Source organism: Solanum stenotomum, chromosome 10 (assembly GCF_019186545.1).
Source record: "Solanum stenotomum isolate F172 chromosome 10, ASM1918654v1, whole genome shotgun sequence".
NCBI lineage: Eukaryota > Viridiplantae > Streptophyta > Magnoliopsida > Solanales > Solanaceae > Solanum > Solanum stenotomum.
In genome coordinates this window covers 8,567,573-8,639,661 of record NC_064291.1, presented here as the reverse complement: position 1 = coordinate 8,639,661, position 72,089 = coordinate 8,567,573, and the positions used below count along the sequence as shown (strand labels likewise).

The window sequence follows — 72,089 nt, the reverse complement described above, 5'->3', positions numbered from 1 at the left end:
TTAGGTCGTGCACTCGAAAACTCGTTTTGCGAAAAAATAGGGTGCGACAACCCTATCTAATCTTTCAAAGATACAATCATTTCCAACTCTTCCATTCCACCATGTGAAAGGACTACCTTTGAATTGAAACTCTAATAGATCACAACTCTGAATACAAGTCTTAAAATCGTCATGATCAACCTCTTGAACTGGCAGTCCTCCAATCTTCTCATCTGCATTCAAGACTACATTAAAATCTCCACCAATTAACCAAGGACTATCAATAGTTTCTGCCATCTGATATATATCCTCCTAGAGCATTAATCTATCCTCACTAGTTCATTTAGCATAGACTAATGTAACATGAAAACTATGAGGTTGTTGTAGCTCTTTTAAACAAAGTGTCAACTGTTGTTCTGTATCCCTTATCACAGTAACATCAAAATCTGAATTAATAAACACCCAAATCTTTCCATTGCAATTTGCTTTCACTAATGGTATCTTCAACCTCCTTCTATATTTGTTGATCTGTCTAAAATGTTGAAATGGTTCCACCAAGCCAATAAAAGAAAATTTATGAAAGTTATGCAACATTTGGACTATATGGAATGCTTGTTGGGACTTTACATACCTAATGTTCCATATTACAACTTTCATAGAGTAATACTTGGATTTATTTCTCTTTGTCTACTTCCTGATGGGTTGATTAGCATCTCTAATTTCTTGCTTCTTCCCTTTTCTTACGAATTGAATCAATTTTGGAGACAAATCTGCCTCTAAAGGCAAATTATTTTGAATTTCCTCAGAAGGATCAACTTCTGTAACTCCAACAACTTGATTGTCTTTTATTTTGCCAACCTCCTCTTGTTCAATATTGTGCGTAATAATATCATGCAACACCCTATGAGGGGATACCACTTAAAATTGCATCTACTTAGTTATGAATAATAGTTATTGCCTATTCAGAATCAGTTGTCGCCCCTTGATTACCGTTAAAAATTACTACAACTTTGCTATAATCACATTGGTTATCAGAATTATCATCATCATTACTTTTAGCAACCATATTTGCATCCATTACTATGTCAACATCACCCATCTCTGCATCAGTTACTGTTGCCATACGTATATCTTCACCAATACAAAGATTAGATTCTTTACTTGCATCACTCTTCTTTGCATCATGTACTGTCACATTCTCTGTGCTTGCATTTAATTCTTTCTATTTTTCAATATTAACAGACATCTGTTGTAACTGATCACCTATATTTTGTTTTGCAGATGTATCAATTGTAACCCTTTCAACCATGTTTTGTGCTTGGTTATTTGGAGAGGTTCCAAAAGACTGACGAACCCATTCTCGAGTTGAAACTTCTAGTTGACCCTCTAGTGATCCCTGATGACCTCTTTGTTGTATGCTATTTTTAATACATGGATTAGGACCCTTAGCTTCTGAAAAGGATGCATTATTAAATTCTTCTTTATCTGCTAAGTTTTCCTCGGTTAGCGCTGCGAATCTATTGTCTTTCACAACATTCCATGAACCTGGGTTTCCCACTACTCTACCACTAGACATGATTCTAGCCTTACCTTTTCAAAAAAGGTTGACCCACGGTCGCTCGGGCTCTATCTTACACTCCCTATCTTGATATTTCTTATTTTCAACACTATTCTCTGCACTTTTCTATTGATTAGATTCACCCTCATATTTATTAAGATTTCTGCACTCATGATTTTCATGCCCTTGCATCTTACATTCATAACAATACTTCAGTATATAGTCATATCGAATATGTACCTCTTCTGATCTCACTTCCCCTGATCCTTCATCAACAATATCCATCATCACAACCTTAGGGAGATTACTCTTTAGATCAACTTGAACTTTAACACTTGCACAACCTGGTCTAGTTCTATTTAGAGTTGCTAGATCGAGCTGAACGAGTTCCCGTATAGCAGAAGCCAGTGAGTATAAGCATTCTTTGACAAAGTATATAGGTGTTTCTTTTGTTTTATTCTAATTCATTCACAAGATTCCTAAACTGATTTTCAACTTGTAATTGCTCTACTTGTTGATCATTGGTTCTTGAATTCACTTCTTTTTAGTGCCATTTATTTTCATGCTTTTATTCATTTTACTTTGTAGTTAACTTCTTGATTCAAGTCCGTTTTACTTTAATCGAGTTGTCCTTCTTTTCTTAAAACAAGAATCCATTCCGGCCAAGAGTAGAATTTGACATGTTGTGATCAACCGAGTATAAGCAATATTCAACCTTGGCCGCACCAATTTGACAGACAATCAAAGGTGTGTAAACATGAGTGATTTTGAGTTCATATTTTACTAACACTAACATCGTTTGTTGTTTTGTTGAGTTGTCTTATTATTAGGTACAATGACAACCAGAAGTCAAATCCGCCCACCTAAGGGGAAGGTTACTTTGGAATCTATCATGGGGGTGATTACTAATGTGAGTCAGATAATGGGGAGGCTGGAAGGAAGAATGACCGACTTGCAAGATAGTTTGTCCATAATGGTATATGGGGGAAACAATGTGGAGGATCAATTTAATCCTACTATCACCCTTGAAACTGCCCATCAAGTGTTCAACCCAACACCGATCAATCAAGATGAAAGTTGTGAAGGGAAAACCCAGGAAGGTGTTGAAGATGAGGAACAAGACCCATGTAACGGTAGAAAAGTTGTAGTGTCCGATTGTTTGATGAGGAAGTCCACAAGGGATGAGGCTTGGCCCAAAGAAGGAGAGTTCACCATACCAACGTATGTGGTAAGGCGAACTATGACTAGCAAGGCCATGGGTAACCAACTTCAAAGAGAGAATATTTTCCATTCCAAGTGCCTCATCCAGGGTAATGTATGTTCCTTGATCATTGATAGTGGAAGTTGTGTCAACATTGCTAGCACCGCTTTGGTGGATTTCTTGAAGCTTCCTACCACTAAGCTTTCTAAGCCTTACAAACTTCAATGGTTGAGTGAGTGTGAGGAGTTGAGGGTGCATAAACAAGTCTTAATCAATTTCCAAATTAGGAAATACCAAGATGCGGTCCTATGTGATGTGATCCAATGCAAGTTTGTCATGTACTACTCAGGAGACCTTGGCAATATGGTCGTTCGTCAAAACATGATAGGAGAACCAACACCTATTCACTTGTGTCGAATGGATGTAAGTATGTCATTCATTCTATGTTACCATCTCAAGTCAAGGAAATGTATCAAAAGATGAGTGCGTTGAGGGATAAAAGGAAGAATGAGGAGGGACATGTAGAGGTCAAATGCCAAGAAGAGGAAGAAAAGAGGAAGTTGAAAGAAAAATCCCAAGTGTTGTTGCCTGAGCATAAAGAGATAAGGGAGGACATGGAGGTCGAAAGTTCATTGATCCGTATCACACATAGGGATCATGTGTTGCAAACTAACCTATCTAATTCTTCTCTTCCCTATTCTATTTCCTTTCTTTTACAAAATTCTAATGATGCCCTTTTAATGGGACTGCCAAGTGGAGTGCCCCCTTCCCGAGGTATTGAGCACTAGATTGACTTCGTGCCGNCGGAAGTCTAGACACTTTGTCTCAATAGCCATCTAATACAATAGAATGAAATTGGGCCTAGCCTATACATCATGTTCAAAAACTGAAAGTAAGACAGAAACTAAAAAGAATCAAAGTCCGTCCTCGAAGCATGAAGACTCACCAAACTAGGAAATAACCAAGTCAACCTCCAGCCACAAAACTGAGAACCTTGAATATCAGACCCTATATTTAGGAAAAATGTAGGCAAGAGTATGCGTTAGTACAAAACAATGTACCAAGTATGATAGCCATGCATAAAACATTTAAATCATGCTAAAACGGGACATTTCATGACATGCAATTGACCAAGCTAAAACATGATATAAGAAGGTTAGAAAACATACTTCATAAAACATGGTCAACGCAAGCTAACATCTTTAAAACCTTTGAACTTATATGAGATACTTCTTGAAGTAACCTTAGTTTATTATTAATGTGGGGAATGAGCCTTAATTGACATAGAGACTATGTGAGCTATAACATGATCCCCCGGTGTCTCCCACACCAAAAAAGGTTGCCCTACTTTCCTAGGTAAAACCATTAACTTCTAGCTTAAGTGGATCCACTAGCTAATAGGGATAAGGAGAATTCTACAAGAAACCCGACCTCTACTAACGAGAGAGCTTCCATATCAATATCCTCTCGGTGCTAAGCATAATTACCAAGGAGTAGTCATTTCTACTTGTTCTTATTATCCATGGAAGGCACGCCATCTTGCCAATCCAAGCTAAGTCATGATTCATCCATGGAAAGGTATCATTCATTGACAAATCCAAGCTAAGTTTCATTAGGATAGCTCCTTATCTTTGATTCAATGAAGTGAGAAAACCATTCAACCTTAGAATCCTTATCATGTGAAAAAACCTTTGACAATCATGCTTTAATGTGTTTATGAGAAATCCTTTCCACAACACAACATCAATCATCATCATTGATACTTGACTCTCCAAGCATCCTTAAAACATTCATATAATTCTCATGAAAACATGTTTAATTTCATAATCTCCTCTTTCATAGTTCAAAACCCACATCACATCATCATAATTGGAAAATATGGGGATTACATGGGTTCATGGGGGAAGCATCATAAAATCATGGTATTTCAAAAATTCATGCATAAAAGATCATAATTCAACCATTTAAATCAATAAATTGAAGAACTCGTGGTAATTGAAGAAAACCTAACTCAATTGGGGATTTCTACATTTGAAAATAAAAGATTTTGGGGACTTCATAGTTGAAAGAAATCCATGGATGAAAACTATCATGCCTTGAAGCCAATTGCTAATCTTCAACGGAGGAGTTGAGACTTGACTTGAAACCCTAGGTTGAATCCTTTTTCTTTAAGTTTTCTAGAGAGAGAAATATTCGAGAGTTCTTCTTTTTGGTGAGTTTGAAGAGAATGAAGTGAATGAAAAATTTTTGGGGTTGGAAACTCTTATATAGGGGTCTTAGACATAGGCAAAACGACATAGTATTAGGCTAGACTAATTAGGAAATTACCCAACTACCCCTAAGATTATTTGTCGACTACAACTCAAGGCCTTCGATTGACGGTTCATGGACAAGACGACGGTCCATCTTGAACGACTATCATTTGTATCAGAGACTTGGGTTTGGGGGGTCTAGAGCATGGTTCTACCAACGGTCCGTTGGTTCAGGCCGTAGGTCCAACCACCAATATTTCTGATATTTGTTTTTTCTTTGGATTTTTAGGTAATGTACAATTTTTAGCTATATGTCCTAATTTTCCACAATTGTAACAAGTACATTCTGTTAATTTTTTCTTTGGTCTATATGGTCTTTTAGTTTTATAGTTTTTTACATAGTATCTTCTTCTTGGTTTTTTATATTTATATTTTGATCTGTATTTTTTATTATATTTCTTTTTATAGTATCTGTCTGTACAACCGAATTGGGGTGCTGTTTTATTTTTGCAACATGCTAGGTCTTTTACCAATATTTTTTCCATTTTTATTTCTTCTTTATGTTTTTCACATAGTTCTATAAACCATTGTTGTAAGAATTTCATTCTAGTTCCTAAGGTATCTGTTAATCCTGCTTCATTCCAACATTTTATTACTTTTTAATTAAAAGGTGCTGGTAATTTTGTAAAATATAATTTTCTTATTTCTTTACTTTCTTCTCTGCTATATGTTCCTTTATAATAGTATTCTCTAAATGCACATGTATATTCATCTATATAACACATGTTACATATTGCTAATTTTGTCATTAGATTCCGGTTTATGATTTTTTCTTTATTTTGTTCTTCTACTTCTGTTGTCATACTACTAAATTCGTTTCAACGGACCACACCTACGGTCCGTGGTCCCATCCACGGGCCATGGGTGGCCTCCGTTGGTTGTCTCTTACAGCTTCTGAAAAATGTAATCTTACCCTCTTTTGGATTCAGGGTGTTACAATATCTCCCCCTTGGGATCATTCTTCCTCAAATGAGTAACTAGACATCACTTAGAGGAAAAAGACTCTAAACTAGCAACCCATCATGCATGCAACTTTATAAAAATGCGCACAACTGAGGAGGAATATCGACTCCAAGCTAAGACATACTTAAAACATCACAAGGAAGATGGAAACTAGCATCCTAACATGAATACAAATCTCATAAATGCATATATCCAAGGAGGAAACCTCAACTCCAAGCTAATCATACTCATATCTTCATATCATGAAATTCATGTGCAACTCCTACTCAAATACACATATCCGAGGAGGAAATATCAACTCCAAGATAAAGCGTGTTGAAAATATCATATCATGAAGTCTATGTGCAATTCATACTCATATGCACATAAATATGTAGAAATTAATCAGATTGACTCATTTTCTCAAAACTTAAGCTTTTCATGAACATGCACAAATAAGGAAATCATGGGAATATCTAAAACACATGACACCAACATTGTAAACCAAGAGGAACTCAATACCTCAAGCTAGAGTAGGAGTAGAAGGAAAACGATGAGGATATCAGGACATCATATCGGCCTCGGCCTCTTAAGTAGTACCCTCAACTAAATGATTCCTCCATAACACTTTCATAGAAGCAACTTCCTTGTTCCTCAATTTCTTGACTTGCCGGTCTAAAATCTCAACCAGAATCCTTCATAAGAAAGATTTTCTTTAACTCCCAAACCTTCTAAGGGAACTATGGATGTCGGATCTCCAACACATTTCTTTAACATAGAGACATGGAAAACCAAATGCACCGATGCCAACTTTTTAGGAAAATCTACTTCATACGCAACTTTACCAACACGCCTCAAAATATGATATGTGCCTACATATCGGGGACTAAGCTTCCCCTTCTTACCAAATCTCATTATACCCTTCATAGGTGAAATTTTCAAGTAAACCCAATCATGAACATTAAACTTAATATCTCTTCTTCTAACATCGACATATGACTTTTGTCAACTTTGAGTCGTTCTCAACCTTTCTCTAATAAGACGAACCTTCTCTATAGCCTTATATACTAATTCAGGACCTATTAGGACTACTTCACCCACCTCAAACCAGCCTATAGGAGATCTACACCTCCTACCAAATAATGCCTCAAAAAGAGCCATACCAATACTTGAGTGATAGCTATTATTATAAGCAAATTCAATCAATGGAAAATAGTCATCCCAATTGCCCTTAAAATCAATCACACAAGCTCTTAATATGTCTTCCAAAGTTTGGATAGTACGCTCCGGTTGCCCATCGGTTTGGGGATGAAAGGCTGTACTAAGCTTAACACGAGTACCAAGACTGATGCGATTCAGATTGCCACAAGACCTTTCACTCATAGCCAAGTTTGGGAACTTCAATGTATTGAAGAATTGTTCACAAAGATGGAGATTCTTGAGCTTGTATTGATGACAAAGAGAAGTTTACATGCATGGAAGATCACTTGGGGAAGTAAACGGAAGAAAGTGGACAACACTGCCACTTTTGGCGAGCAGGAGTTGTTCGGCGCATCGCCCAAGGGCTTAGACGATGACCCCAACTCGCCTAAAGTTTCAGAACGTAGCTGAAAGCAAGAACTATCACCGAACCAAAGGGCGAATCGTCGAGTCACTAGGCGAGACCGACTTTGCTCGCCCATTGACAATTTTGGGTCACTTTTGGGCCTTTTTACCTAAAATTATAAATATCTAGTTTGGGTTCATTTTAGAGGAGACTATTTTGAATATTGAATATTTAAAACTCATGTATGGGTGTTGACAGGTTGGTAAATCTTTTGGTTGATCTTTGCTTATAAACGAGGGTTGCTTGGTGAATTCGATTCCCTTGAGGTCTTCGTAAGAGTTAGGTGTTATTGTAGGATTAATGGATTGAGGTCATTGGGTTTAATATACCCTTTGGTTCCTTTTTGTTTCCTCTTTGTGTGTCTGTCTATCTATCTTTACTTTTCGTATTTAATTTCCGCATTTTAGTTGTGATTCCCTTTTGAGAATTACATCATTTGGTATCAGAGCCAAGTTTAGATTCGTCCTAACGATTCTAGTCTTGGGTTTGTTGCTACAAAAAAAAGGTGTTCAAAATCATTTTTGAAGAAAATCCCAAAATTGCTTTTGTGATTTGTGTCTTGTTTGAAGTTTCTAAGGTTGTATTAGTGTTCCCAAACCTTATTTCAGTCTAGTTTTGAGATTTGAAGGAGTTTGGTTCACTATTGAAGAATCCACCATTGAACGTTGAAGAAGCCTGAAGAAGGTCCAAGTGGGTTTTGAAATCTGTAGATTTTGGCAAGGTGTTAAGAGTTAAAAAGTATTGGGTGGTGTTCCCTATATCAAGGAGAGCTTGTATCTCAATTTTCGTAAAATTCCAAGCTAAAAATCTTGAGGGTTAATTTTTGGGTCTTCATCTTATTCTTGAGTTCTTGAAGAATATTCAAATATTAAAAAAGAAGGAATATTCAAAAATAAGGAATTTAATCCTAAAAGAAAGGAAAGATAAAGTGGATAAGTGTTTGTACAAGAGGGAATTTACCAAAAAAGGTAAAGACTAAAGGGAAAAGTGCAGGGGGACCACATGAGCACAAATTTTGAGGTCTCCAGGAGCAGGTGCTGGAACTTTCGGCGAGCTCGACTTTGCTCGCCAAGTCCATTTGGCACCTCACCTATTGGGCAAGTTGGTCACCGAATTGACCCATAGACACTATAACTTTTGGTGAGCTAAGCCTTACTCGCCAAGTCCATTCGGCGCTCCACCAAACTGCCTCCCCAATCGCCAAGTTGCCTTGGCAGACTGTCAAGTTTGGCGATCCCATCTTCAAGTTGGCAAGCTGAACTTCACTTTTGGCGAAGAAAACATGTCATTTGGCGATCGAAAACTAGTTTTATGCTCCTAATCTTAGGTTCTAATTCCTTAGTTTCTTTTGTTTTATTCTAATTCATTCACAAGATTCCTAAACTGATTTTCAACTTGTAATTGCTCTACTTATTGATCATTGGTTCTTGAATTCACTTCTTTTTAGTGCCATTTATTTTCATGCTTTTATTCATTTTACTTTGTAGTTAACTTCTTGATTGAAGTCTGTTTTACTTTAATCGAGTTGTCCTTCTTTTCTTAAAACAAGAATCCATTCCGGCCAAGAGTAGAATTTGACACGTTGTGATCAACCGAGTTTAAGCAATATTCAACCTTGGCCGCGCCAATTTGACAAACAATCAAAGATGTGTAAACACGAGTGATTTTGAGTTCATATTTTACTAACACTAACATCGTTTGTTGTTTTGTTGAGTTGTCTTATTATTAGGTACAATGGCAACCAGAAGTCAAACCCGCCCACCTAAGGGGAAGGTTACTTTGGAATCTATCATGGGGGTGATTACTAATGTGAGTCAGATAATGGGGAGGCTGGAAGGAAGAATGACCGACTTGCAAGATAGTTTGTCCATAATGGTATATGGGGGAAACAATGTGGAGGATCAATTTAATCCTACTATCACCCCTGAAACTGCCCATCAAGTGTTCAACCCAACACCGATCAATCAAGATGAAAGTTGTGAAGGGAAAACCGCGGAAGGTGTTGAAGATGAGGAACAAGACCCATGTAATGGTAGAAAAGTTGTAGTGTCCGATTGTTTGATGAGGAAGTCCACAAGGGATGAGGCTTGGCCCAAAGAAGGAGAGTTCACCATACCAACGTATGTGGTAAGGCGAATGACTAGCAAGGCCATGGGTAACCAAATTCAAAGAGAGAATATTTTCCATTCCAAGTGCCTCATCCAGGGTAATTCATGTTCCTTGATCATTGTTTGTGGAAGTTGTGTCAACATTGATAGCACCGCTTTGGTGGATTTCTTGAAGCTTCCTACCACTAAGCTTTCTAAGCTTTACAAACTTCAATGGTTGAGTGAGTGTGAGGAATTGAGGGTGCATAAACAAGTCTTAATCAATTTCCAAATTAGGAAATACCAAGATGCGGTCCTATGTGATGTGATCCAATGCAAGTTTGTCATGTACTACTCAGGAGACCTTGGCAATATGGTCGTTCGTCAAAACATGATAGGAGAACCAACACCTATTCACTTGTGTCGAATGGATGTAAGTATGTCATTCATTCCATGTTACCATCTCAAGTTAAGGAAATGTATCAAAAGATGAGTGCGTTGAGGGATAAAAGGAAGAATGAGGAGGGACATGTAGAGGTCAAATGCCAAGAAGAGGAAGAAAAGAGGAAGTTGAAAGAAAAATCCCAAGTGTTGTTGCCTGAGCATAAAGAGATAAGGGAGGACATGGAGGTCGAAAGTTCATTGATCCGTATCACACATAGGGATCATGTGTTGCAAACTAACCTATCTAATTCTTCTCTTCCCTATTCTATTTCCTTTCTTTTACAAAATTCTAATGATGACCTTTTAATGGGACTGCCAAGTGGAGTGCCCCCTTCCCGGGGTATTGAGCACTAGATTGACTTCGTGCCGGGCTCACAATGGCCAAACAAACCGGCTTATCGAAGTAATCTAGAAGATATCAAAGAGCTACAAAGGCAAGTTAAGGAACTCCTCAACAAGGACTATGTGAGAGAAAGTACAAGTTTGTGCGCTGTTCCGGTTCTATTGGTTCCAAGGAAAGATAGAGCATGGCGCATGTGTGTTGATTGTCGGAACACAACAAAATCTTCGTCAGGTATCATTCTTCTATCCCTAGACTAGATGACATGATTGATGAGCTCAATGGGTATTGTGTGTTTTCTAAGATGGTTCTTTTCTATTCATGTATTAAATGTGATGATGCTTCCAATGTGGTATCTTTGTTTGATGAAAATGTTGTTAAGTTGTTTGAGAATCCACTATGGTGTGATGACACTCTTCCCAGAGGTGGAAATCACCCAAATGTTCTTAAATTGTTTGAGAATCCACTGTGGTGCAATGACACATTTCCTAAAGATGGAAATCTTTTCTGTGAAGATGATAGTACATTTATTGGGAAGGGTAGTGTTAAGATGAAAGGGAATGCCTATGTGTTAACTGCTACTTCGTCCATGTGTGTTCCAATGCTTCATATGAGTTGTGATCCTCTAGTATGTAAAGTGGAGGCAAAAGTTGGGAACCCCTTGATTGAAGTGTATTTAGGCAACACTTTTCGTGATTACTTGTTTGTATATCATGATGTTCACGCTATTAAGTGGAGTATGTTTGGGGAAGATAAGAGTGCCAAGCTGACAAAAAGAGGTGTACTTGATCCAAGTTCGTGGATTTCCTTTCCATTTGATCTTGGTAGTGAGCTGGATTGTGGTATTTGTGTGGTGATGCTTGGTCGAGATGGCAGGCATAATGTGGGTGAAATTGTTGATACGTTTCCCTATAATGGAAAGTCTTCCTTGAGGGTTTACAATCCACTGGAGGAGCCTACATTGTGTATAGGGATAGCTTCCTAAACCCTTATCGTTACTCTTGCTTTGAGCATGATCTTGTTGATTGTGCATCTTATGGGGGTAGGAGTTATTTAACAAGAGAAGGTGAAGTTTGTACCTTCCTCTACTATATCTTTGCATATGATGAGTCCCCTAGTTGTATTAAAGGTGCATTGCATGTGGATTGGGGTATCATTGAGGTTTTTACTTGTTTGTATCATCCAATCATGTGGACCTTTTATCAGTTTAACCCCGGTGAATGTTTGAGAGTTTTTGAACTTGGGAAGGTAACATATTTTGGGTGGTATTATCTTATTGACGAGAGGAATAACCAATGTCCTTGTTCTCCATCTATGGGCTTAATAGCCATGAAAATAGAGGATGCTTGGTTGTTCCTTGAGTTTGAGTCTCCTCGGTTCAATGTTTTTAATACTAACCATTATACTAACCATCATGCTATGAGGATATGTTTCTTGCTTGTAATCTACATGGTTTTACAAGGTTTGGATTCGAGGACTCAATATTATCTACTTGCATATGATGATACTCATGCTTGTGTGGGTAGGATATTTTATGTTAGTAGTGGTATCAATAGGACAAATAAGAGTCTCTGTGACTCAATTCTATGTAATCCTTTTCCATTTGACCTCGGTGTTGGTTTTAAGTGTGCTGGGTATGGTAGTAACACCGTCTTTCATTCATATGATTCTTACTTGGTGTTATTACTTGATCCTATGTGCTTGAATGAGGTATGTTTGCCAATTTGGGTGGGGAATACTTGTGTACTTGAACCCGCTCATGAATTGGGAATAATTACTTTCTTGAAGTTAGCTAGTGCATTGGATGGTGTCTTAATTTGGGTCAACATTACTTATGCCTTTGCACTTAGGTATGAGAATGTTCATGTGCTACTTGACTTAAAGGGGAAATTATGCTTGTTGAAATGTGGAACCAATGAGGGTCTACATATGTGGTTGCTTAAGTGTATTGGCTCCTTCGCTCTACCCCTTTGTCAAAGTTTCTTAATTAACCAAGTATTTATTGCTTTGATGGGTTACAAACTCTTCGTTGATAATTTTGATGCTTAGTTATATGTTAAATTTGTGCATCCTTGGCCTAGTGATAAAATAGTTATTGCTAACGCTAACCCTCATGCCATGAGGATCTTGTTATTGTTTGGTTCCTCTATGGTTTTGCAAGGTTTTGATTCGAGGATGAATCCTTTTCAAGAAGGGGAGAATGATGTAATTCAGATTGCCTCAAGACCTTTCACCCATAGCCAAGTTTCAGAACTTCATTATATTAAAGAATTGTTCACAAGGATGGAGGTTCTTGAACTTGTATTGATGACAAGGAGAGGTTCACATGCATGAAAGATAGCTTGGGGAAGTGAATGGAAGAAAGTGGACAACACTGGTCCTTTTGGCGAGCCAGGACCAGTCAGTGGATCGTCCAAGGGCTTGGGCGATGAACCCATCTCACCTAAAGTTCCAGAACCTGGCTAGGACCATCGCCGACCAATGGGCGGATCGCCAAGTGCATTAGGCGAGCCCGACTTGGCTTGCCCTTTGGTCATTCCGAGTCACTTTTGGGACCCTTTTGTATTAAGTTCCTAAAACTATAAATAGGTAGTTTGGGTTCATTTTAGACTTAGACTATTTTGAATATTGAATATTGAAAACTCATGTATGAGTGTTGAGAGTTTGGTAAAGCTTTTGGTTGATCTTTGCTTGGAAATGAGGGTTGCTTGGTGAATTTGATTCCTTTGAGGTCTTCGTAAGAGTTAGGTGCTATTGTAGGATTAACAGATTGAGGTCATTGGATTTAATATACCCTTTGGTTGCTTTTTGTTTCCTCTTTGTGTGTCTATCTATCTGTCTTTACTTTCCGTATTTGATTTCCATATTTTAGTTGTGATTCCTTTTTGAGAATTACATCAAAGATCCTTTTGGAAATATTTCCAAAACTGTGAAGTGAATTGGGTACCTCTATCAGAGATAATGGACAAGGGTTCTCCATGCAACCTTACCATTTCTCTCAAATACAACTTACCATAATCCTCTGTCGAATAGGAAACCTTGAAGGGAATGAAATGAGCTGATTTTGTCATTCGGTCTACTATAACCCAAATCGAGTCATGTTGTCATTGAGTACGTGGCAACCCTACTATGAAGTCCATATTAAAATCTTCCCACTTCCAAGTAGGAATACTAATGTCTTGGTACAAACTTCCCGGTTTCTGATGCTCAACTTTCACTTGTTGGCAATTAGGACATTTAGTCACAAATTTCGCAATATCCTTCTTCATCCCATTCCACCAATAGATCTCCCACAAATGACGGTACATCTTGGTGGCTCTGGGTTGAATGGAATACCGAGAACTATGGGCCTATAACAAGATATGTTCTCTCAAGTCGTCAATATTAGGAACACATAAACGACATTGATATATAAGTACTCCATCTCCCCTTTGGGAGAAAGCCTTTATGGACTTTTTAAGCACCGCCTCTTTCAATTCAACCAATATTGGGTCAAGACCTTACTTGGCTTTCACATCCATCACAAAAGACGATTCAGAACCACTGTGAACCATAACACCACCCTTGGTATAATCCACTAACTGAACTCCTAACCGGGCCAAAATATGAACATCTTGAACCAACTCTTTCTTTTCCTCTTCAATATGAGCAACACTACCCATAGATAACCGAATAAAAGCATCCGCCACCATATTCGCCTTACCGGGGTGATAGAGAACACTCAAATCATAATCCTTTAATAACTCAAGCCACCTTCTTTGGCGAAGATTCAAATCCTTTTGGTTAAACACATATTGCAAACTCCCATGGTCGGTGAATACATCAACATGAACACCATACAAATAATGCCTCCAAATCTTTAAGGCAAAAACAACAGCCGCTAATTCAAGGTCATGGGCATGATAATTCTTCTCATGAATCTTAAGTTGCCTTGAAGCATAGGCAATAACTTTCCCATTTTGCATAAGCACACATTCTAGTTCAATTCTAGACACATCATAATAAACAACAAAAACATCTCTTCCTTCCGGTAAAGTCAACACTGGAGCGGAAGTTAGTCTATCCTTTAACTCTTGAAACTTTTCTCACAAGCTTCGGACCATATGAACTTAGCTTTCTTTAGAGTCAATGCTGTCAATAGAGAGGCAATTGAAGAAAACCCCTCAACAAACCTTCTATAGTAACTAGCCAAACCCAAGAAACTTCTAATATCCGAAGGTGATAGAGGTCTAGGCCAACTCTTGACCACATCCGTCTTAATAGGATCTTCCTCGACACCCTTACTTGAGACAATATGACCTAGGAAAGCCACAAATCTTAGCCAAAACTCACATTTGCTAAACCTTGCATATGAGTTGTTGTTCCTTAAGGATTTGCAAGACAATCCTCAAAGGATAAATATGCTCATCCTCACTTCTCGAATAAATCAATATATAATCAATGAACACAATTACAAACATATCAAGATATTGTCTAAACACCATGGTCATCAAATCCACAAATGCCACCGGAGCATTAGTCAAACTAAAGACATCACCCAAAAACTCATAATGACCATACCGAGTTCGAAAAGACATTTTCAGAATGTCATCTTCCTTCACCCTCAATTGGTGGTAACCCGACCTAAGGTCAATCTTGGAGAAGTAACTTGTCCCTTGAAATTGGTCAAACAAATTATCTATCCTTGGAAGAGGATACTTATTCTTAACTGTAACCAATCATCTATCCTTGGAAGAGGATACTTATTCTTAATGATAACCTTATTCAATTGCCGATAGTGTATACACATTCGGAGAGAACCATCCTTCTTTCTAATAAACAAAACTGGAGCATCCCATGGAGATTTACTTGGTAGGATGAAACCCTTATCCAACAAGTCTTTTAATTGCTCTTTCAATTCCTTAAGTTCTACCAAAGCCATTCTATAAGGAGGAATAGAAATAGGTTGCATATCTATTTCCCTTTCGGAAGGAATACCAGGTAAATCATTTGGGAACACTTCTGGAAACTTATTAACAACGGGGATCGACTCAAGAGTAGGGGTTTCAGAATCTATATCCCTCACCCTAACTAGATGGTACATGCAACCCTTAGAAATCATCTTTCTATCTTTAAGATAGGAAACAAACTGACCCTTAGGCATAGAATTTCCCCTTTCTATTCTAGGATAGGCTCATTCGGAAACTGAAACTTGACTACACGGGTTCTACAATCAATGCAGCCAATCTATACCCAAGATAACATCAAAATCTAGCATATCAAAGCTCTACCAAATCAACAAGAGTAACTCTATGGGATAAGGAAACGGGAAACTTTCTGTAGACCCTCTTAGCCACAATAGAATCACCAACAGGAGAAGAGACAGAAGAAGGTTCTAACAACACATCTGGGAGAACATCAAACCTCATAGCCATATACGGTGTCACGAAAGAAAAGGTAGCACCGGGAACAAGTAAAGCATAAACATCAAGTTGGAATATTTTCAACATACCGGTAACCACATCGAGAGAACCCTCTTGTTCACCTCGAGTCTGAAGTGCATAAAATCAGTTTTGCTTGGAAGCATTGGAACCCGAACCACTAGGAGGATCTTGCTTTCCCTCTCTTCCCTTAGCCATAAGCATTAGGCAATCCCTTATCTTATGCCCACTTTTACCACAATTAATGCAACCATCTGAGCCGGGTAAGCATTTACCCTCGTGCTTCTTCCCACATCTAGCACAAGTAGACCTAGGCAATGAAGATCCACTACCATTCCCTCCTTGAGGCTTAGGGTTACACACCCCATCTTTGTTGAACTTAGGAGGAGCATTGGGGAAACTTTGACCAAAAAACCTTTGTCGAAATCTAGGACGATCATGTCCATCGGACCTTACATGAGAGAAATTGCCATCACTGGTTCTTGCCCTTTTTGTCTCCCTAGAATTTTCCTTGAGTTTATCCTCTTCGATCTGCTGGGCATGAACTATGAGTCGAGAGATGTCCATGTCACCAATGAGCATGGCGGTACGACATTCTTTAACCATCATTTCTGACACACTCGACACAAACTTACTCATCCTTGCACTAGAATCGACAACCATTGTAAGGGCATATTTAGATAGTTGTGTGAACTTCAAAGCGTATTCCCTCACACTCATACTTCCTTGACGAAGGTTGATGAACTCAAGCACCTTTGCTTCCCTCATCTCAAGGGGAAAGAACCTATCAAGGAAAGCAACCTTAAACTTCTCCTAATCAAGAGGACCTGTATCTTTTGGTATCCCTTCTTTCCATTGGTAGTACCATATTTGAGAAACACCCATAAGTTGGTAGGCAGCCAACTCCACCTTTTCCTTCGGCGTCACTCCCATGATCATCAAAACCTTGTAGACCTCGTCGATGAATACTTGAGGATCTTCCTCAACCTTAAAACCATGAAACTCCTGAGGGTCCATCCTAGTGAAGTCCCTCACTCTTGAATCCGCTGTACCCACATTTAGGTTCACTGGGACCACAACCTCCCTATTGGCTTGNGCATATTTAGATAGTTGTGTGAACTTCAAAGCATATTCCCTCACACTCATACTTCCTTGACGAAGGCTGATGAAATCAAGCACCTTTGCTTCCCTCATCTCAAGGGGAAAGAACCTATCAAGGAAAGCAACCTTAAACTTCTCCCAATCAAGAGGACCTGTATCTTTCGGTATCCCTTCTTTCCATTGGTTGTACCATATTTGAGAAACGCCCATAAGTTGGTAGGCAGCCAACTCCACCTTTTCCTTTGGCGTCACTCCCATGATCATCAAAACCTTGTAGACCTCGTCGATGAATACTTGAGGATCTTCCTCAACCTTAAAACCATGAAACTCCTGAGGGTCCATCCTAGTGAAGTCCCTCACTCTTGAATCCGCTGTACCCACATTTAGGTTCACTGGGACCACAACCTCCCTATTGGCTTGGGCCGTCACAGCTTGAGCCAATACTTGAAAAATATCCCTAAACTACACGTTAGTCACTTGTTCAGGCAAAGGATCGACCAGAGCTTGAGGAGCTTGTGGAGGAGCTTCTTATTCCTCATTCTCCCTTACATTCTTTCTAGCATGCACTCTTCTATTATCCATGTCATGTAGAGCATCGGGTAAGGATTAGGAGAGATACTTTATAGAGTTAAACTCTATCGCACGACTTTAGAGTAACCAAAGAAGTGGAGTTTCCTAAACATCTTGTAGCCACTCATTCATAAATGTGGCACGCTTCACACTCATGAACGAGACACTACTAGACGTGACTTATGAGACATCCTAGGACCATTCTAAACTTGTGCTCTGATTACCAAATTTGTCATGACCCAGAGGTACACCCGAGATGTAACATGGCGTATAGGACCTCGAGGAGCCCATACAAGACACTTAGCATTCATAACATAAGAAATAGAACATGAGAGATAAAACAACATTTTAAGTCCAAAACATTTTTATAAAATTAAAGCGGAAGTCTAGACACTTTGTCTCAATAGCCATCTAATACAATAGAATGAAATTGGACCTAGCCCATACATTATGTTCAAAAACCAAAAGTAAGACAGAAACTAAGAAGAATCAAAGTTCGTCCTCGAAGCATGAGGACTCACCAATCTCAAAAATCAACCAAGTTAACCGCTAGCCATAAAACTGAGAACCCTGAATATTGGACCCTACATTTGGGAAAAATATAGGCAAGAGTATGTGTTAGTACAAAACAATGTACCAAGTATGATAGCCATGCATAAAACATTTAAATCATGCTAAAACGAGACATTTCATGACATGCAATTGACCAAGCTAAAACATGATATAAGAAGGTTAGAAAACATACTTCATAAAACATGGTCAACGCAAGCTAACATCTTTAAAACCTTTGAACTCATATGAGATACTTCTGAAAGTAACCTTAGTTCATTATTAATGTGGGGAATGAGCCTTAACCGACATATAGACCATGTGAGCTATAACATGATACCCCGATGTCTCCCACACCAAAAAAGGTTGCCCTACTTGCCAAGGTAGAACCATTAACTTCTATCTTAAGTGGATCCACTAGCTAATTATCCTATGGGGGCACATAGATAAGAGATAAGGAGATTGCTACTAGAAACTCTGCATCCATTGCCGGGAGAGATTCCATCTCAATATCCTCTCGGTGCAAAGCATAATTCTCATGGAGTAGTCATTTCTTACTTGTTCTTATCATCCATGGAAGGCACATCATCTTGCCAATCCAAGCTAAGTCATAATTCATCTATGGAAAGGTATCATTCGTTAACCAATTCAAGCTAAGTTTCATTAGGATAGCTCCTTATCTTTGATTCAATTAGGTGAGAAAACTTTTCAACCTTAGAACCCTTATCATGTGAGAAAACCTTTCACAATCATGCTTTAATGTGTTTATGATAAATCCTTTCAACAACACAACATCAATCATCATCGTTGATACTTGACTCTCTAAGCATCCTTAAAACATTCATATAATTCTCATGAAAACATGCTTAATTTCATAATCTCCTCTTTCATAATTCAAAACCCACATCCTATCATCATAATTGAAAAATATGGGGATTACATAGGTTCGTGGGGGAATCATCATAAAATCATTATATTTCAACAACTCATGCATAAGATATCACAATTCAATCATTTAAATCAATAAATCAAAGAACCCATGGTAATTGAAGAACACCCTAACTCAATTGGGGATTTCTACCTTTGAAAATAGGAGATTTTGGGGACTCCATGGATGAAAGAAATCCATGGATAAAAACTATCATACCTTGAAGCCAATTGCTAATCTTCGATGGAGGAAGTGAGACCTGACTTGAAATCCTAGGTTGAATCCTTCTTCTTCAAGATTTCTAGAGAGAGAAATATTTGGAGTTCTTCTTATTGGTGGGTTTAAAGAGAATGAAGTGAATGGACCAATTTGGGGTTGGAAACTCTTATACACGGGTCTTAGACATAGGCAAAACGAAATACTATTAGGCTAGATTAATTAGGAAAATTCCCAACTACCCCTATGATTAACTGTTGACTGCAATTCATGACCATCGATCGACAGTCCGTGGACAGGACGGCAGTCCGTCCTGCATGACCGTCTTTCATATCAGAGACTTGGGTTTGGGAGATCTGGACCACGGACCTTTGTTCCACCAACGTTCTGTTGGTTTGGGTCGTAGGTCCAACCCTTTGAACCCCTTTTTGGGGATCCATCCACGGACCACACCTACGGTCCATTGTCCCATCCAAGGGATGTGGGTGGCCTCCTGCAGCTTCTAAAAAATGTAGTCTTACCCTCTTTCAGATCTGATGTGTTACATTTAAAAAGCACTCAAACAAACTGAATAGTTTTCTGTAATATTTTTCTCTTTCAAGTATATATGATAAGTTGAATTGTTGTCCAATATGATACACTCTTCCTTTAATATTCCATTTTAATAATTTCTTATGATACATTTAAATGGGGAGGTTAAAAATGATATATGAAAAGCAAAGGTAGGGCTGGACTTTCTACACGTTAAAATTAGAATATTTTTTCTCTTTTTTAGCCTTTTAAAATTTATTTATCCCATTACCAACGATATTTATTTATTAGAAAATTTAATATCACAGGTTGATGTTCATTTGATTCCCAAAAAATATCAAATAGTAACACTTTCTGGAAGCAAAATGATAAATTATAAAAATATTAATATTCGTTACTACGTAATCTTGTATGTAAGATAATATAATTTTTTTGTAACATCTCGCAAATTTAAATAACTAGGAAAGAGTTGAAAGTTGAGGAAAGAATCATTTTAGGAAAGTATATGAAAATTTAGGAAATTTTGAAGTATGTTAGTTGAGTTTTTGGTCAACTTAAAATGACCATAACTCCTAGCTCAGGATGATTTAGGTGTATTTCCAGATATGGATGGAAATCTTGAAATAACCTTTCCAACGCCACTGAGTTTGTGTGATTCTGAGTTTGTATGAGTGAGTTATGCCCTTTGGAAGTTGGGTTGTTTGATTAAGGAAAAGTCTAATCCGGATTTTGGAAGGGTAATGTAGTCTTTTCCTTTCCTAATTATTCTAATTTGTTTTTAGGAGCTAATTGGGGTAAAATCAGATTTTGGTCTCTTTAGAAAAGTTGAAGTTTCATGTTAGGGCTTGGAGAAAAGAGAAAAGAGGAGAAGGGAGAAGAGAAATCAAGATTCATCAAGATCGTCGAGTTTAGCTTGTGGATTTCGTCAAGGGATAATCCCTACGGGATTTGTGAGATCACACAGAGTTGGGTTAGTTCACCCACACGCCAACCATGATTCAATTCAGCGAAATTAATTCTTTGAAAGTTTAGAAATTGAGTTCTTGATGAACATTGTTGAAAGTTTTGTTTGAATTTCTTGTGGGTTGTGTTGTTGGAGTTTCTTACAATTTGATTCATGTTTTCGGGTGTAATTTCAGTTTGAATCTATCATATATTGAGGGTATAAATGATTCTAAGTGTCTAGGGAAGTAACCATTGAAATTTAGTGATGAAAAACAGAGAAGAAAAGTCGTCAAACACCTGGGGATAGGGGTGGGTCATCGCGCCAGCAAGTGCACCCCAAAAGGGTCTCTGAATCTTCACCCTTGGGGCGCCGCACCAGCCAGCGTGCCCTAGACTAGTCTCTTATTTTTGAGGGCTGGCACCCCGCGCCTCTCAGAGCGCCAGGGACACCAGTTCTCCCCATTCGTTCCCCCTTTTTTCGTACTTGTTCCTTAGCAATGTACCTATGTTTCTTAGTTGATTCCAACACTCTTAGGTNNATCAAGATCGTCGAGTTTAGCTTGTGGATTTCGTCAAGGGGTAATCCCTACGGGATTTGTGAGATCACACTGAGTTGGGTTAGTTCACCCAAACGCCAATCATGATTCAATTCAGCGAAATTAATTCTTTGAAAGTTTAGAAATTGAGTTCTTGATGAACATTGTTGAAAGTTTTGTCTGAATTTCTTGTGGGTTGTGTTGTTGGAGTTTCTTACGATTTGATTCATGTTTTCGGGTGTAATTTCAGTTTGAATCTATCATATATTGAGGGTATAAATAATTCTAAGTGTTTGGGGGAAGTAACCATTGAAGTTTAGAGATGAAAAACAGAGAAGAAAAGTCGTCAAACACCTGGGGATAGGGGTAGGTCATCGCGCCAGCCAGTGCACCCCAAAAGGGTCTCTGAATCTTCACCCTTGGGGCGCCGCACCAGCCAGTGTGCCCCAGACCAGTCTCTTATTTTTGAGGGCTGGCGCCCCGCGCCTCTCAGAGTGCCAGGGACACCAGTTCTCCCTATTCGTTCCCCCTCTTTTCGTACTTGTTCCTTAGCAATGTACCTATGTTTCTTAGTTGATTCCAACACTCTTAGGTACATCTAAACATCATGAAATCATCCATTAACATGAGATCATGAACCTTGAGTCCATAATCCAATTCAATGAAAGTTAGGATCAAAGTCAAGAGAAGTTAAAAGTCAAATCTAGAAGTTAAGAAGCCGGTCAAGAGAAATTTATAAAGTTTTTCACAAACGTTTTAACTTTGTTTTAAGACTTAAGTTTCAAGTTAAGTAAAGAGTAAAGAGTTGAGTTCATTTCTCAAAAAGCTATAAGGGAACTAAGTATTCCCAAGAGTTTAAAATGTTTTCACATTTGAACAAGAAAGGGAAACAATGGTTTCCATGAGAGCTTTTAAGTTAATGTTTTGAGTAATTATCTCAAACCAAAAAAAGAAGTTTTGATTTTAAATCATATGAGCTAAGTATATTTTGGGAGCAATATTGAGCACCGATATTGAGATGTGAGTTCATATTGACTCAAGTCTCCATAAACCATGTAGCCATCATGGGTAGTAAAGGATCATACTTTTTAGATGACTCCTTAAGATGCTTTTAGCATAGACTAATGGATCCACTTAGTAAAGGCGTTCTATATGACGACAAAGTATAGGACAGTACTGCAACGTGGGCAAGATGATGTATCACCACTTAGGCTCATAGAGGTGGTTGTCGATTAGAGAAACTCCTACAGGAACTATATTACTTTATTATATGAGTAAAGTTCAGTTTGTTATTGCATTTTTCTTTAACAAACTAAGTTGTTTTCTACTGTTTTACAAGCTTTCTATATATTGCATATGTTTATTGCATTATATTAAGTTAAGTTATTCAGGAGTTGAGTAAACCAAGGTAAGTGTTCCTTTCAGATCCATTTCAAGCTTAAGTTGCGTTTAGCATTCCGAATCGCATACTCGTACATTCAATGTACTGATGCCAGTTGGCCTGCATCTTATTATGATGCAGAAGCAGATAACTAGGATCAACAACTAGCGAATCGTCGATCCGGTTGAGCACTCAGAGTCTGGTGGTAAGCCTCATTGCTTTGCGGGGGATCCCATTTATTGCTTTTAGTATTTAGTTCATTAGGATGTTATGGGTCTTGTCCCGACATCCATCTCAGTTTTTAGAGGCTTCATAGATAGACAGTGTCACTCCCCGAGACTAACTCCGAGACACGGACACGGGACCTAGGACCACAAGTGATCTCAAGCTAACCCTACTGGCATAATCATGATCATACTAAAGTTAAGTTGAATAATAAACTGATACGGAAGTTATAGTCATAAATAAAATGAAAAAATAGGGAATACCCATATACTATAACTGAGATGAATGAAAACAGATCAGTTTAATACAAAGAAAAAATTAACTAAATACTAAGTTGAATCTAATTATGTCTGAAAATAACCTCTAACTGACTAGAAAGGATGGGACATGCCCCAACTAAGTCTAGCAAAACTGAAACTAAAGGACTAAAAATACTGAAAACATAAATATGTCACTGGTCCTCGAAGAATGAGGACTCACCACTGATTCCGCTGAACTGGAGATCAAGAACCGATCTAAGCGTGTTCTGGATGCTGAGAACCTGAACCTACATCACGAGAAGATGTAGCGCACGTATGCGTCAGTACTTGAAAGGTACTGAGCATGCATGATAGAATAAAGCTAAAATAAACATATAATTGAGCGAGCAATAAAGTGAGAGCATAATCTGAAAAAATATAGATACTGAATACTGAGCAAACTGAATGCAATGACCAAATTTATAACATGTTGAAACTGAATACTGACTATACTTAAATGAGGTCAATGCAATAGAATATGAGTGAACTATGGGAGCTACTAATAACTGACAATAAAACCACATTAGCTAAATGTGGAGTCCAATGTATACACCCCATCGAGAGGACCCAATATACCCGGCCAAAGGTATAGAGGCATGATTGGCGTGATCACTAACTGATATTGTCCATAGAGGGGACTTACACCTACGTGGCTCGTAGTTCTGGGACTATATGGGTGCGCTGAACCCTAGTCCAACTCGATATTATACTACTCCCAATAGATTAAGTGGTTAACACATTATGACTGAGTTTCTGTATATAATGCATAGCTCAAAACTGAACATGCAGTCTGAGAATGCAACAATTAATCTGATAATGATGCATTCATAAACTGAGGCATGTATAACTGAATACATTATGACTGAAATAATGAATAGCTCAAAATACTGACATGTAGATACTCATGCTTGAAAACTCCTTCTTAGAAAACAATTCAAAATCATATTATACTATGATCATTGATGACTTGGGAAGTCATACTGCATAAACATTGATGGTATACTAGATACCATACTGTTCATATATTGATGACCTACTCGATTGTCATACTAATCATGTTTTAGAAGCTCTTTCTCAAAACTCATCTTAACTTTCTCAAAACCTCAGTTTAAAACTCAAGTGTTGTCTTAAAAAAAAGCTTCTCAAGATTTATAACTAGGTTTAAAACTCAAGTGTTGTCTTAAAAATACCTTCTCAAGATTTATAACTCAAAATAGGGTTTATGCTGAAATATATTGATAATGTGGCGTTCAAAATTAGAGCATGTATATATGAATAACTGAAATATCTGACCTAACACGTGTAATTCAAGAACTAAAGAAATACATAGCTAGGGTTCTAAAATTCATGCAATAAACTGAGTACAAATATGATAATCTGATTTCAGACATATTCATAAGTAATTCATGATAATCTGCTGAAACTCTAGAAACCCTAGGTCTGTTCATAGTAAGAGAATCAAGAAACTAACTGAGTTCTAGGGACCTAATGAGCAAAATGGAACCCACTAGTGAAATTCCACATACCTGGTGATGAATTCCACGAAGAACTCCTTCGATTTCACGTTTGGAACATGAGGAAAAGTGATGTGTTCTTGAACTAGGGTTCTTGACCTCTTTCTTCTCTTAGCATTCTAATTTTTCTATGTTTTGAAGAATGATCTGACTTAGGTAAGTTCTAGTTATGTTTCTAGGTTTAAACTGACTAAAACCATAATTTAAGGTCTAAACGACGTAGCCTAGGGGTCCAACGAAATAGGAAAAGACCAAAAGACCCTTGACTTAACTGTTGTCGGAGTGATCTACGGACGGCAACTACGGGCCGTAGGTCAATCTACGGTTCATAGGTCAATGTACGATCCGTAGATTGGGTTCGTAGGTCAAGTTTGCCTGACAGAGCTTCACTAAAATAAGCATAACTTTTTACTCAGTGGCGTTGGAAAGAGGATTCAATTATCTATCATATCATAGGTCATGGGACACATAATTATTTTTGTGCTGGGAATTATGACCATTTAAAGTTGACCCAATCAACAATTCTCCTCTAACTGGCTGCTGACCTTCACCTACGGTCAGACCTACAGACCGTGGATCGAACAACGGTCCATTTGGGTCGGCCGTCGTTTATGTCAAAGGCTGGGTAAAGGGGGCCTTGATCCATGGACACAGACCACGAACCGCTGTTTGACCTACAAATTATGGGTCTGTCCGTGGGTCGAGACGTAGCGAATTTCCTAAGCTAGGTTTAGGGAGGGGTTGCAGTGGTGAACCATGAACCACTAGCACGGGCCATGGTCTGACCTACGGTCCGTGGATTTCAATCATGGGTTGCACCTGCAACTTCTCAAAATCTGCATTTTTGGTCTATTTCGGATATGGGGTGTTACATTATCTCCCCCTTGGGACCATTCATGCTCGAATGAAGACTAAACTAGCTGAGTATGGAGGGAAGGAGCTGCAATCCCTACCACTAAGTACTAGAAACTAATTTCTGACTGAACTGAGTTCCAATAACATGCAAATACGCTGAAAATGCAAGGCTAACTGAAGGAATAAAATACTAAGACTGAATATGCGCAAGAATGACTGAAAAACATATGAGGAAATATTACCTCAAGATGGAGTGGAATCAGAAGGAAAGAAGTGAGGGTACTTGGACTTCATGGTTGCTTCTGCTTCCCAAGTAGCTCCTTCTACGGATTGACTCCTCCACAAAACCTTGACTAAAGTGAATTCTTTGTTTCTCAACCTTCGAACCTGACGATTAAGGATTTCAACTGGTACCTCTTCATAAGTGAGACTATCCTTCACAGCCACACTTTATAAAGGTACAATAAATGCTGGATCACCCACACACTTATTCAATAGCGAAATGTGAAAACTAGATGCACTGCTGCTAATTCAGTTGGCAACTCTAACTCACATGCCACTCTACCAATCCTTTTCAAGATCTTGTAAGGGACTACATATCTAGGATTTAGCTTCTTTTTCTTGCCAAATCTCATCACCCCTTTCATAGGCGACACTTTTAGAAAAAACAAATCATCAACTTGGAACTCTAGTTCTCTTCTCCTTACATCTACATAAGATTTCTTGTGACTTTGGGTTGTCTTAAGTCTATCTCTAATGATTGGCACTTTCTCCATAGGTTCATGAACTGAATCTAGCCCTATCAAGGCTGCTTCACCTACTCATCCACCTAAGGAACACATAAGCGACCATCTCCCCCTTGGGAGAAAACCTTTACTTTCTGCTGTTGAACTGAACCTTCTGACTGAAATAATATAGGATCATTGTCTTGTTTCCTTTAACCTCCGCTACCAATGAAGGTTCTGATCTATTCTGGACTAACACACCACCGTCTGATGTGTTAGTAAGACTAACTCCTAAGAGAGCAAGCCGATGAACATCTTTTTCTACTTCCTTCCCTTTTGCCTCAATATGTGCTACACCACCCTCTACATTCACCTATTTTTGGCCTTAAGGTAAGAGATAATCGACATACAGGCATTGAGTTATTACCCTTCTATTCTAAGACTGGCTCGTTTGGAAATTGGAACTGAACAACCCGAATTCTACAATCGATTGAGGCATGACAGAACTGAACCCAATCCATGCCTAGAATTATATCAAAATCTACTATTTCTAACTCTACAAGATTTGCTGAGGTGACTTTCTGAGAGACTGAGATAGGGCAATTTCTGTATATCCGTCTAACTATAACTAGGTCACCAACTGGGGTAGAGACTGAGAAGGGTTCTGAAGGAGTTTCTAGACTAACTCCTAAGATTACTGCTATAAAGAGAGTTACAAAAGTAAGAGTAGCCCTTGGATCTAACACTACAAAAACATCTAAAGAAGGACTCGAAACGTACCAGTGATCACATCAGGAGAATCTTCCTGGTCCTGGTGAGCCTAGAGAGCATAAAGCCTGCCTTGGCGTTGACTGCCACCTGTACAAGATGACACACCCTGCTGAGTTGGGCAACCTGTCGGTACTATTGGAGTTGTAGGCTGAACCCTAGTATTGTTACCTTCTTGCCCCTTCCTGGTAGAAGGGCCATTCTTCACCCTATGACCAGACTAACCACACCCAAAATGTCATTCCTTGCCTGCAAGACACTCACCTTGATGGTTCTTACCACACTTTGGACAAGTTGGGTAGGTCTTATTTCCTGAAACACTTCACTGAGACTTAGAGCCTGGTGCCCTACTATTCTGATCTTGTAAAAACTGTGAGTGATTTCCACCACCCGATTTCTGCTGAGAGTACTCATAGTTCCCTGTTCTAGCTTTCTTGTTTACCTTAGCGATTTCCCTAGGATTATCTCCCTCGACCTGCTGATTGTTTTGATTATTCATACTTTGAGCCAAAAATTGAATAGTGTTCTAAAACTCTACATTCAAAACTTCCTGATCTGGGATTAGAGGAACTGCGTTAGCGTTATTGGCTCTACGGGGAGGCATGATCGCTGAAACGTAGAATGTCAAGTTAGAATAGAATTAGATCATATCATACGCACGATTTTGAAGAATGATCTGACTTAGGTACGTTCTAGTCCTGTTTCTAGGCTTAAACTGACTAAAACCTCATAATTTAGGGTCTAAACGACGTAGCTTATGGGTCCAACGAAATAGGAAAAGACCAAAAGACCCCTAACATAATTGTTGTCAGAGTGATCGATGGACGGGATCTACGGGGGCCGTAGGTTAATCTACGGTCCGTAGATTGGGATCGTAGGTCAAGTCTGCCCGACAGGGCTTCACTAAAATGAGCATAACTTTTTATTCGAAGGTCGGATTTTAGAAAACTCGGTGTCGTTGGAAAGAGGATTCAATTATCTATCATATCATCGGTCATGGTACACATAATTCCTTTTGTGCTGGGAGTTATAATCATTTGAAGTTGACCTAATCAACAATTTTCCTTTAACTGGCTGTTGACCCTCACCTATGGTCAGACCTACGGACTATGGATCGAATGATGGTCCATTCTGGTCGGCCATATTTGCATCCGAGGCTGGGTAAAGGGGGCCTTGATCCATGGACATAGACCACGAACCACTGTCTGACCTACGGACTGTGGGTCTGTCCGTGGGTCGAGACTTAGCCGATTTTCTAAGTTAGGTTTAGGGAGGGGTTGCAGTGGTGAACCATGGACCACCAGCACGGGCCATGGTGTAACCTACGGTCCGTGGATGGCAACTGTGGGTTGCACCTGCAACTTCTCAAAATCTGCATTTTTGGTCTATTTCGGATACGTGGTGTTACAAACAATCAGTTAGTTCCTTTTTTTTTACTTTTTTATTGGCTTATGTTCAGATATGAGTTGCCACTTTGGGTACGTTAAATGTTTATTTCTAAAATATTATGAGTTTAGTTTGAGACAATTGAGTTATCTTGCATTTGAGTTCTTTTCTTAATGCTTAAAGTCTTCTACTGAGTAAGTAAGCTAGGCCAAGAGTTTGCTTAGGGCCATCAATGGTTCTCGAGTGTCAGCCACGTCCGGGGTGTAGGCTCGGGGTGTGACAAACTTGGTATCGAGCACATAGATCAAGAGTCCTAAGGAGTCTCTGAAGTCGTGTCTGTAAAGTCCTAGTTATCGGTGTGAAGCTTGCCACATCTATAATTAGGAGACTGCAACATTTAGGAATTCCTTCACTTCTTTCATACTCACTTCGTGCGATAGACTGTATCTCTATAAAAGTCTCTTTCTAACTCGTGCTTACGCGTGATCGATTTTGAGCTGGCCTATGGTCGAGAGTGCCTTCATGAGGTGTTTCTTTCCTCGTGAGCTAAGAGAAGCAAAGAGATGGTTGCTGATATGAGGAGCAGGATGAGTTTATTCATAGTTGGGTTGACTCATCTGTCAAGTAAGGAAAGTAAGGCAGCCATGTTAATAGGTGACATGGACATAGCAAGGCTGATGATCCATGTGCAACAAGTTGAAGAGGACAAGCTGAAGGATAGATAAGAGTAATGCGAACTGGTCTTCTTTCCATCATAAGCAGAAAGGACCTGCTCCATCATCTGCTAGTGCACCTGCACCAAGGAACAAATATGAGTACAATAATCAAAATTCTTAGAACTTCAGAGCTAGACCTGCACATTTGCAAGATAGTAAGGCACAAGGGGGTACTAAGACTCCAGCATGTGCTAAGTGTGGTGGAAGCCACTCAGGGGTGTATCGTGATGGCTCCACTACTTGCTTCAAGTGTGGCCAGAATGGTCATTTTATGAGAGAGTGTCCTAAGAGCAGACAGAGTAATAGTAATGGGGAAATAGAGCTCAGTCTTCTTTAGTTGCTCCACCAGGTAGAGTTGCATCTAGATGAGCTACTTCAAAGGCAGGCGGATAAGGAAACCGTCTTTATGATATCGTTAGTCGCCGAGAGCAAGAGGATTCACCAGATGTTGTCACTAGTATGATCCAAGTCTTCAATTTTGATGTTATTCCTGAGTAACTTAGTGAACCATTCAGTGTTTCTACACTTGTTGGTGAGTCTATTCTAGTAGAAAGAGTCTATCGTGATTGTCCCATTTCCGTCAATCACAAGAGTACCATGGCTGACTTAGTTGAGTTAGACATGGTAGATTTTGATGTCATTCTAGGTATGGACTGGCTTCATGTTTGTTATGCATCAATAGATTGTAGAACTCGAGTAGTCAAGTTCCAATTTCCAGTGAACCAGTTACATAGTTGAAGAGTAGTTCAGCACTGCCCAAGGGTCGTTTCATTTCGTACCTTTAAGGCAAAAAAGTTAGTTTCTAAGGGTTGTGTCTATCACTTGGTCCGAGTTAATGACTCTAGTGTTGAGATACCTCTCATTCAATCAGTTCCTATAGTTAAAGAGTTTCCAGAAGTCTTTCCAGATGATCTACCCGGAGTCCCTCCTAAGAGAGAGATAGACTTCGGTATAGATGTTCTTCCCGATACTCATCATATATCTATTCCGCCATATAGAAGGGTACCAGCAAAGTTGAAAGAGCTTAAAGAACAATTGAAAGATCTGCTAGATAAGGGTTTCATTCGACCAAGTATCTTACCTTGGGGCGGTCCGGTCTTATTTATGAGAAAGAAAGATGGTTCCCTTATGATGTGTATAGATTATCGCCAATTGAACAAGGTTACCATCAAGAATAAGTATCCTCTTTCGAGAATTGATGATATATTCGATCAGCTTCAGGGTGCTTCTTGTTTTTCAAAAATAGACCTCAGATCTGGCTACTATCAGTTGAAAGTAAGGGAATGTCATATTCCCAAGACAGCATTCAAGACCCGTTATGGTCACTATGAGTTTTTGGTCATGTTGTTTAGTTTAACTAATGCACTTGCAGCGTTTATGGACCTTATGAATAGAATTTTCAAACCTTATTTAGATATGTTTGTTATAATCTTCATTGATGACATACTAATCTATTTAAGGAATGAAGAAGATCATGCTAGCCATCTTAGAATAATTCTTCAGACTTTGAAAGATAAGGAGTTATATGCTAAGTTCTCTAAATGTGACTTTTAGCTTGAGTCTGTGGAGTTCTTGGGCCACATAATTTCTGATGATGGAATTAGAGTTGATACCCAAAAGATAGAGGCAGTGCAGGATTAGCCTAAACCCACATCTCCAACAAATATTAGGAGCTTCTTGGCTTTGGCTAGCTATTATAGAAGGTTTGTAGAGGGGTTCTCATCCATTTCGTCTCTTTTGACCAAGTTGACTCAGAAAACAGTGAAGTTTCAATGGTCTAAAGCTGTGAAAAAAGCTTTCAAAAATTGAAAAAGAGGTTGACTAATGCCCCAGTATTGACCTTACCAGAAGGTACGCAAGGCTTTGTTGTATATTGTGATACGTCTAGAGTTTGTTTGGGTTGTGTACTAATGCAGAATGGCAAAGTTATAACTCATGCCTCCAGACAGTTGAAGGTTCATGAGAAGAATTACCCAATCCATGACTTAGAGTTGGCTGCTGTAGTTTTACCTTTGAAGGTATGGTGTTATTATTTATATGGTGTTCATGTAGATGTATTCACTGATCATAAGATTCTTCAATATGTGTTCACTCAGAAAGAGCTTATTCTCAGACAAATGAGGTGGTTAGAATTACTCAAGGATTATGACATGAGTATTTTTTATCACCCAGGTAAGGCTAATGTTGTTATTGATGCTTTAAGTAGGTTGTCTATGGGTAGTACTACCCATGTTGAGGAGGAAAAGAGAGAGTTAGCGAAAGATGTGCATAGACTTGCACACTTAGGAGTCCGACTAATGGATTCCACAGAAGAAGGAGTAGTGGTGATGACTGGGGCTGNTATTGGCTTATGTTCAGCTATGAGTTGCCACTTTGGGTAAGTTAAATGTTTATTTCTAAAACATTATGAGTTTAGTTTGAGACAATTGAGTTATCTTGCATTTGAGTTCTTTTCTTAATGCTTAAAGTCTTCTACTGAGTAAGTAAGCTAGGCGAAGGGTTTGCTTAGGGTCATCAATGGTTCTCGAGTGTCAGCCACGTCCGGGGTGTAGGCTCGGGGCGTGACAAACTTGGTATCGAGCACATAGATCAAGAGTCCTAAGGAGTCTTTGAAGTCGTGTCTGTAAAGTACTAGTTATCGGTGTGAAGCTTGCCACATCTATAATTAGGAGGCTGCAACATTTAGGAATTCCTTCACTTCTTTCATACTCACTTCGTGCGATAGAGTGTATCTCTATAAAAGTCTCTTTCTAACTCGTGCTTACGCGTGATCGATTTTGAGCTGGCCTATGGTCAAGAGTGCCTTCATGAGGTGTTTCTTTCCTCGTGAGCTAAGAGAAGCAAATAGATGGTTGCTGATATGAGGAGCAAGATGAGTTTATTCGTAGTTGGGTTGACTCGTCTATCAAGTAAGGAAAGTAAGGCAGCCATGCTAATAGGTGACATGGACATAGCAAGGCTGATGATCCATTGCAACAAGTTGAAGAGGACAAGCTGAAGTTAGATAAGACTTAAGAATAAGAGGGCTAAGTCATTAAGGAATGAATCCGAGCAGCAAAAGAGTAATGCGAACCGGTCTTCTTTCTATCATAAGCAGAAAGGACCTGCTCCATCATCTGCTAGTGCACCTGCACCAAGGAACAAATGTGAGTACAATAATCAAAATTCTTAGAACTTCAGAGCTAGACCTACACATTTGCAAGCTAGTAAGGCACAAGGGGGTACTAACACTCTAGCATGTGCTAAGTGTGGTGGAAGCCACTCAGGGGTGTATCAGGATGGCTCTACTACTTGCTTCATGTGTGGCCAGAATGGTCATTTTATGAGAGAGTGTTCTAAGAGCAGACAGAGTAATGGTAATGGGGGAAATAGAGCTCAGTCTTCTTCAGTTGCTCCACCAGGTAGAGTTGCATCTAGATGAGCTACTTCAAAGGTAGGAGGATAAGGAAACCGTCTTTATGATATCGCTAGTCGCCGAGAGCAAGATGATTCACCAGATGTTGTCACTAGTATGATCCAAGTCTTCAATTTTGATGTTATTCCTGAGTAACTTAGTGAACCATTCAGTGTTTCTACACTTGTTGGTGAGTCTATTCTAGTAGAAAGAGTCTATCGTGATTTTCCCGTTTCCGGCAATCACAAAAGTACCATGGCTGACTTAGTTGAGCTAGACATGGTAGATTTTGATGTCATTCTAGGTATGGACTGGCTTCATGTTTGTTATGCATCAATAGATTATAGAACTCGAGTAGTCAAGTTCCAGTTTCCAGTGAACCAGTTACAGAGTTGAAGAGTAGTTCAGCAGTGCCCAAGGGTCGTTTCATTTTGTACCTTTAAGGTAAAAAAGTTAGTTTCTAAGGGTTGTGTCTATCACTTGGTCCGAGTTAATGACTCTAGTGTTGAGATACCTCCCATTTAGTCAGTTCCTATAGTTAAAGAGTTTCCAGAAGTCTTTCCAGATGATCTATCCGGAGTCCCTCCTAAGAGAGAGATAGACTTCGGTAGAGATGTTTTTCCCGATACTCATCCTATATCTATTCCGTCATATAGAAGGGCACCAGCAGAGTTGAAAGAGCTTAAAGAACAATTGAAAGATCTGCTAGATAAGGGTTTCATTCGACCAAGTGTCTTACCTTAGGGCGGTCCGGTCTTATTTGTGAGAAAGAAAGATGATTCCTTTAGGATGTGTATAGATTATCGCCAATTAAATAAGGTTACCATCAAGAATAAGTATCCTCTTCCGAGAATTGATGATATATTCGATCAGCTTCAGGGTGCTTCTTTTTTTTCGAAAATAGACCTCAGATCTGGCTACTATCAGTTGAAAGTAGGGGAATGTCATATTCCCAAGACAGCATTCAAGACCCATTATGGTCACTATGAGTTTTTGGTCATGTCGTTCAGTTTAACAAATGCACTTGCAGCATTTATGGACCTTATGAATAGAATTTTCAAACCTTATTTAGATATGTTTGTTATCGTCTTCATTGATGACATACTAATCTATTTAAGGAATGAAGAAGATCATGGTAGCCATCTTAGAATAATTCTTCAGACTTTGAAAGATAAGGAGTTATATGCTAAGTTCTCTAAATGTGAGTTTTGGCTTGAGTCTATGGCGTTCTTGGGCCACATAATTTCCGATGATGGAATTAGAGTTGATACCCAAAAGATAGAGGCAATGAAGGATTGGCCTAGACCCACATCTCCAACTAATATTAGGAGTTTCTTGGCTTTGGCTGGCTATTATAGAAGGTTTGTAGAGGGGTTCTCATCCATTTCGTCTCCTTTGACCAAGTTGACTCAGAAAACAATGAAGTTTCAACGGTCTGAAGCTGTGAAAAAAGCTTTCAAAAATTGAAAAAGAGGTTGACTAATGCCCCAGTATTGACCTTACCAGAAGGTACGCAAGGCTTTGTTGTATATTGTGATGCGTCTAGAGTTTGTTTGGGTTGTGTACTAATGCAGAATGGCAAAGTTATAGCTCATGCCTCCAGACAGTTGAAGGTTCATGAGAAGAATTACCCAATCTATGACTTAGAGTTGGCTGCTGTAGTTTTACCTTTGAAGATATGGTGTTATTATTTATATGGTGTTCATGTAGATGTATTCACTGATCACAAGATTCTTCAATATGTGTTCACTCAGAAAGAGCTTATTCTCAGACAAATGAGGTGGTTAGAATTACTCAAGGATTATGACATGAGTATTTTTTATCACCCAGGTAAGGCTAATGTTGTTGTTGATGCTTTAAGTAGGTTGTCTATGGGTAGTACTGCCCATGTTGAGGAGGAAAAGAGAGAGTTAGCGAAAGATGTGCATAGACTTGCACACTTAGGAGTCCAACTAATGGATTCCACAGAAGAATGAGTAGTGGTGATGACTGGGGCTGAACATTCATTAGTGTCAGAAGTGAAACAAAAGTAAGACGAAGATCCAATTTTTCTTGAATTGAAGGCAAATGTTCATAAGCAAAAAGTATTAGTTTTTGAACAAGGGGGAGATGGAGTATTGAGATATCAAGGTAGGTTGTGTGTACCAATGGCAGATGAACTCCAAGAGAGGATCATGGAGGAAGCTCATAGCTCTAGATATTCCATTTATCCGGGTTCCACAAAGATGTATCATGACTTTAGAGAGGTATATTGGTGGAATAGTACGAAGAAGGGCATTGCAGAGTTTGTTGCGCAAAGTGTCCGAATTGCCAACAAGTTAAAGTAGAGCATCAAAGGCCCGACGGTTTGGCCTAGAATATAGAACTTTCAGAATGGAAGTGGAAGATGATTAATATGGATTTCATCACAGGTTTACCAAGGTCTCGCAGGCAACATGATTCCATTTGGTTGATTGTCGATAGAATGACAAAATCAACCCACTTTTTTCCGGTGAAGACTACCCATTCAGCAGAAGATTATGCTAAGCTATATATTCAAGAAGTGGTAAGACTTCATGGGCTTCCGGTCCCATTATTTCAGACAGAGATGCGCAATTTGTTGCACAGTTTTGGAGTCATTCTAGAAAGGCTTGGGTTCAAAGGTGAACTTTAGTACTGCTTTTCATCCTCAGGATATGTTGAGGGCTTGTGTGATTGATTTCAAAGGTAATTGGGATGATCACCTACCTCTTATTGAGTTTGCTTACAATAATAGTTACCACTCGATAATCCAAATGGCTCCTTATGAAACTCTTTATGGGAGAAGGTGCAGATCTCTTATTAGATGGTTTGAAGTTGGTGAAGTAGGGGGTTTAGGACCAAATCTAGTTCATCAAGCCATGGAGAAGGTGAAAGTGATTCAAGAGAGGTTGAAGACGATGTAGAGTCATCAGAAATCCTACACTGATGTTACGAGAAGAGAGTTAGAGTTTGAAGTTGATGATTGGGTGTATTTAAAAGTTTCACCTATGAAGGGTGTTATGAGAATTGGTAAGAAGAGGAAGCTTAGTCCCCGGTATATTGGACCTTATCGAATAGCCAAGAGGGTTGGCAAAGTATCTTATGAGTTGGAGTTACAATAAGAGTTAGCAACGGTTCATCTGGTATTTCATGTCTCCATGTTGAAGAAGTGCATGGACGATCCTTCATTGCACGTCTCCATGTTGAAGAAGTGCATGGACGATCCTTCATTGATCATACCAACTGAAGATACTGGGATCAAGGATAGCTTATCTTATGAGGAGATTCATGTTCAGATTCTAGATCGCCAAGTTCGCAAGTTGAGGACTAAGGAAGTAGCATCAGTCAAAGTCCTTTGGAGAAATCAATTTGTTGAGGAACCTACTTGGGAAGCTGAAGAGGATATGAAGAAGAGATATCCACATCTCTTCAAATCCGAGGAAGTTCCAAATCAAGGTACTAATCATTTTCTTGGCATTTTACTTATAAATTGACATGTTGTGTTTGCTTTGCTTGTTAGGTGTTTGAAATGTATGAATGATATACATCTTTAGCCTAGTAAGAATAATCTCATTCGAGGATGAATGTTCCCAAGGGGAGATATTGTAACATCTCACAAATTGAAATAACTAGGAAAGAGTTAAAAGTTGGGGAAAGAATCATTTTTGGAAAGTATATGAAAATTTGGGAAATTTTGAAGTATGTTAGTTCAGCTTTTTGTCAACTTCAAATGGCCATAACTCCTAGATCAGGATGATTTAGGTGTATTTCCAGATATGGTTGGAAATCTCTTGGAATAACCTTTCTAAGACAGCTGAGTTTGCGCGATTCCGAGTTCGTATAAGTGAGTTATGCCCTCTGGAAGTTGGCTTGTTTGATTAAGGAAAAGTGTAATCCGGATTTTGGAAGGGTAATTTTGTCTTTTCCTTACCTAATTATTCTAATTAGTTTTTAGGAGTTAATTGGGGTAAAATCAGATTTTAGTCAGTTTAGAAAAGTTGAAGATTCACGCTAGGGCTTGGACAAAGAAGAAAAGAGGAGAAGGGAGAAGAGAAATCAAGATTCGTCAAGATCGTTGAGTTTAGCCTGTGGATTTCATCAAGGGGTGATCCCTACGAGGTATGTGAGATCACATAACGTTGTGTTAGTTCACCCACGCGCCAACCATGATTTAATTCAGTGAAATTAAGTCTTTGAAAGTTTAGAAATTGAGTTCTTGATGAACATTGTTGAAAGTTTCATTTGATTTTCTTGTGGGTTGTGTTGTTGGAATTTCTTGCGATTTGATTCATGTTTCCAGGTGGAATTTCAGTTTGAATCTATCATATATTGATGGTATAAATGATTCTAAGTGTTTGGGGGAAGGAACCACTGAAGTTTAGAGGGTTTAGAGATGAAAAACGAAGAAGGAAAGTTGTCAAACACTTGGGGATAGGGGTGGGGTGTCGNGTTGAGTTTAGCTTGTGGATTTCATCAAGGGGTGATCCCTACGAGGTATGTGAGATCACATAACGTTGTGTTAGTTCACCCACGCGCCAACCATGATTTAATTCAGTGAAATTAAGTCTTTGAAAGTTTAGAAATTGAGTTCTTGATGAACATTGTTGAAAGTTTCATTTGATTTTCTTGTGGGTTGTGTTGTTGGAATTTCTTGCGATTTGATTCATGTTTCCAGGTGGAATTTCAGTTTGAATCTATCATATATTGATGGTATAAATGATTCTAAGTGTTTGGGGGAAGGAACCACTGAAGTTTAGAGGGTTTAGAGATGAAAAACGAAGAAGGAAAGTTGTCAAACACTTGGGGATAGGGGTGGGGTGTCGCGCCAGCCATCACGCCCCAAAAGGGTCTCTGAATCTTCACCCTTCAGGAGCTGCGCCAGCCAGCGCTCCCCAGACCAGTCTCTGATTTTTTAGGGCTGGCGCCCCGCGCCTCTCAGAGCGCCAGGGACGCCAGTTCTACCCATTCGTTCCTCCTTTTTCGTACTTGTTCCTTAGCAATGTACCTATGTTTCGTAGTTGATTCCAACACTCTTAGGTACATCTAAACATCACGAAATCATCCATAAACATGAGATCATGAACCTTGAGTCCACAATCCAATTCAAGGAAAGTTAGGATCAAAGTCAAGTCTAGAAGTTAAGAAGAAAGTCAAGAGAAGTTTATAAAGTTTTCAAAAGTATTCCACAAACATTTTAACTTTGTTTTAAGACTTAAGTTTCAAGTTAAGGAAAGATTAAAGAGTTGAATTCATTTCTCAAAAAGCTATGAGGGATCTAAGTATTCTCAAGATTTTAAAATGTTTTCACATTTGAACAAGAGAGGGAAACACCAATTTCCAAGAGAGCTTTTAAGCTAAAGTTTTGAGTAATTATCTCTAACCAAAGAAACAAGTTTTGATTTTAAATCAGATGAGCTAAGTATATTTTGGGAGTAGTACTGAACACCGATATGGGGATGCGAGTTCATATTAACTCAAGTCTCCATAAACCATGTAGCCATCATGGGTAGTAAAAGATCATACTTTTTAGATGACTCTTGAAGATGCTTTTAGCATAGACTAGTGGATCCGCTTAGTTAAGGCGTTCTATATGACGGTAAAGTATAGGACAATTCTGGTAGCGTGGGCAAGACGTTGTATCACCACTTAGGCTCATAGTGGTGGTTGTCGGTTAGAAAAACTCCTACATAAACTATATTACTTTATTATATGAGTAAAGTTGAGTTTGTTATTGCATTTTTCTTTAACTAACTAAGTTGTTTTCCACTATTTTACAAGATTTCTATATATTGCATATGTTTATTGCTTTATATTGAGTTAAGTTATTCAGGAGTTGAGTAAAGCCAAGGTAAATGTTCCTTTCAGAACCTTTTCAAGATTAAGTTGTGTTTAGCATTCCAACTCGCATACTCGTACATTCAATGTATTGATGTTAGTTGGTCTGCATCTTATTATGATGCATATGTAGGTAACCAGGATGAGCAACCATCGCATCGTTGATCCAGTTGAGCACTCAGAGTCTAGTGGTGAGCCTCATTGCTTTCTTGAGGATCCCTTTTATTGCTTTCAGTATTTAGTTCATTAGGATGTTGTGGGTCTTCTCCCGACATCCATCTCAGTTTTTAGAGGCTTCATAGATAGACAGTCAGTTAGTTCTTTGGTCTTTACTTTGTTATATGCTTATGTTCAAATTTCAGTTGCCATTTTGGCTAAGTTAAATGTTTATTTCTAAAACATTATGAGTTTAGTTTTAGACAGTTGAGTTATCTTGCATTTGAGTTCTTTTCTTAATGCTTAAAATCTTCCGCTGAGTAAGTAAGCCAGACCAAGGGTTCGCTTGGGGCAAGCAATGGTTCTCGAGTGTCAGCCACGTTCGGGGGGTGTAGGCTCGGGGCTTGACATTTTTAGTTTTAATAATTAATAGGTTTTAAGTATTATTTTATAAATTCCGTGATATTAAATTTCCACGCTAGGCGCAGGTAATTATACTAGTTTATATATAATTAACTAAATAGCTTACATCATACATTGTTCAGGAGTAGTTATTTCAATTGTTTGGGCCAATAGTTGGCCTTGCATGTTAATATATGATATTACAAATGTAATTTTTCTAGGAAACATAGTTCCTAAAATGTAAGTTGCATTTGTTGCAAACATTAAAGGAATTGCCAAAAATATTAGGTTATTGTGTGCATTGGAGCTCCTAGCTTATGTATTAAAGATCTGTACTGAAATATGATGTTATTATACGGTAAATGTCCATGTGTGATGTGATAATAATTTCATTTTGATTTTATCTAATAATTTCTAGAGAGTAGAAGTTTGTTCTACTATAATTTGAAGTTCTTGCTTCAATGTAAGTGGCTCAACCAATGGTGTGGGAAATGCTCATCATGTAGTCCATTACCTAGGGTGTGTTTGTTATGAAATGTTTTCCATTTTTTCCATGTTTGGTTAGATTAAACGTTTTCCAAATCAAATCATTTTCCTAAAATTTAAGGAAAATGACTTCCCTTCAAAACTCTACTTTATCCTTCAATATTTTTTTCTTACCCTACTCCGTACCCCAAACTTGAACTTCTCCATTTTTAAAAAATTATTTTTTTTAAATTTCAAATATATTTTTACTCCTACCCCAAACCAACCCTCCGCCCCAAAACAAAAAATAAAAATAAATTTTAAAATTATTTTTGAAAAATATTTCAAATTTTAAGATTTTTTTTACCTCATTGAACCCCTACCACCCCTATCCCCCCACTCCCTACAACCTCGAATTTAAGAAAAAATCATTATTTACCCCCCCTGCCATCCACACCTCCCACCCAGGCCACCCCCCATTAAAAAAATAAAAATTTTATCTCTTTTGAAAAATATTTTAATTTTAAAAAAAAAAATTATTTTTACGTCACCCCCATCAAATTTTTGGAAAATATTTCAAAGTTAAAAACATTTCATTTTTTACATCACCCNTCCATTTTAAAAAAATTATTTTTTTAAAATTTCAAATATATTTTTACTCCTACCCCAAACCAACCCTCCGCCCCAAAACCAAAATAAAAATAAATTTTAAAATTACTTTTGAAAAATATTTCAAATTTTAAGATTTTTTTTACCTCATTGAACCCCTACCACCCCTATCCCCCCACTCCCTACAACCTCGAATTTAAGAAAAAATCATTATTTACCCCCCCTGCCATCCACACCTCCCACCCAGGCCACCCCCCATTAAAAAAATAAAAATTTTATCTCTTTTGAAAAATATTTTAATTTTAAAAAAAAAAATTATTTTTACGTCACCCCCATCAAATTTTTGGAAAATATTTCAAAGTTAAAAACATTTCATTTTTTACATCACCCCCATCAGATAGTTTTTTAAAAAAAATTGCAACATATTTAAAATTTTAAAAAAATCATTCGAAAAATAATTCAAATTTTAAAAAAAATCATTTTTTACCCCAACCTCCACACCTACCCCCAACCCAGGCCACCCCTATAAAAAAATAATTTTTTTTAAAAAAAGAAATTTGAAAAAAATAATTTTTTACATCACCCCGCCCCCCNCCCCCCCAGGCCACCCCCATCAAAAACTTTTATTTGGAAAATATTTCAATATTTTTTTTAAAAAATCGTATTTTATGCCACCTACCACCACCACCCCCCATCTCAGGTCACAAATTCTTAAGTTACAACACCTAAATTCTTATTCTTCTTTAGGTGTTGTAACTTAAAAATATTAGGGATGAACATTATGAATTTGAAACCACACATTCCTTGCTAATTTGTTTTTTTGAAAAACTTTAAATAATATGTCGATCTCCAAAACTCTTAAATGTAACTCATGTGTTTAAACTACTAAAGAGCGTGTTTTTTTAAATACTTTCTTTTACAAACTACTAAGGAAACATTTATAGAAACTAAGTGAAGAACTTTAAGCTCTTTATGAACATCCTCAGGTTTATGTTACCTTTCTAAATCCGAGTTAAGTGTACCCATTTAATCTACGAGTACATGAGGTTCTATGAGACATTCACATGTGATACGAAAGTGATTACGAGATTATGAGAACAAGTGTACCAATGGGCCAAGATTGAAAGCATGATTATGGTAACATAAATGTATTACGAATCCATGACATGACATGTTATGCATTCTACTCCTGATCTATAATTGGAAGGTATGAGGCCTATTGCCTATATTTATACATATAAGACACATATGGCCACAATTTGGCAAATATGATGTCGGTTCGCTACATGAAGGCACCACCATTGCTAGCACTTGGTTTGGTATGACATGCATTTTCATCTATATATATATGTGTGTGTGTGTGTATGTATTCACAACATACGATTATGCGAGAATACCATGCATATTTAATTTATATAGGGTTGGATGTCAGCCATGGAGGCCATTAGAGTTTCTATTTCAGGTGGTATCTTTATTACCCTTTTTACAACAGCTATTTATGATTCTACTTTTTGCCTTACATATCAGTACATTTTTATTCGTACTGACGTCTAGTCGCCTAGGGAAGCTGAATTTTTATTTTGTGCATGCAGGTCCAGGTAGAGATTCTGATTGACCTCCGCTAGGATTCGAGGATCAGTTGTGAGTTGGTAAGCTCCACCTCTTCCCGGAGATTTCATAGGTGTTAAAACACTGATTATGAAAAGAGGATAAAGCTTGACTAGAAGAAAAGAAAGGAAGATCTACAGTAGAATGGAAGAATAATCATTCATCAAAAAACTCAATACCATATAATGCTTCTATCTATTTATAATTATCTAGCCGACTTAACAAGTAAAAAGATCTAACTCAATTAGCTACTCCTAATCATCATTAATTAACAAACCAACTGATCCTAAAGTTGGTTATAACTACATTTGCTAGTTGGCATCCTAACTGATCATTTTTGTACAATTCTTTACTCTAATCACTCCCCTCAAATTGAGGGTTGAAAAACATCTATTAACCTCAACTTGTCCAATATGTAGTGATGTTGTTGGCCTCCTAGAGCTTTAGTCAAAATGACAGCTTCTTGATCAGTTCCAGGAATATGCATTGCCTTGATTAATCCCTTTTGTATTTTTTTCCTCACAAAGTAGCAATCTATCTCTATGTGTTTGGTCCTTTCATGAAATGTAGGATTCCCAACAATCTGTATAGCAGCTTTGTTATCACAGAACAATTTCACTGGTATCTTCACCTTTATATTCATTTCTGCCAACAGTCCTACAAGACAAATAATTTCTACAACAACAAAAGCCATACTTCTATACTCAGCTTCTGTTGTACTTCTTGACATAGTCTTATGTTTCTTTGATTTCCAAGAAACCAAGGGGTTACCTAACTTCACACAGTAGCCAGTAACTGATTTCCTTATTACTGTACAAGATGCCCAATTAGAATCACAGAAGGTTGTTAATGTGACATCCTTGTCACTACTCAGCAAAATTCCCAAGCCAGGATTCCTTTTAAGGTACCTTACTACATGAAGTGCTCCTTCCATATGAGATTGTTTTGGATCATGCATAAATTGACTTAAGGTTTGGACTGTATAAGAGATATCAGGACTGGTCATTGCTAGATAGAGTAACCTCCCTACTAATCTTTGGTAAGCACTTTTATCCATCAATTGTGGATCATCATCAACTTTTTTTTGCAAGTACTTATCATAATCAGTGGTGGTGTATTTCATATGTTGCTTTAGAGGTGTCACAGTAGGCTTAGCTCCTAATAATCCCTATTCTGAAATTAACTCCAAAGTATACTTTCTTTGTGTCATGACTATTCCTCTACTAGACCTCAGAAACTCTTTCCCTAGGAAGTATCTCAATTCTCCCAAATCCTTGATTTTGAAGTCCTGCGGCAAAGTGTTTTGTGATTCCTTGATAAGATGCATGTTATTTCCAGTGATTAATAGGTCATCCACATATATAAGTATCATCACAATTTTCTGACCAACTTTCTTGATGAACAATGAATAGTCATGCTTACTTTGTTGGAACCCAGAGTTGATCAATGCAGTGGTAAGTTTTAAGTTCCACTGCCTAGATGCTTGTTTAAAGCCATATAATGATTTTTTTAACTTGCACACCTTTGAGGTCTCCCCCTTACTGCAAAAACCTTGAGGCAGTACCATGTATACCTCCTCATGAAGATCACCCTATAGAAAAGCATTAAATACATCCATCTGAAAGACAAGCCAATCATGTATAACAGCTAGAGAAAGAACACACATAACAGTAATCATCTTTGCAACAAGAGAAAGGTATCATGAAAATCCACACCCTCTTTTGTGTGTAACCCTTTGCCACCAGTCTAGCTTTAAATCACTCTACAGAACCATCAACATTATACTTGATCTTATAAACCCATTTATAACCGATGGTTAGTTTTCCAGCTAATAAATCCACTACCTCCCAAGTTTTGTTTTCAACAAGGGCATCAATTTCTTGTTTCATGGCTTGAATCTATCTATCATCTAATATAGCTTCAAAGTAAAGATGGGGTTCAATGGAAGGAGAAAATTTAGATAAGAAAGCCTGATAACCAGGACTAAGATGAGAGTAATGAATAACATTGTGAATGGAAAATGAAGATGGTCTGGAATGAGTGGGTGGATGAACATAATCAGACAACCATATGGAAGGACTGATAGCTCTAGAATGTCTTTAGCAAGCATTGTGGCTGGTGAAAGAGTGGGAAGAGAGGAAAGTTGTGGAGGAGATATGGGAGAAATGACAGGTGAAATAGGAGGATCATGAGAATGAAAATGATGTAGAGAAGGGTATGGATGATAAAAAGTGTTCTCAAGAGGTATGGGTGTAGAATCTGAGTCAAGAAGATCGGGGAGGATATCATAAGATAAAGTGTTAGATGGTGAATGTAGAAAAGGAAAAATGTATTCTCTAAATGAACATCTCTGCTAACAAAAAAAGTGTGAATTATAGAGTCTATATCCCTTTTGAGTAGATGAAGACCCCATAAAAGCAGCAGGGATTGCTCTAGGTGAAAACTTATTAGAAGGAGTAGGATTAGTAGCATAGCAGAGATAGCCCAATGTTCTCGTGTGTCCTAGTCTGGGAGTAACTTTATGGAGTTTGTCATCAGGTGAGACACCATATAGAACTTTCGAAGGCAAGCTATTGATGATGTAAGTAGTTGTATGCACAGTACAATCACCCCAAAATTTAAGAGGAATGTGACTTTGAAATTTTAATTCCCTGGCAACCTCAAGAAGATGTCTATGTTTTCTTTAAGCTATGCCATTCTATTATGGGGAGTCACGCCTCGAAACGACCCCTTAGACGCGGACGCAGGACCTAGGATCATGAGTGACTCCAAGCTAACCATGCTGGTACATCATGAGCATACTAAATAAACTGAAGTAAAGAAATATTGTGCGGAAGCTAAATCATCGGATAAACTGAAATGAAATGATGGGGAATACCCATAACTATCTGAATATATAAAAACTAAGAGTTTACCAACAACTGAAAGGTCAAACTCAAATGCTAAAGCTAATTCTAACTATGTCTGAAATAAGCCTCTAACTAACTAGAAGTGTTAGGACATGCCCTAGCTAAATCTAGCAAAACTGAAACTAAAGACTAAAAGCAAAAGAAATATTTATGTCATCCTTGGAGAATGAGGACTCACCACTGATACTGCTGAGATGAAGATCGGAAACCGATCTATGCGTGATATGGAAGATGAGGACCTGAACCTACATCACAAGAAGATGTAGCAGAAAGTATGCGTCAGTACTTGAAAGGTACAAAGCATGCAGGATAGAATAAAGCTGAATAAAAGTATAACTGAACAAGGCGGTAAAGCAACGATATAATTTTGAACATAATACTATACTGAATATACTGATCATGACATGACTAAATGCAATGACAAAGTTTATAACATGTTGAGACTGAATTCTGACTGTAACTGGTAACATGGTCAATGTAATAGAATTTGACTAGAGTATGGGAGATACTAATAACCGACGTAAAACCACATGAGCTAAATGTGGTGTCCGATGTATACCCCCCATCGAGAGGACCCAATATACCCTGCCAGAGATATAGAGGCATGACTAGCGTGATCACTAAAATGTAATACCTACAGAGGGGACTTATAAACCTACGGGGGCACGTAGAGGTAAGTTGAACCCTAGTCCACTCGATCTTAGCCTACTCCCAATTAGAATGTATATTAGCAATATTATGACTGAAATGCTGAAGTACTGGATACCTTAATTACTGATATGTAAACGCTGAGAATGCAACAATTATGACTGATAATGTGACATTCGTAAACTGAAGCATGTATATCTGAATAATCTGACCTACCATGTATAATTCATGAACTAAACAAATCTATATAACTAGGGTTCTGAATATCATACAAGAAACTAATTTGCAATAATATGATAATCTGAGGGATCATTCTAACAGCTAAAACCCAATAATTTCTAACATTCAAGAAACCCAAGATCAAGATAATATTAAGGGAATCAAGATTCTGACTGAAATCTAGGGACCTAATGGGTGAAAGGAACCCACTAGTGAAATCCCACACTTGGTAACGAATTCCACGGAGAAATCTTTTGATTTTGGGGCTGGAACTGATGAAAACTAGTTGTGTTCTTTAACTAAGGCTTGGTCGACTTTGTCTTCTGTTTTGCTCTAAGTTTGATAATTTTTTGGTGAATAATTGACAAAGGTAAGTTCTAATTAGTTTACTAGGCTAAAACTGACCAAAACCACGTTGTTTAGGGGTTAAACGATGTAGTTTAGGTGTCCAACACATAAGGAAAAGACCAAACGACCCCTTACTTAAAAGTTGTCGGGCCAACCGACGGACCAGACCAAGGGTCCATGGACTGACCCACGGTCCATGCTGGTTAGCCATCATTCAGCTTTAGAGAGGCTGAATCTGGGGCCATGATCCACGGACCAGGACCATGGATCCGTGGGTCCGGTCGTGGGTCATGCCTTAGAAGATTTTATCTAAGGTTTCTAGGAGAGTTGCAGGTCGTGAACCATGGACCACCAGAACGGACCGTGTGTCACCCTACAGTCCGTGGGTGGCAACCGTCGGTTGCACCTGTAAGTTCTGAAAATCTACATTTCGGTAGTTCTAGCATACGGGGTGTTACATTATCTCTTCCTTGGGAACACTCATCCTCGAATGAAGTCTAAACTAGTTGGATAGGGAGGGTAAGAACTGCAAACCCTTCCACTAATTTCTAGAAACTGATTTTTGACTGAGCTAAATTCCAAGGACATGCAAATACGCTGAAAATGCAAGTACAAACTAAAGGAACGTGATACTAAGACTGAATCTACGCATGAATGACTAAAAAACTGGAGAGGAACTATTATCTCAAGCTGGAATGGAATTGGAAGAAAAGAGATGAGGATACTTGGCCTTCATGACTGCTTCTGCTTCCCAAGTAGCTCCCTCTACGGACTGACTCCTCCACAAAACCTTAATTGAAGTAAAAAAAATTTTATCAACCTTCGAACCTGACAATCAAAGATTTCAACTGGCACCTCTTCATAAGTGAGAGTATCCTTCACAACCACACTTTCTAAAGGTACAATAGATGTTGGATCACCCACATACTTCTTCAACAACGAATGTGAAAAACCGAATGCACTACTGTTAGTTCTGTTGGTAACTCTAACTCATAAGCCACTTACCAACTCTTTTCAAAATCTTGTAAGGGTCTACATATCTAGGATTGAGCTTCCCTTTCTTGCCAAATCTCATCACCCTCTTCATAGGTGACACTTTCAGGAAAACCCAATCATCAACTTGGAACTCTAATTCCCTTTTCCTTACATCTGCATAGGACTTTTGGCAACTCTAGGTTGTCTTAAGTCTATCTCTAATGAGTTGCACTTTATCCATAGCATCATGACTGAATCTGTCCCTATCAAGGCTGCTTCACCTACTTCAAACCAACCAACTGGGGATCTACATCTACGCCCATACAATGCCTCATAAGGGGCCATCTGAATGCTTGAATGGTAATTATTATTGTAGGCAAACTCAATAAGAGGAAGGTGATCATCCCAACTACCCTTGAAATCGATCACACAATCTCTCAACATGTCCGCTAAGGTTTAAATGGTACGATTTACCTGACCATCCGTATGTGGATGAAATGTTGTGCTAAGATTAACCTGAGTACCACGACCTTTCTGAAATGACTTCCAGAAATGAGAGGTAAATTGAGGACATGTATCTGAGATGATAGACAAAGGAACCCCATGCAACCTGACTATCTCATTAATGTAATATTGGTGTAGTCCTCCACCAAATCTGTAGTCTTAACAGCCAAAAAGCGCGCAGACTTAGTGACTCTATCAACTATCACCCAAATGGAGTCACGCTATCTGCGAATATGAGGTAAACATGTAGTGAAGTCCATGTTGATCACTTCCTACTTCCAAGTAGAAATGTTGATCTCTTGAGTCATACCTTCTGCTTTCTAATGTTCTACCTTCACTTGTTGGCAATTAGAGCACTTAGCCACAAAATCCGTTATATACCTTTTCATACCATTCCACCAAAAGACTTCCCACAGATCACAGTACATATTAGTGGCGCCTGGATGAATAGAATATCTAGAATTATGGGCTTCTGCAAGAATCTGCAGTCTCAACGCACCCACCTTAGGAACACATAATCGACCGTGATAGCGAAGCACACCATCTCCCCCTTGGGAGAAAACCTCAACTCTTTATTGATGAACTGCACCCTATAGTTGAAGCAATATCAGAGCAATGTCTTGATTTTCCTTAACCTCCGCTATCAATGAAGATTATGACCCATTCTGAACTGTTACACCACCATCTGATATGTTCATGACATTAACCCCTAAGCGAGCAAGTCTGTGAACATCATTTGCTAGTTCCTTTCTTTTTTCCTCAACGTGTGCTACACTACCCATATATAGTCTACTAAGAGAATATGCTACTACATTGGCCTTACCAAGATGGTAATGCATACTCATATCATAGTCCTTGAGGAACTCAAGCCATCTCTTCTAGCGAAGATTCAACTCTTTCTGGATGAACACATACTGAAGGCTCTTATAGTCTGTGAACACATCTACATGAACACCATACAAGTAATATCTCCAAATATTAAGTGCAAACACCACTTCTGCAAGCTCGAGGTTATGAGTAAGATAATTCTTCTCATGCACCTTAAGCTGTCTAGAAGCATATGTTATAACCTCACCTCGCTACATCAACACACAACCTATGCCGACTCTGGATGCATAACAATAGATAACATAACCGTTTGAACCCTCTGGTAGAGTCAAACAGGTGTTGTAGTCAACCTAGTTTTTAGTTCTACAATGCTTTTCTCACAATCATCTGACCACTGAAACTTAACCTTTTTCTGAGTCAACTTAGTCAACGGAGAAACTATGGATGAAAATTCTTCCACATACCTTCTGTAATAACCCGCTAAACCCAAGAAGCTTCTAATATCTTTAGGAGAGATAGGTCTAGGCCATTGTTTCACTACATTTATTTTCTGGGAATCCACTCGAATCCTTTCACTAGACACAATATGCCCAAGGAAAGCAACAGATTGCAACCAAAACTCACATTTGCTATACTTAGCAAATAACTGGCAATCTTTGAGAGTTTGCAGGACAACCCTCAAATGATTCGCATGCTCTTCCTCATTCCTAAAGTAAATGAGGATATCATCAATAAAGACGATAACAAACAAGTCCAAATACAACTTGAACACTTTGTTTATCAAATCCATGAAAGATGCAGGAGCATTGGTTAGTCCAAATGACATAACTACAAATTCATAATGACCATACCGAGTTCTGAAGGTTGTTTTTGGGATGTCACTATCTTTGAATGTAAGCTGATGATAACCGGATCTGAGGTCTATCTTCAAGAAATGATTAGCACCTTGAGGTTAGTCAAACAAGTCATTAATCCTGCGGATAGGGTACTTATTCTTGATTGTGACTTTGTTCAACTGTGTATAGTCAATGCACATTCTGAGAGAACCATCTTTCTTTTTCACAAACAACATTAGCGCACCCCATGGGGAAATACTGGGTCTGATAAAGCCCTTATTTAGAAGGTGTTTCAACTGCTCTTCTAGTTCCTTAAGCTCAGTTGGAGGAATTCTGTAAGGAGGAATAGAAATAGACTGGTTATCTAGAAGGAGATCAATTCCAAAGTCGATTTCTCTTTTAGGAGGAACTCCAGGAAGATTTTATGGAAATACTTCTAGGAAGAGAAAAGACATAAAGACACCATCAAAGTTGTCCCGTATTTGCATAAAGACACTTTAACTTTCAAAGTGTCCTATTACCCCACAGAACTATTTAATATCTTTGTAAATGGGCCATTTTGACTCATTCCCTCGTCTAGGTTGTTACCACGCACATGAGGCGCGCCATGTAGTGTTTTCACTGTATGGACCAGTTTAAAAGTGTCACGTGTCATTTTCTTTCTTTATTATTAATTATTTAATTAATTTATGTCATCTTCCCCAAATTTAAACCCAAAATAGCAATTGGTAGCCCTAATATTTCAATTTCATGATTTTTTTTCCATAGCAAGATCAACGTTGCTGCTCTCTATTTGACGACTTTATCATCTTACGTCGTCCTTAATCATTAAAATAGAATAGTTGATTGACCATTTGAGTAATGGACTCCGAAAAGGTTTTACCAGAAGAGTCAAAACAATAGACATAAGCATTGTCAAGAAAAACAACCAACACAGAACAAAATTACAGTAGCACAGTATCAAAATAAATTTATTCCATTGCTAAAACATCTAAAATTAATATACTGGGTGATTTTATTCTATTTCTATCACTTCCCTTTCCCCTTCTTTTGCGTTCCTGCACAATCCGCGCAAAACCATTTCCCCTTGGGCTATTCTTTGAGGCCAACGCAGCCGTAGTGGAACCACTCTGTTTTTCAATTAGGATTGTCGCAAGCAACCATTTCACCATAGATAACTTGATTGCAGAAACAGTATGTTGGTTCGTTAGGATCAGCAGGCATAATGATGTTAGTCACAGTGGAGGCACAAACCAAACAGAGAAGAAAAGGAAAGGGGAAGATGACTTTTCTTCAAAGAATAGGGTCGGGTTAGGTTGAATTCTATCACAGGGAGTGAGCAACACGCGCGACTACATAGACTAGGGAATGAGTTAAAATGGCCCATTTACAAAGATATTAAATAGTTTTGTGGGGTGATAGGACACTTTGAAAGTTAAGGTGTCTTTATGCAAATACAGGACAATTTTGATGGTATCTTTATGTCTTTCCTCTTCTAGGAACTCATTGACTATTGGAACTGACTCAAGAGTTGGGGTTTCGGAGCTTGAATCCTTAACCCAAACTAGATGATAGAGATAACCCTTAGAGATCATCTTTCTGGCCTTAAAGTAAGAAATGAATCGACGCATAGACACTAAGCTACTACCCTTCCATTCTAAGATAGGTTCGTCTGGAAACTCAAAACGAACAATCCTAGCTCTACAATCGACTGAGGCATAATAGGAATGTAACCAATCTATGTCTAGAATGATATGGAAGTCTACTATTTCTAACTCTACAAGATCTGCTGAGGTGACTTTTTGAGAGAATGTGATAGGGCAATTTTTGTATACCCGTCTAGCTATAACTATGTAACCGACTGGAGTAGATACTGAGAAGGGTTCTACGACAGTTTCTGGACTAACATTGAAGTTGACTGCTATAAAGGGAGTTACAAAGAAAAGAGTATCCCCTGGATCTAACAAAGCATAAACATCTAAGTTAAAAACTCGTAACGTACCAGTGACTACATTAGGAGAATCTTTCTGATCCTAGCGAGCCTGAAGAGCATACAACCTATTTTAGCGATGTCCACCNAACTCAAGAATTGGGGTTTCAGAGCTTGAATCCTTAACCCGAACTAGATGATAGAGATAACCCTTAGAGACCATCTTTCTGGCCTTAAAGTAAGAAATGAATCGACGCATCGACACTAAGCTACTACCCTTCCATTCTAAGATAGGTTCGTTTGGAAACTCAAAACGAACAATCCTAGCTCTACAATCGACTGAGGCATAATAGGAATGTAACCAATCCATGTCTAGAATGATATCGAAGTCTGCCATTTCTAACTCTACAAGATCTGCTGAGGTGACTTTTTGAGAGAATGTGACAGGGCAATTTTTGTATACCCGTCTAGTTATAGCTAGGTAACCGACTGGAGTAGATACTGAGAAGGGTTCTAAGAGAGTTTCTGGACTAACATTGAAGTTGACTGCTATAAAGGGAGTTACAAAGAAAAGAGTATCCCCTGGATCTAACAAAGCATAAACATCTAAGTTAAAAACTCGTAACGTACCAGTGACTACATTAGGAGAATCTTTCTGATCCTGGCGAGCCTGAAGAGCATACAACCTATTTTAGCGATGTCCACCACCTTTCCTAAATGAGTTACCCTGCTGAGTCAGACCTGCTGGTGCTGCTGAAGTTGTAGACTGAGCTCTACTATTATTGCCACCTTGACCCTGTTTAGCAGAAGGGCAATCTCTCAACCTGTGACCAGACTGACCACACCCAAAACATCTTTCCTTTCCTGCAAAACACTTGCCCGGATGGTTCTTACCACACTTTGGACAAGTTGGGTAGGTTTTAGTGCCTGAAATACTCCTTTGAGACTCAGAGGCCGATGCCCTACCTTTCTGATCTTGTCGGAACTTGGAGGATGAAACACTAGCTGATGAAGGTGCTGGAGCTGAAGACTTTTGCTGAAACTACGAACGATTTCCACCACCTAAGTTTTGTTGAGAATACTCATAGTTGCCTGTTCTAGCCTTCTTATTATCCTTAGTATGTTCCCTAATCTTATCATCCCCAACCTACTGAGCATGAGTCATGATCCTAGAGATGTTTATATTTTCCAGCAACATAGCAATCCTACACTTTGTTTTCACTAAGTCGGATAACCCCTATAGAAAATTGTTCATTTGATCCCTGGAATCAGCAACCATGTGAGGAGCATACCTGGAGAGTTGAGTGAACTTGAGTCCATACTCTTAGACTGTCATGTTACCTTACCTCAAATTCATGAACTCATGAGCTTTTGCATCCCTCAACTCTCTTGGGAAGAACATGTCCAGAAAAGTCTCACTAAAGCATTCCCAAGAGATAGGAGTTGCATCTGTACCCCTGTTCTCTTTCCATTGAGTATACCAAATATGAGCTACATTCTTAAGCTGATAGGATGACAACTATACCCTATCAATACATGTCACTTGCATCACTCCAAATATCTCCTTGACCTCATCTATGNACCACACCCAAAACATCTTTCCTTTCCTGCAAAACACTTGCCCGGATGGTTCTTACCACACTTTGGACAAGTTGGGTAGGTTTTAGTGCCTGAAATACTCCTTTGAGACTCAGAGGCCGATGCCCTACCTTTCTGATCTTGTCGGAACTTGGAGGATGAAACACTAGCTGATGAAGGTGCTGGAGCTGAAGACTTTTGCTGAAACTACGAACAATTTCCACCACCCAATTTTTGTTGAGAATACTCATAGTTGCCTGTTCTAGCCTTCTTATTATCCTTAGTATGTTCCCTAATCTTATCATCCCCAACCTACTGAGCATGAGTCATGATCCTAGAGATGTTTATATTTTCCAGCAACATAGCAATCCTACACTTTGTTTTCACTAAGTCGGATAACCCCTATAGAAAATTATTCATTTGATCCCTAGAATCGGCACCCATGTGAGGAGCATACCTGGAGAGTTGAGTGAACTTGAGTCCATACTCTTAGACTATCATGTTACCTTACCTCAAATTCATGAACTCATGAGCTTTTGCATCCCTCAACTCTCTTGGGAAGAACCTGTCCAGAAAAGTCTCACTAAAGCATTCCCAAGAGATAGGAGTTGCATTTGTACCCCTGTTCTCTTTCCATTGAGTATACCAAATGTGAGCTACATTCTTAAGCTGATAGGATCACAACTATACCCTATCAATACATGTCACTTGCATCACTCCAAATATCTCTTTGACCTCATCTATGAAGTTTTGGGGATCCTCACCAATTTACGATCTTAAGAACTCAGGCGGACTCATCCTAAAAAAATTGCGAACCCTGGTTGCCACTGAACCACCACTAGTATTTGCAGGAACTGGAACCTGTTGGTCGTTCTGGTTAGTCACACTCTGAGCCAAAAGCTGAATGGAGTTTTGAAATTCAGCATTCAAAATTTCCTGATCTGGGACTGGAGGAGCTACGTTAGCATTGCATGCATTTGCATTCCTTCCATAAGCTCTATGAGAATGCATGATCTGAAACGCATAACGTCGAGTTAGAAATGAAAATTTAGATCATACCTTACGCACGATAAGAGTACCAAGAAAGAGAAGTTTTTCTAAAACACTTTGTAGCTTCCCTCTCATTAGATATGGTGCACTTCACACCCATGAAAAGGACTCCACTTAGTGTGTCTTTTCAAACATCCTAGAACACTTAAACCTAGTGCTCTGATACCAAGTTTGTCATGCCCCGAAGCTACCCTCAGAACACGAACACATGACCTAGGATCACGAGTGACCCCAAGCTAACTCTGCTGGCATATCATAAGCATACTAAATAAACTGAAGTAAAGATATACTGTGCGGAAGCTATATCATCAGATAAACTGAAATGAAATGATGAGGAATACCCATAACTATCTGAATATATAAAAAACTGAGAGTTTAACAACAACTGAAAGGTCAAACTCAAATGCTAAAGTTGATTCTAACTATGTCTGAAATAAGCCTCTAACTACTAGAAGTGTTAGGACATGCCACAGCTAAATCTAGCAAAACTAAAACTAAAACTAAAGACTAAAAGCAAAAGAAACATGTATGTCATCCTTGGAGAATGAGGACTCACCACTGATACTGCTGAGCTAAAGATCGGTAAAAGATGAAGACCTGAACCTACATCACGAGAAGATGAAGTGCAGAGTATGTGTCAGTACTTGAAAGATACTGGGCATGCAGAATAGAATAAAGAAAAATAAAACATATAACTGAACACGATGGTAAAGCAATGATATAATTCTGAACATGATACTATATTGAAAATAATGAACATGACATGATCGAATGCAATAACCAAGTTTATAACATGCTGAGACTGAAATCTAACTGTAACTGATAACATGGTCAATGCAATAGAATCTGACTGGACCATGGGAGCTACTAATAACTGATGTAAAACCATATGAGCTAAATGTGGAATCTGATGTATACGCCCCATCGAGAGAACCCAATAAACCCTGCCAGAGGTATAGAGGCATGACTGGCGTTATCACTAAAATGTAATGCCCACAAAGAGGACTTATAAACCTATGGGGGCACGTAGAGGTAAGTTGAACCCTAGTCCACTCGATCTTAGCCTACTCCCAATTAGAATGTATATAAGCAATATTATGACTGAAATGCTGAAGCACTGGATACCTCAATTACTGACATGTAAACTCTGAGAATGCAACAATTATGACTGATAATGTGACATTCGTAAACTGAAGCATGTATATCTGAATAATCTGACCTACCATGTATAATTCATGAACTAAACAAATCTATATAAGTAGGGTTCTGAAATTTATACAAGAAACTAAGCAATAATATGATAATCTGATTTGGATCATTCTAACAGCTAAAACCCAATAATTTCTAACATTCAAGAAACCCTAGCTGTAGATAATATTAAGGGAATCAAGATTCTGACTGAAATCTAGGGACCTAATGGGTTAAAGGAACCCACTAGTGAAATCCTACATACATGGTAACGAATTCCATGGAGAAATCTTTTGATTTCGAGGCTGGAACTGATGAAAACTCGTTACATTCTTGAACTAGGGCTTGGTCGACTTTCTCCTCCGTTTTGCTCTAAGTTTGATGAATGTTTGGTGAATAATTGACTAAGGTAAGTTCAAATTAGTTTACTAGGCTGAACCTGACCAAATCCACATAGTTTAGGTGTCCAATGCATAAGGAAAAGACCAAATGACCCCTCACTTAAAACTTGTCGGGCCAACTGGTGGTCCATGGACTAACCCACGGTCTGTGCTGGTTGGCCGTCGTTCGGCTTTAGAGAGGCTAAATCTGGGGCCATGATCCACGGACCAGGACCATGGACCATTGCATAACCTATGGTCCGTGGGTCCAGCCGTGGGTCATGCCTTCAAAGATTTTGTTTGAGGTTTCTGGGAAGGGTTGTAGGTGGTGAACCATGTACCACCAGAACGAACCGTGGCTTGCACCTGTAACTTCTGAAAATCTGCATTTTGGCAGTTTTAGCATACGAGGTGTTACATGGGGTATAGACATAAGTCCTTTGATGAACAATACCAAGGGATTGAAATAAAGCAGTACATTGGAAGTTAATGAATTCTAGACCATTATCTGATGTTATGGTCTTAATGGATGTGTCAAATTGATTATGAACAAGATGCATAAAGGTTTGTAAGTGAAGTAAACAATCACTTTTGAATTTCAAGAGGAAAACCACCCACGTCATTCTACTAAAATCATCCACAAGGGTAAGGAAATATTTGTTCCCATTATAAGTGTCTTGTTTAATAGGACCCCATACATCCATATGCACTAACTGAAAAAGCATGAACAAAAACAGTATTGTGAGCAGGAAAAGCTATTCTAGTTTTCCTAGCTAATGGGAAAACAGGACAATTACAAATTTTAGATGTATCTAATGTATGTTTGATAACTTGTATTTGATTGAGAACTGGAATTGGTGCATGCCCAAGCCTTTGATGCCAGATGGAACTTTTGATATTAGCAGACTGAGTTGAGAAGCAGACAAGAGCATTTTGTGAGTTGATAGAAGTGGTAGGTATTGGTGATTTGGTGGGTAGAATGTAGAGGCCATCCTTGTCCTTACCAATCCCCTTCACCTTGTCAGTGTAAAGATCCTGTAAAAGAAATAAATCAGGATAGAAGGATGCAAAACATTGTAGGTCTTTAGTAAACTTAGACACTGAGAGTAGATTGTATTTAAACATAGGTATATAGAGGACATATTGGAGTGTTTGATCTGTGTCTAGTGTACAAAGACCTCTATGAGTGATTGGAGCTACGTCTCCATTAGGGAGATTGACTTGGTTATAAGTGGAAGGTGGAAGAGCATGACTAGATGACAATAAATCCAGAGAAGAAACCATGTTGTTTGATTCCCCAGTATCAACAATCTAGGAGTTAGTTTTGAAACCAGCTAAAAAATAGTTAATCGTACTTGACATATTTGCTACATTTTTAGGTGTCTCTTGCTTGTCAAGTAGATTGAGTAGCTTCTGAAATTGTTCAGCTATGAAGCCCTGATCCTTAGCATTTAGCTTCTTGCTATTTTGCGACTGCTCATAATCAGAGAACCACATTTGTATTATGTGCATTGTAACCACTAGATCTATAGCTATTTTGACCTCTGTTGTATCCAAAATTATTGTAGTTGCCTCCTCTAAAATCACTCTGGTCTTTCTCTCTAGTCATGATGAACTTAAAATCTGTGGGATATCCAATGAACTTGTAACACCGCTCTCTAGTGTCGCCTTTCAAGTGACAAAAATCACATTGAAGATGATAATTTCTCTTCAGCTCATGTTGTTATTGTTCCTATGGAAATTATTATTCACAGTAGTTGATCTTGAAGATTCACCAACCTCATAGCGAGAAACATAGTTCCCTTTTGCTTCAAATTGGGATCATGTCTCATCATAGAAACAACTGCAATAACTGAAGACTCACCATCCTCATAATGTAGACTAGGGCATGAGGTTTTTACAGCCAAATTCAGATGAGATCTTTGACTTTCTTCATGAATGATTAATGAATAGGCTTGATTTACTGAAGGTATAGAGGGCATCATTAAAATTTGGCTCATCGACTAATTGTAATTCTCATTTAGACCCCCTAAAAACTGCATTAGCTTTTGTTGTTCTAAATTCTGGATGAATTCACGTGATTACTCACAGAAACATGAAGGAGGAGGAACCAAGGACTTACATTCCTCCCAAAGTTCGCTCAATCTTGAATAATAAACTAAAATCGTAGAAGAACCTTGAACGAGTGTCGCAATTCCTCTAGAAATATGATAGATCTTAGTGGCATTCACCTTGTCAAATCGCTCTTTGAGATCTGCCCATACTTTGTGAGCATTTGATGAGTATACGATGCCATCAACCAGATCCTTTGATACAATGATCATGATCCATAAAAGCACAACTGCATTTACATGCTCCCATTGATGGTTCATCTAACCTTCATACATATCCTTCATGTATGTGCCATCCACGAAACCAATTTTGTTCTTCCCTAACCGCGCAATTCGCATCGATTAACTCTAGAGAGTATAATTCCTCATCCCAATGAGAATGCAATGAGCTAAGTTTACACCTGGAATATTCGAACTCTGTAAAAACAAAGGATCAAAAGAATCGAAGATTGGCCTTGGAATTCGAGCATTTTCCAATCCCGATCCAGTGGCATCATTCGATGATTCACCCCCAATCTCCATTGATGAAGAGTATACAGAATCACAAAGAAATTACAGAACAAGAAAATTTCAACAATCTATGATCGCCATTATTGGCTCTGATACCATGTTAAAACACTGATTATGAAAACAGAATGACTCTTGACTGGAAGAAAGAGAGGGAGATCTACAGTACAATGGAAGAACAGTCATTCATCAAAAAACTTAATACCATACAATGCTTATATCTATTTATACTTATCTAGGCGACTTAAAAAGTAAAAATATCTAACTCAATTAGCTACTCCTAATCATCATTAATTAACAAGCTAACTGATCCTAAAGTTGGTTCTAACTACCTTTGCCAATTGGCATCCTAACTGTGACATCTCACAATTTGAAATAACTAGGAAGAAGCTAATAATTGGAAATAGTCACTTTTGGAAAGAATGAAAAATCTGGAAATTTTGTTAAGTTAGAATAAGTTGAGTTTTGGACAACTTTAAGAGGCCATAACTTCTTGCTCAGAATGAGTTAGAGGTAAATACAGATATGGAAGGAAATATCTTAGAATTATCTTTCCAACGCCACTGAGTTTGCGCGATTCCAAGTTCGTATGAGTGAGTTATGCCCTTTGGAAGTTGGGATGTTGGAATAAGAAAAGTCCAATCCGGATTTTGAAAGGGTAGTTTGGTCTTTTCCTTAGCCTTTTATATTAATTCATTTTTGGTAATTACTAAGGGGTCTAAACTGAACTTAGTCAGTTTACGCTTTTGGAAAAAGAGTTAGGGTTTTGAGAGAAGAGAAAAGAAGAGGAGAAAGGAGAAAAACGTTCAAGATTCGTCAAGATCGTCGAGTTTAGCTTGTGGATTTCGTCGGGGGTGATCCCTACAACGTATGTGAGATCACATAGCATTGGATTTTTTCACCCACGCACCAATCATGATTCAATTTCAGCGAAGTTATTAGATTTGAAAGTAAATCCTTGAGTTCTTGATGAAATTCATTTGAATTCTTATGGGTTGTGTTGTTGGCGTTTTCTTGAGATTGATTCATGTTTTTAGTTGTGTTTTTTTAGTAGAATCTGATGTATATTGAGGGTACAAATGATTCTAAGTGTTTGGGGAAAAAACCATTGAAGTTTAGAGGGTATAGAGATGAAAAACGACCAAGAAAAATTGGGAAGTTTTTGGGCAGAGGCTTGGGGAGCCGCGTCTTTTAGAGCGCCCCACTTAAGAGTCTGAAGTTTGGGCTCTGGGGAGACGCGATAGCCAGAGCACCACAACTTTTGCTCTGAAGTTTGTGCTCTGGCGCCCCGCGCCTCTCAGAGCGCCAGGGACGCTAGTTCTTCCCATTTCTTCCCCAACTTCCAGTACTAGTTCCTTAGCAATGTACCTATGTTTTCTAGTTGATTCCAACACTCTAAGGTACATCTAAACATCATGAAATCATCCGTAAACATGAGATCATGAACCTTGAATCCATAATCCAATTCAAGGAAAGTTAAGATCAAAGTCAAGAGAAGTAAGAGTTAAGTCAAGAGAGTTCCTAGAGTTTTTCAAATGTTTTAACTTTGTTTTAAGACTTAAAGTTCAAGTTGACTAAAGAGTAAAGTTCCAAGATAGCCTTTGAGCTAAGTTTTTTAGCACTAATCTCAAATCACAGAAAGAAGTACGTTTTTAAACATAAGAGCTAACATCATATTTTTGGGAGAGTGAGCACCGATATGGGGGAGAGTTCAGACAACTCACAGCCCCCATAAACCATGTAGCCATCATAGGTAGAAAAGGGACATATTTTTTAGATAATTCCTAGTGCTTTTTAGCATAGACTAGTGGATCTACTTAGTAGTTCAGGTTCTATACCCTAGGAAAGGTTTAGGACGGCCCCGACAGTGTGAGGCAAAATGTTGTATCATCACAATAGTTCTTACATGATGGTTGTCAGTTAGAGAAACTCCCACATAAGTAACTGTATTCTTATACACACAGTTTATTGTATTTTTACATACATTTCAGAGTTATATGTATCTTTGCATATACACAGAGTTGACATCATGTTTTAAACAGATTTTCTTTAGACTGCACTTGTTTTAAACTGCTTTATATTGAAATGAGTTCAGTTATGTTGAGTTGAGTTGAGCCAAGTAAGTTCTTCAGATTTCGTTCAACCCTATGTTGTGTTTAGTATTCCAACTTGCATACTCGTACATTCAATGTACTAATGCCAGTTGGCCTGCATCTTATTATGATGCAGACAGAGGTAACTAGGATCGGCATCCAGCGCATCGTTGATCCAGTTGAGCACTTCAAAGTCATTTAGTGAGCCTCATTGCATTCTGGAGGACTCTTTTTTATTGCTTTTAGTTCTTTTCAGTATTTCATTTGTTAGGATGATCGGGGTTCCTATCCCGACATCCATCTCAGTTGTTTTAGAGGCTTCATAGACCGTCAGATGTTAGTTCTTTAGACTTTTCATTGTCATTATCTTATGTTAAGACTTGAGTTTGCCATAATGGCCAAGTTGAATGTTCATTTATAACATTCCATTTTATTTCATAGCTTTATCTTTATTGATTTAAGTCTTCTGCTAAGTAAGTAAGTCAGGCCAAGGGTTCGCTTAGGGCCAGCAATGGTTCTCGAGTGTCAGTCCCTCCGAGGGTGTAGGCTCGGGGCATGACAAACTTGGTATCAGAGCATAGAGTTCAAGAGTCCTAGGGAGTCTATGAAGCCGTGTATGTAGATTCCTAGTTATCGGTGTGAATCGCGCCACATCTATAATTAGGAGGCTGCAACACTTATGAAAGTTTCTCACTTCTTTCACACTCATTTCATGCGTTAGAGTTTGATCTCTTATAGTTTTTGTTCTAATTCGTGCTTGTGCGTGTTTTCAGATAATCATGCCTCCACGAAGAGCAGTTAGAGGTCTTCCGGCTAGGAGAAATGTTGAACCACAGGAACAAGGGGTACCTAATGCACCTAAAGTGCAACCCCAAGGAGAAGTTACCAATGCTGAGTTATGTGAGGCTATCCAGAAGTTGAGCCAAGTTGTGACCAACCAAGCTGGGCAGTAGAGAGGGAATCGACAGGAAGTAGCTGACACTTCGAGGATCCACGAGTTCTTAAGGATGAATCCTCGAAGTTTCACAGGTTCGAGCACTACAGTGGATCTGAAGAATTTTATTGAAAAGCTGAAGAAGGTATTTGAGGTTATGCATATTGCCGATACTGAGTGAGTTGAACTAGCTGTATATCAACTAAAGAATGTTTCTAGGACTTGGTTTGATCAGTGGAAAGAGGGTAGAGCTGAGAATGCACCACCTGCGAGTTGGGCTTGTTTTGAGNGAAGAATTTTATTGAAGAGCTGAAGAAGGTATTTGAGGTTATGCATATTGCCGATACTGAGCGAGTTGAACTAGCTGCATATCAACTAAAGAATGTTTCTAGGACTTGGTTTGATCAGTGGAAAGAGGGTAGAGCTGAGAATGCACCACCTGCGAGTTGGGCTTGTTTTGAGGATGCTTTCCTGGGGCGTTTCTTCCCCCCGAAAATTGAAAGAGGCTAAGGTACGAGAGTTCTTCACACTTAAGTAAGATTCTATGAGTGTTCATGAGTATGGGTTGAAGTTCACCCAACTGTCCTGTTATGCTTTGGAAATGGTTGTTGACATGAGGAGTAGAATGAGCTTGTTTATTATTGGGTTGGCTCGTCTGTCGAGTAAGGAAGGTAGGGCTACAATGCAGATTGGTGACATGGATATCTCAACGTTAATGGTATATGTGCAGCAGGTTAAGGAAGAGAAGCTAAGGGATAGAGAAGAGTTTAAGAACAAGAAAGCTAAGACAGGGAACGAGTCCGGACAGTAGAAGTGTAATGCCAACCGATCATCATTCCAACAGAAACAGAAGGGACCTGCTCCATCATCTGCTAGTGCACCTACACCTAAGAACAAATGTGAGTACAATAGTCAGAATTTCAGAGCTAAACCTGCTTATTCTCAGGGTAGCATGGCATAAGGGGGTAGTAAGCCTCCTTCATGCGCTAAGTGTGGTAGAAACCACTCAGGTACATGTCGTGAGGGCTCCACTGGTTGTTTCAAGTGTGGTTAGAATGGTCACTTCATGCGCGAGTGTCCAAAGAACAAGAAGAGAAATGTTAATGGGGCAATAAAGCCCAGTTTTCTTCAGTTGCTCCACCAGACAGAGCTACACCTAGAGGGGCTACTTCCGGTATTGACGGAGGAACAAACCGCTTATATGCTATCAATAGTCGCCAAGAGCAAGAGGATTCGCCAGATGTTGTCACTAGTATGTGATACGCTCAAATTACACCTCCCTACAGAAGTATGAGCGATCGTTATCAAGTAAGAACTACACTTGTAGGTTGGGGTCGATCCCACGAGGAAAATGGTTTAAACTTTACTTTAACCAACAATTATATTCAATTAGTCAAATTACTTCCAGAAACAAGAAATTAAAGGGAGGTTTGTTTGTGTGAAACAAATAGTAAGAATTTAATAAGTAATCAGTAATAAAAACTCAATTTTGGTTGTTATCAAGATGAGAGAAATAACTAGGGTATATGTGTTCCCCACAAGCTCATAACGCAATAATCCTAGTAACAGCAATCCTTTCCTAGTGTATTACATGCAAAATGATAAGTTAGGTATCTCCAAATCCTTGGCCCGGCATCTAGAGAATTTCACCCCGCACCTTGGTCCGGCTACGTATGTATAATTTACTTACCCTTACCTTTACCTCATATTAGACATCATAATCAATGTTTGGCTTAGTTATTACTTCGCACTAATCGACACTAGCCTATTAGATAGTATCACACTAAATCTATGTTGATAATTCTTTTCTTGTTGATTACCTCCTTGGTCCGGCAAGTAGCAACAAGGCGAGTTCTAACGCGTGCACTCGTTAAAAAGACTTCTAAACGAAAGAATTATCAATGTATGCGAAACACTATTCAAGAATTGCTTATATACTATTCGTACTTTGTTAATCGCTCATGGTTCCCACCTAGTTGTGGATTTAGTTACCCATATTAGCAAGAACACAATTCATAGTTTTAGATGAAGAAATCATGAACTTACGTAAAGAGAATAATAAACCCAGAAATTCAACTTGAATTGCAAAACCAAAATCTTCAAAACGCACTTAGGAAATCAATAATTGCTAGAGTTACAAATTAATCTCCAAAACCACAAAGTAAAACTAAAATAATAATGTCTAGCCCCCAAAAATGAGGTTTACATGCCCTATTTATAGAAAACAAATCCTAAATTAGAAGGGAAACAAATTAAGGAAAGTTTGTTCAGGCACGCATCTTCATTCCACAAGACTGACTTACGAACAGTCGATGGATCTACGGTCTGTAAGTCCCTTCCGTCAGCCAGGACTTAGAAAATATTTTAGCTCATAAAAATCAGCTTCTCTGAAGCAAACGACGGACTTACAGGACGGACCGTTCCCCTCCAAAGCTTCACACTTAAAATCTTCAAAAATCAGGTACTGGAACCCTCGCAGTATCATTCTACGGATCAATCAGTACGGTCCGTAGATTAATCTACGGACCGTCAATGGCCACCGTGGTTCCACACTTGGTCAGATTTCCCTGATTTGTAATCCATACCTTGCCTGTTGATCTACTGCCATCACCCACAGACCGTCAATGGACCTACAGTCCGTAGATCACCTCCGTGAATGCCCTTTTTTCTACATTTCTTTCAGTTGTCTCTATACCTCTGCGCCTGAACATCTTTCCTGCAAAATACAATAAAAACACATAAAAACCAATACAAAAAGGCCCTAGACACACACAACTTGTAAGTGAAATGTATTAGAAATACCGTAAACTCACGGTATATCAGTATGATCCAAGTCTTTGACTTTACTGTTTATGCTTTACTAGACCCAGGAGCGAATTTGTCTTTTGTAACTCCATATGTTGCTATGAATTTTGATGTTATTCCTGAGCAACTTAGTGAACCATTCAGTGTTTCTACACTTGTTGGTGAGTCAATACTAGCAGAGAGAGTCTATCGTGATTGTCCCATTTCCATCAATTACAAGAGTACCATGGTTGATTAATTGAGTTAGACATGGTAGATTTTGATGTCATTCTTGGTATGGACTGGCTTCATGCCTGTTATGCCTCAGTTGATTGTAGAACTCGAGTTGTCAAGTTCCAGTTTCCAAATGAGCCAGTCTAAGAGTGGAAAAATAGTTCAACAGTGCCTAAGGGTCGTTTCATTTCGTACCTTAAGGCAAGAAAGTTAGTTTCTAAGGGTTGTGTCTATCACTTGGTCCGAGTTAATGACTCTGGTGTTGAGATACCTCATATTCAGTCAGTTCATATAGTTAAAGAGTTTCCAAAAGTCTTTACGTATGATCTACCCGAAGTCCCTCCTGAGAGAGAGATAGACTTCAGTATAGATGTTCTTCCAGATACCTGTCCTATCTCTATTCTGCCATATATGATGGCACTAACAGAGTTGAAAGAGCTGAAATAACAGTTGAAAAATCTTTTAGAGAAAGGGTTAATTCGACCAAGTGTCTCTCCTTGGGGCGCTCCGGTCTTATTGTGAGGAAGAAGGATGGTTACCTTAGAATGTGTATAGATTACCGCCAATTGAACAAGGTTACCATCAAGAATAAGTATCCACTTTCTAGAATTGATGATCTTTTCGATCAGCTTCAGGGTGCTTCTTGTTTTAGCAAAAATAGACATCAAATTTGGCTACCATCAGTTGAAAGTAAGGGAATGTGATATTCCCAAGACAGCATTCAGGACCCGTTATGGTCATTATGAGTTTCTGGTCATGTCATTCAATTTAACTAATGCACATGCAGCGTTCATGGACCTTATGAATAGAGTTTTCAAACATTGTTTAGATATGTTTGTTATCGTCTTCATTGATGACATACTAATCTATTCAAGGAATGAAGAAGATCATGCTAGCCATCTCAAAATAGTTTTTCAAACTTTGAAAGATAAGGAGTTATATGCTAAGTTCTCTAAATGTGAGTTTTGGCTTGAGTTTGTTGTGTTCTTGGGCTACATAGTTACCGATGATGGAATTAGAGTTGATACCAAAAAGATTAAGGCAGTGCAGAATTGGCCTAGACCCACATTTTTAACTGATATTAGGAGTTTCTTGGGTTTAGTTGGCTATTATAAAAGGTTTGTAGATGGGTTCTCATCTATTTCATCTCCTTTAACCAAGCTGACTCAGAAAATAGTGAAGTTTCAATGGTCTGAGCTTGTGAGAAAAGCTTTCAGGAATTGAAAAAGAGGCTGACTACTGCCCCAGTTTTGACCTTACCAGAAGGTACGCAAGGTTTTGTTGTCTATTGTGATGAGTCTAGAGTTGGTATGGGTTGCATGTTAATGCAGAATGGCAAAGTCATAGCTTATGCCTCCAGACAGTTAAAAGTTCATGAGAAGAATTACTCAACCCATGACTTAGAGTTGGCTGTCGTAGTATTTGGCGTCATTATTTGTATGGTGTTCATGTTGATGTATTTACTGATCACAAGAGTCTTCAATATGTATTCACTCAGAAAGAGCTTATTCTCAGACAAAGAAGGTGGTTAGAATTACTTAAGGATTATGACATGAGTATTTTTTATCACCCAAGTAAGGGTAATGTTGTTGCTGATGCTTTAAGTAGGTTGTCTATGGGTAGTACTGCCCATGTTGAGGAGGAAAGGAAAGAGTTAGCGAAAGATGTGCATAGACTTGCACACTTAGGAGTCCGACTAATGGATCCCACCGAAGAAGGAGTAGTGGTGATGACTGGGGTTGAACATTCATTAGTGTCAGAAGTGAAAGAAAAGTAAGACCAAGATCCAATTTGCCTTGAATTGAAGGCAAATGTTCATAAGCAAAAAGTATTAGCTTTTGAACAAGGGGGAGATGGAGTATTGAGATATCAAGGTAGGTTGTGTGTACCAATGGTGGATGAACTCCAGGAGAGGATCATGGAGGAAGCTCATAGCTCTAGATATTTCATTCATCCGGATTCCACAAAGATGTATCGTGACTTTAGAGAGGTATATTGGTGGAATAGTATGAAGAAGGGCATTGCAGAATTTGTTGCTAAGTTTCCAAATTGACAACAAGTTAAAGTAGAGCACCAAAGTCTCGGTGGTTTAGCTCAGAATATAGAACTTCCGGAATGGAAGTGGGAGATGATTAATATGGATTTCATCACAGGTTTACCAATGTCGCACAGGCAACATGATTCTATTTGGGTGATTATCGATAGAATGACAAAATCAGCCCACTTTTTGTTGGTAAAGACTACTCATTCGGCAAAAGATTATGCTAAGTTGTATCTTCAAGAGGTGGTAAGACTTCATGGGGTTCCGGTCTCCATTATTTGAGATAGGTGCACAATTTACTGCACAGTTTTGGAAGTCATTCCAAAAAGGCCTGGGTTTAAAGGTGAACTTAAGTACTGTATTTCATCCTCAGACAGATGGGCAAGCAGAGCGCACTATTAGACCTTAGAAGATATGTTGAGGGATTGTGTGATTGATTTCAAAGGGAATTGGGATGATCACCTACCTCTCATTGATTTTGCTTATAACAATAGTTACCACTCGAGCATCCAAATGGCTCCTTATGAAGCTCTTTATGGGAGAAGATGTAGATCTCCTATTGGATGGTTTGAAATTGGTGAAGCAGGGTTGATAGGACCAAATTTGGTTCATCAAGCTATGGATAAGGTGAAAGTGATTCAAGAGAGGTTGAAAACGGCGCAGAGTCGTCAGAAATCCTATACTGATGTTAGGAGAAGAAAGTTAGAGTTTGAAGTAGATGGTTGGGTATATCTTAAAGTTTCACCCATGAAGTGTGTTATGAGGTTTGGTAAGAAGGGGAAATTAGTCCCTAGTATATTGGACCTTATCGAATATCCAAAGGATTGGCAATGTAGCTTATGAGTTGGAGCTACCACAAGAGTTAGTCGCGGTTCATCCGGTGTTTCACATCTCTATGTTGAAGAAGTGCATGGGCGATTCTTCATTGATCATACAACTGAAAATATTGGGATCAAGGATAGTTTATCTTATGAAGAGATTCCAGTTCAAATTCTAGATTGCCAAATTCGCAAGTTGAGAACAAAAGAGGTAGCATCAGTCAAAGTCCTTTGAAGGAACCAATTTGTTGAAGAAGCTACTTGGTAAGCTAAGGAGGATATGAAGAAAAGATATCATCTCTTCGAATCCGGACAAGTTCTGAATTAAGGTACTAATCCTTTCTTGTATTTATTTATAAGTTGGCATGTTGTTTTGCATTTGTTTGTGGGTGCTTGAATTGAATGTTGCATGTTACACCCTTAGCCTAGTAAGAGTAATCTCATTCGATGATGAATGTTCCCAAGGGGGAGATATTGTAACATCTCTCAATTTGAAATAACTAGAAAAGAGTTAATAATTGGAAATAGTCACTTCTGGAAAGAATGAAAAATCTGGAAATTTTCTTAAGTTAGAAGGAATTGAGTTTTGTCCAACTTCAAATGGCAATAACTTCTTGCTCAGGATGAATTAGAGGTAGTTCTAGATATGGTAGTAAATATCTAGGAATTATCTTTCCAACGCTGCTGAGTTTGCGCGTTTCCGAGTTCATATGAGTGAGTTATGCCCTTTGGAAATTGGGATGTTGGAATAAGGAAAGTCCAATCCGGATTTTGAAAGGGTAGTTTGGTATTTTCCTTACCCTTTTATTTTAATTCGTTTTTGGTTATTACTTAGGGGTCTAAATTGAACTTAGTCAGTTTACGCTTTTGGAAAAAGAGTTAGGGTTTTGAGAGAAGAGAAAAGAAGAGGAGAAAGGAGAAGAACGTTTAAGATTTGTCAAGATCGTCGAGTTCAGCTTGTGGATTTCGTCGGGGGTGATCCCTACAAAGAATGTGAGATCACATAGTGTTGGGTTGGTTCACCCACGCGCCAATCATGATTCAATTTTAGTGAAGTTATTAGATTTGAAAGTAAATCCTTGAGTTCTTGATTAAATTCATTTGAATACTTACAGGTTGTGTTGTTGGAGTTTTCTTGAGATTGATTCATGTTGTTAGTTGTGTTTTTCGAGTAGAATCTGATGTATATTGAGGGTACAAATGATTCTAAGTGTTTGGGGAAAGAACCATTGAAGTTTAGAGGATTTAGAGATGAAAAACGAGCAAGAAAAATCGAGAATTTTCTGGGCAAGGGCATGGGGTGCCACACCTCTCAGAGCTCCCCACTTAAGAGTCTGAAGTTTGGGCTCTGGGGAGACGCACCAGCCAGAGCGCCACAACTTCAGCTTTGAAGTTTGTGCTCTGGCGCCTTGCGCCTCTCAAAGAGCCAAGGACGCCAGTTCTTCCCATTTCTTCCCCAACTTCCCGTACTAGTTCCTTAGCAATGTACCTATGTTTTCTAGTTGATTCCAACACTCTAAGGTACATCTAAACATCATGAAATCATCCATAAATATGAGATCATGAACCTTGAATCCATAATTCAATTCAAGGAAAGTTAAGATCAAAGTCAAGAGAAGTTCTTAGAGTTTTCCAAAAGTCTTTTTTCAAATGTTTTAACTTTGTTTTAAGACTTAAAGTTCAAGTTGAGTAGAGATTAAAGAGTAAAAAGCTTTCTTTATATTGCACTTGTTTTAAATTGTTTTATATTGAAATAAGTTCAGTTATGTTGAGTTGAGTTGAACCAGGTAAATTCTTCAGATTCCCTTCAAGCCTATGTTGTGTTAGCATTCCAACTCTCATACTCGTACATTCAATGTACTGATGCCAATTGGCATGAATCTTATTATGATGAAGACACGGGTAACTAGGATCGGCTTCCAGTACATCGTTGATCCAGTTGAGCACTTCAGAGTCATTTGGTGAGCCTCATTGCATTCTGGAGGATTCATTTTTATTGCTTTCAGTTCTTTTCAGTATTTCATTTGTTAGGATGATCGGGGGTCCTGTCCCGACATCCATCTCAGTTGTTTTAGAGGCTTCATAGACAGTTAGATGTTAGTTCTTTAGTCTTTTCATTGTCATTATCTTATGTTAAGATTTGAGTTTGCTTTAATGACCAAATTGAATGTTCTTTTATAACATTCCAGTTTATTTCATAGCTTTATCTTTATTGATTTAAGTCTTCCACTAAGTAAGTAAGTCAGGCCAAGGGTTCACTTGGGGCCAGCAATAGTTCTCGAGTGTCAGCCCCGCCCAGGGTGTAGGCTCGGAGCGTGACACTAACTGACCACTTCAGTACAATTCTTTACTCTCAACAATAGGATGTTTACTTTTTTTGTATAGTTTGGGTATAATCAGGGCATTGTCTCGACCAGTGCTTATGACACTCTTAGAGGCTATTGTGGAACAATATTCTAGGTTTCTTTCTGCAGCTTTTAGTCTCCAGCCCCATAGGCTTGGCATGTGTGTATATATATATATATATGTACGTATGTATGTACGTATGTATATGTATGTATGTACGTATGTATATGTATGTATGTATATCTTCAGTTGCAACCTCGTTGACTAGCTAGTACTTTATTATTTTTAGCTTGTCTACCTTCATCTATATGACTTGTTGTTATTCAGGTTATGACCTTAATGGTCCAGTCGTAGTATTTTAGATTGTATGTTGCCAACCTTCTAGGCCCACAATTGAGTTAGTTGGTATGTTTCAATGGCTAACTCGATTGCATAAGGTATCGAGTGCCAATCACGCCTCCCCTAGTTTGGGGCGTGACATTTTTATTACCCCATCCCAGCTTATCAAGTACCCCCAATCCCACACCTCACTACTCACCATTCCCAAAAAAATCTTTTAATTTTTTAGGGGTGGGTGGGATGGAGAGCGGGGATAGGGTGTGGGATGAGATAAGAAAAAATAATTTTATTTTAAAAGTAATTTTATTTTTTTAAGGCGTTGGGTCGAGGGGGTTGGAGTGGGGGAAGTCAGGATAGGTGGTGATGTGAGATAAGAATATCTTTGTTAGAACTTTTAAAAAATATTATGAGGGGTTGGGGGGTGATGTGGTTGGGCTACTGGGTAAGGGATGGGATAGAGTAAGATGTTTTTTCTTTAAAAAGTTCTTTTTTATAATTACTAAATTTTAGCATTTAATTTTTAAAATATTTTTTCTTAATTGTGTATGTGCGTGTGTGCGTGCGTGTGCCACATCAACATTTTTTTTACATATACGCATAAGAGGAGTGTTTTTAAATTACTTAACCAAGTAAAATAGTCTTTTTAAAACTGTCAAGAATTGTGTCACTAAAGTAATAATTTACGCTAAGTTTGGAGGAAAAAATGTAGAGGTAATTTCGTACAAACATTTATAACGCATGGATTAGTAATACAGGGATTAACAATGTAGAGATTAGTAATGCATAGTTTATTTTTTATTAAGTGTTTGGTTCATTGCTTCCCACTTAATCTTGTGTTTGATTTAAAACTCTACAAAAAATTATTTCCTATTATACCCTTGTGTTATTATTAGATTGTTTATTTCATGTAATTGGTCAAGGTAGATAACCGCCGGACAATATATATTTTTTGTAGGATTTTCTATTTCATTTAACTAGTTAAGTTATATATATATATATTAATTTTGAGGTGTGATGTACCACTAAGGAGATCCTTGATGGCACTGTGTATTTTTAATCTTTTGTTGGTCAAATATATCTTAAACTTAACATAGATTTTAAGGCTACTTAAATTGTTCGATACCTAAAGCTTATTAAAAAAATAGCTCAAGTGGTTAATCTACGAACTACATAAAAGAAAATGGAGAATTTTGTTTTTTAATGAAATCATCAAATTACACTAAACGGATTTGGAGAATTAAAAAAGAACATGTATAACCAGTCCAATATAAATAAAAAAGAAATCAAATTACAAAAGAAATTTAGGAAAAAGAATAGGGGGAGTTTAGTCATTTAGGGGTCTTATCAGGGGCGGACCTACAGTGGGTCAAGTGGGTTCATATGAACCCACTTTGTTAAAAAATAACATAGTATATATATATGTATATTTAATTAGTTTTTAAAATTTTATATGTATATATTAACTTTTGACCCCACTAACACAAGTGTGACCCTTCCGAGTGGTGAAGAGGGTTCAATTTTCCCAGCCAACCCGGGTTTGAATCCATGTTGCCACATTTTAGTTTTAATATCTTGAACTCACTTCGTGAAAATTCTAGGTTCGCCACTGGGTCTTATCCAAAGATTGTCAAACCTTGAATTAGTTATCCCCTTATTTTCTAGGGATAAAATAAGACCACATATGATGTATCATTAATCCATGGATTAAATTAAATAATGTAACCAACTAATGTACACTATTTATTTTGTTCAACTTTGGGATAAATGGTGAGAAAACAATACAACTTTTGCATCACCAACTACACAACTTGAGGTTCATGAATGAGTATTACTCACTTCTAACTAACGACTTGTTACTCATATTTTGTAGTGTTTCATAAGACTTATTAGAGGATGGGGAAGACTTAACAAAATAATACTCCATATGTCCTAATTTTCTCTAGATGTTGAGTTTATTTCAAGGTCATTAATCATCGTCACAATGTGTGTTACACAAGATGATGTGAAATTAGTTTGATTATGTAATCCGTAATTCTTCAAGAAGACAAGATTACCCCGGATCTTCTGGAGAACCTCTAAGAAATTTCCAATGAGAGAAACTATTGCTTGACTATAAGTCAAGTAAGGAAAAAAATGAACAATAATTAAAAACTGAAACGACCCCAAAAATGCCCGAAAATGTGCTTCGGAAACACCTATAATTGTAATTTCCATATATCTCAAAATCCGTGNTAAGAGTATGTAGCAACAAAACAATAATACTGTGAAGAATTATTTTTTTTATTTTGCTTTTAATTAAAAAAATTGTTTGATATGTGTTTTAATTTCCTACTTTTTTATTCGAAAAAATTTAAAACCTCAAAAGTTATCTTTAAGTAGGGAAAAATGAGGTAAAATAAGATGTTTTTTTTAAAGTTCTTTTTTTTAAAGGGAAAATAATTGTTTTGTCCCTGTGTTATGACCTTATTATGATTTTAGTCCGTGTGATATTTGACTTCCCCTATTTAACCTTTAATTAAGAAATAAGAACAATTTTAATCTTTTTATAAACAATTGCTACAAATATTATAAACATATATGTCACTACAGTCAAGAACAATTACGATATTACAATAAAGAATACTCTTCCACTATTGATCACAAATGTTAAGTCGATTGAAAAAGAATTACACACACTAAGATTGAAAAAGAATTACACACAAGGAGAACGATTTTGATCTTTAACTTTAACTAATATTAATAATTTATTCAATTTTTGTCAAAATATTTTATCCATATGGAGTGTGACGCGATCGTTTCTTTTAAATAAAAAGAGAGTGTATTACACACTACGAATCTACGATAAAGTGTAATAAAAGAGAGATAAGTGTGTTTGTCAACCTAATA

General features: G+C 38.2%; 1 protein-coding gene and 1 pseudogene across 1 annotated transcript; one reads left to right on the top strand and one right to left on the bottom strand.

Annotated features, from left to right (window-relative positions):
• Nucleotides 1-16,015: 16,015 nt before the first annotated feature.
• LOC125842713 (uncharacterized) lies at nucleotides 16,016-16,552 on the bottom strand. The gene has a single exon (XM_049522040.1). It carries the CDS (start codon nucleotides 16,550-16,552, stop codon nucleotides 16,016-16,018), a length of 537 nt encoding a protein of 178 aa, XP_049377997.1.
• Nucleotides 16,553-61,242: 44,690 nt separating this feature from the next.
• LOC125878198 (uncharacterized) lies at nucleotides 61,243-66,354 on the top strand (annotated as a pseudogene).
• Nucleotides 66,355-72,089: the final 5,735 nt, after the last annotated feature.

What these genes read in the sequence shown, in the direction of transcription:
- LOC125842713 (XM_049522040.1), bottom strand. Translation starts at nt 16,552, where the DNA reads ATGGTTGTCGATTCTAGTGCAAGGATGAGTAAGTTTGTGTCGAGTGTG.